At 43.4% G+C, this 72,089-nt stretch overlaps 1 pseudogene; it reads right to left on the reverse strand.

The window, feature by feature from the left end:
- Nucleotides 1-38,092: 38,092 nt before the first annotated feature.
- Nucleotides 38,093-53,230, reverse strand: LOC124712124 (annotated as a pseudogene).
- Nucleotides 53,231-72,089: the final 18,859 nt, after the last annotated feature.

The following is a 72,089-nucleotide window of genomic DNA, read 5'->3' on the forward strand; positions in this document are numbered from 1 at the left end:
CAATATGTAATTAAGTTTCAACTAACACGTAGTACGGTAGTGCCTGTAATGTCTTTCTGTACCAATAAATTGCCTTAAGGACACGACGCGGATGGCAGTTATTCACTCGAAAAGTACTACCCTTACAGACAGCGTATAACATTCCAGAAGGTTGCTGTAGATAACTATGAACGATCGAGCTAAAGGACAGTGTGAGTGCATTCCACCATTGTTCCCGAGGTACAATATTTAACTGCAAGTTGTTTACGTCCTTAGCGTAGCATCTCTCTGGTCTCGAAACGACTTCGTGGTCAGTCCTGACGCTGTGCACGCAACGTAGGGAGCCAGTTGAGATAATGGGAAGTGAAGCCGCCCCTGTGGTATGTCCGGAGATAAAAGGGAGAGCGACAACACGAGCGAGGCTTCCGCTGTATCGGAGGTATGCTAATGCGGCCAGAGCACTGGCTGACAGGGATAACCTCTCAGCTGCATTGTTTTGTTCCCAAGAGCTCAGTCCCGATAACTAACGACTTTCCCTTTCATGATGCTACACAAAGGCTGTCGCTCCAGGACTGAATGCAGAGGACACTGAATGACGCATTGGACGCCGAATACTCGTACATGCAATAGTTTGGTAGATCCAATAAAAAAAATCCAAAACTACATCTACGTCTACATACACACTCCACAAGCCACTGTTTGACATGGGTTGCCTTGTACCAGTACCAGTCACACCCTTTCTTGTCCCAACTCGTAAACGAAACGAGGGGAAATCGGTTGTCTAAATACCTCCATTCGAGCCCTGATTACTCTTCTCTTGTCTTTGCCGTCCTTGACGGTATGTACGTTGGTGGCAGTAGGATCCTGCTGCAGTCAGTCCCAAATGTCGGTTCACTAAAAATTTTGTCTTTCCCTCAAAGATTCTCACTTGAGTTCGCGGGGCCGGCCGCTGGGGCCGAAAGGTTTTAGGCGCTTCGGTCCGGAACGGCGTTGCTGCTACGGTCGCAGGTTCGAATCCTGCCTCAGGCATGGACGTGTGTGATGTCCTTAGGTTAGTTAGGTTTAAGTAGTTCTAAGTTCTAGGGGACTGATGACCTCAGATGTTAAGTACCATAGTGCTTAGAGCCATTTGAACCAAGTTCGCGGAGCATTTCCATAATAATCGCGAGCTGACCGAATCTACCGGTAACAAATCTAGCAGCCGGCCTCTAAATTGCTTCGATGTCTTCCTTGAATCCGACCTGATAAGGGTACCAAACAAGCAGTACTCAAGAATGGGTCGCAGAAATGTTTTGTACGCGATCTCCTTAGCAGATGAGACACACTTTCGTAAAATTCTCCCAATAAACCGAAGATGACCTTTCGCCTTCCCTACACTCGACCTTACATGCAAGTTCCATTTCATGTTGCTTATATATGTGTGTGTGTGTGACTTGTTTTATATACACATGTAAGCACTTAAATATAATAACGAAATTGTGCACATTTTCATAGCTATTGCAACCCATCAAGTTTTTTCTAAAATACACGAGAAAAACATAATTATTTGTGTATAAACATCTAATATAATAACTGAATTGTGCACATATCCATATTCTCTTGCAGCCCATTCATATCTTGTAAAATAAAAGAAACATACACTCCTGGAAATTGAAATAAGAACACCGTGAATTCATCGTCCCAGGAAGGGGAAACTTTATTGACACATTCCTGGGGTCAGATACATCACATGATCACACTGACAGAACCACAGGCACATAGACACAGGCAACAGAGCATGCACAATGTCGGCACTAGTACAGTGTATATCCACCTTTCGCAGCAATGCAGGCTGCTATTCTCCCATGGAGACGATCGTAGAGATGCTGGATGTAGTCCTGTGGAACGGCTTGCTATGCCATTTCCACCTGGCGCCTCAGTTGGACCAGCGTTCGTGCTGGACGTGCAGACCGCGTGAGACGACGCTTCATCCAGTCCCAAACATGCTCAATGGGGGACAGATCCGGAGATCTTGCTGGCCAGGGTAGTTGACTTACACCTTCTAGAGCACGTTGGGTGGCACGGGATACATGCGGACGTGCATTGTCCTGTTGGAACAGCAAGTTCCCTTGCCGGTCTAGGAATGGTAGAACGATGGGTTCGATGACGATTTGGATGTACCGTGCACTATTCAGTGTCCCCTCGACGATCACCAGTGGTGTATGGCCAGTGTAGGAGATCGCTCCCCACACCATGATGCCGGGTGTTGGCCCTGTGTGCCTCGGTCGTATGCAGTCCTGATTGTGGCGCTCACCTGCACGGCGCCAAACACGCATACGACCATCATTGGCACCAAGGCAGAAGCGACTCTCATCGCTGAAGACGACACGTCTCCATTCGTCCCTCCATTCACGCCTGTCGCGACACCACTGGAGGCGGGCTGCACGATGTTGGGGCGTGAGCGGAAGACGGCCTAACGGTGTGCGGGACCGTAGCCCAGCTTCATGGAGACGGTTGCGAATGGTCCTCGCCGATACCTCAGGAGCAACAGTGTCCCTAATTTGCTGGGAAGTGGCGGTGCGGTCCCCTACGGCACTGCGTAGGATCCTACGGTCTTGGCGTGCATCCGTGCGTCGCTGCGGTCCGGTCCCAGGTCGACGGGCACGTGCACCTTCCGCCGACCACTGGCGACAACATCGATGTACTGTGGAGACCTCACGCCCCACGTGTTGAGCAATTCGGCGGTACGTCCACCCGGCCTCCCGCATGCCCACTATACGCCCTCGCTCAAAGTCCGTCAACTGCACATACGGTTCACGTCCACGCTGTCGCGGCATGCTACCAGTGTTAAAGACTGCGATGGAGCTCCGTATGCCACGGCAAACTGGCTGACACTGACGGCGGCGGTGCACAAATGCTGAGCAGCTAGCGCCATTCGACGGCCAACACCGCGATTCCTGGTGTGTCCGCTGTGCCGTGCGTGTGATCATTGCTTGTACAGCCCTCTCGCAGTGTCCGGAGCAAGTGTGGTGGGTCTGACACACCGGTGTCAATGTGTTCTTTTTTCCATTTCCAGGAGTGTATTTATGTATTTATGTATATAACCATTTACTATAATAACTCAATTGAGATGTAAAGTAAGGAATAGCGAAGTTCAGCAATTTCATATTTCAGTTATCTTTGTACTAAATGTAAGCAAGAATATCTCTGATATGTATAACATCTTTGAAGTGACATTGTAAGCATAATGTACAGTGGGGAACACATGCAACAAGCAGCAGTATGCAGCCTTTTCTCGATTCTACTTCCCTTGTAAGTACACTTTACTCTCAGAAAGCCATCTTCTTTTGTGAACTTTAACAGTGCCTTTTCTAAAACACACAATTTTATCTCCAGCAAAAGACGCAACGTAACCCGCCTTGCACTTGGTCTGCTGCTGCGGAAAAGCGTCTTTGCCCTTCACTAACATCAGCTACGCAACTAAACAGTTCTCCACCTGAAGATCAGGTTGTGAACCATCGAACAGCGTAGTAGCAAAATAAATAAGTGACCGTCCAACAAACAGCGATAATTAATTCAAGTACCTAATATTTCCGTGATTTTATCAGTGATTATGTGGAAGTATTTACAACACATGACCTTCAACCTGACAGTGAATGGTGAATATTTATAACATTGCTCTACTAGTTTCTGGCTGGCGCCATGATTGGGTACATCCTGCAGTAGTAAAACACTTCCTGTGGGGGATTAATGTACAGACGATTACAATCTTTTTCTTCACAAGCTGTTAGTGTCGGCAGCAAATTATAAATTTTAAGTTCCCGATAATTTTTGTTCCAAACAGCATTATAAGGCTTACAGCTGTGCAGAAATAGTTATTTTATACAGGTTATTGGCGACTTACATTAGTATACTGCTGCCTATTAAAACTACACCATGAAGGCGACATTCAATAAATGTTGAATTAGCATAACGTGTACTACATGTTTGGATATCAAATTATCAGCGTTTCATTGCAATCACAGAAAACAGTTTGGATCAAGACTACAACATTCTGTACGTAAGAAAAAACATAGTAAAACAAAGAAATAAAGTAAAAAAATAAAATAAATGACACACCACGAAGGAACTATAGGAACGGGACGGAATTCGGTAGGTGTGATGTACATGTACAGAGAGACAAATTATTAAAGTTTCAGAAAAAAAATTTGATGATTTATTCAAGAGTAAGAGCTTCAAACTATGAGCAAGTCAATACCGCATTGGACCACCTCTGGCCCTTATGCAGGCAGTTAGTCGGGTTGATATTCATTAACAGAGTTTTGCATATCCTCCTGAGAGACATCGTGTCAAAATCTGTCCAACTGGGGAGCCACATCGTCAAACTCCGAAGATAGTTGGACGGTCCTACCCATAATCCGGCGACCTTTCTGGCCAAGCACGAAGACAGCAGAAGAACCCCCACCGTGTGCCGGCGGGCAATATCTTGATATGGTTGCCCGACGTGATCAGTCAGTGCAGCAAGCGTTCTATAATTTCGTAATAATGTCATCTTTTGAAGACCAATTTATTTTCCAAGATCGCTACTTAAACACAATTATTGGATTATTAGTTTCGGGAATACGTATTGCCAACCTCAGAGCCATAAAATCAGATTGTGATAGTTACATCATACAAAACTTACACTACTCTCTTACAAGAGGACTATGCAGTATACCTGAAATGACGCTGTAATGCCACAACTTCTTTGTGCATGTTGTGTAGTCCTCATTTGACAGAGTGGTGTAAGCACTGTGTGATGCACCTGCCACTACCTGGTTTTAGGGATATGAGGACGTTGTTGTTGTGGTCTTCAGTCCAGAGACTGGTTTGATGCAGCTCGCCATGCTACCCTGTCCTGTGCAAGCTCCCTCATCTCCCAGCACCTACTGCAACCTACATCCTTCTGAATCTGCTTAGTGTATTCATCTCTTGGTCTCCCTCTACGATTTTTACCCTCCACGCTGCCCTCCAATACTATATTGGTGATCCCTTGATGCCTCAGAACATGTCCTACCAACCAATCCCCTCTTCTAGTCAAGTTGTGCAACAAATTTCTCTTCTCTACAATTCTATTCATTACCTCCGCATTAGTTACGTGATCTACCCATCTAATCTTCAGCATTCTTCTGTAACATCACATTTCGAAAGCTTCTATTCTCTTCTTGTCTAAACTATATATCGTCCACGTTTCACTTCCATACATGGCTACACTCCATACAAATACTTTCAGAAACGACTTCCTGACACTTAAATCTATACTAGACGTTAACAAATTTCTATTCTTCAGAAACGCTTTCCTTGCCACTGACATTCTACATTTTATATCCTCTCTACTTCGACCATCATCAGTTATTTTGCTCCCCAAGCAGCAAAACTCATTTACTACTATAAGCGTCTCATTTCCTAATCTAATTCCCGCAGCATCACCCGATTCAATTCGACTAAATTCCAGTATCTCCGTTTTGCTTTTGTTGATATTCATCTTATATCCTCCTTTCAAGACACTGTCCATTCCGTTCAGCTGCTCTTCCAGGTCCTTTGCTGTCTCTGACAGAATTACAATATCATCGGCGAACCTCAAAGTTTCTGTTCCTTCTCCATGGATTTTAATACCTACGCCGAATTTTTCTTTTGTTTCCTTTACTGCTTGCTCAGTATACAGATTGAATAACATCGTGGATAGGCTACGACCACTGCTTCCCTTTCATGTCCCTCGACTCTTATAACTGCCATCTGCTTTCTGTACAAATTGTAAATAGCTTTTCACTCCCTGTATTTGACCACTGCCACCTTCAGAATTTGAAAGAGAGTAGTCCAGTCAACCTTGACAAAAGCTTTCTCTAAGTCTACAAATGCTAGAAACGTAGGTTTGTCTTTCCTTAATCTATTTTCTAAGATAAGTCGTAGGGTCAGTATTGCCTCACGTGTTCCAACATTTCTACGGAATCCAAACTGATCTTCCCCGAGGTCGGCTTCTACCAGTTTTTCCATTTGTCGGTAAAGAATCCGTGTTAGTACTTTGCAGCCGTGGCTTATTAAACTGATAGTTCGGTAATTTTCACTTCTGTCAACACCTGCTTCCTTTGGGATTGGAATTATTATATTCTTCTTGAAGTCTGAGTGTATTTCGCCTGTCGCATACATCTTGCTCGCTAGATGGTAGAGTTTTGGTTCAAATGGCTCTGAGCACTATGGGACTTAACTTCTGAGGTCATCAGTCCCCTAGAACTTAGAACTACTTAAACCTAACTAACCTAAGGACATCACACACATCCATGCCAGAGGTAGGATTCGATCTGCGACCGTAGTGGTCGCGCGGTTTCAGACTGTAGCACCTAGAACCACTCGGCGACCTCGGCCGGCGGTAGAGTTCTGTTAGGCCTGGCTCTCCCAAGGTATCATATCTCTTGCACTTCCTGTCGATCTCATTTTTGTAGTTCTAATGGAATGTTGTCTACTCCCGGGGCCTTGTTTCGACTTAGAGGTCTTTCAGTGTTCTGTCAAACTCTCCACGCAGTATCATATCTCTTATTTCATCTTCATATACATTCTCTTCCATTTCTATAATATCGTCCTCAAGAACATCGCCCTTGTATAGACCCTCTATATACTCCTTCCGCCTTTCTGCTTTCCCTTCTTTGCTTAGAACTGGGTTTCCATCTGAGCTCTTGATATTCATGCAAGTGGTTCTCTTTTCTCCAAAGGTCTCTTTAATTTTTCTGTAGGCAGTATCTATCATACCCCTAGTGATATGCGCCTCTACATCCTTACATCTGTCCTCTAGCCATCCCTCCTTAGCCATTTTGCACTTCCTGTCGATCTCATTTTTGAGATGTTTGTATTCCTTTTTGCCTACTTCATTTACTGCATTTTTGTATTTCTCCTTACATCAATTCAATTCAATATCTCTTCTGTTACCTAAAGATTTCTATTAGCCCTCGTCTTTTTATCTACTTGACCCTCTGCTGCTTTCACTATTCCATCTCTCAAAGCTACCCATTCTTCTTCTACTGTATTTCTTTCCCCCGTTCTTGCCAATCGTTCCCTAATGCTCTCTCTGAAACTCTCTACAACCTCTGGATCTTTCAGTTTATCCAGATCCCATCTCCTTAAATTCCCAACTTTTCGTAGTTTCTTCAGTTTCAAACTACAGTTCATAACCAACAGATTGTGGTCAGAGTCCACATCTGCCCCTGAAATGTCTTACAATTTAAAACCTGGTTTTAAATCTCTGTCTTACCATTATAAAATCTATCAGAAACCTCCCAGTACTTCCAGGCCTCTTCCACGAATAGAACCTTCTTTTATGATTTTTAAACCAAGTGTTAGCTATTATTAAGTTATGCTCTATGCAATATTCTACGCGGCGGCTTCCCCTTTCATTCCTTACCCCCATTCCATATTTACCTACAACTTTTCCTTTTCGTACTATCGAATTCCAGTCCCCCATAACTATTAAATTTTCGCCTCCCTTCACTATCTGAATAATTTCTGTCATCTCAACATAAATGTCTTCAATCTCTTCGTCGTCTGTGGAGCTAGTGGCATATAAACTTGTACTACTGTAGTAGGCGTGGGCTTCGTGTCTATCTTGGCTTCAATAATGCGTTCACTTTGCTTTTCGTAGTTTTTTTATTCATTACTAAACCTACCTCTGCATTACCCCTGTTTTTATTTTGTATTTATAACCTTGTACAGAGAGACATAGATTCCAAACGCTTGAGGTAGACGGCAATGAAACGTACAGAAACAAAGAAGCACTCGCTTCCTTGTTTTTTATTTGTTTTCCATTACTTTGTTATATTACCTCAGGAAACTATAAACTACGTTGCAGGTTTCAGGAATCTTTTTCGATAAAAACTGTGGAGATAGGACAACACTGAGTTTGATCCTCCAACTTCCTCCAGTGGCTGCAGATCTTAACATAGCTAACAGTCTCTCTACGCAACTTAACAGCCTGGCTCATGATTGTATTCCTTTTCGTTAAGAATTGTTGCATGATATTCAGCAGTTCTTAGATAATAGGACAATCATTGGCTCCATGCTCCTTAAGTATCAGAGCGTGGGTGAATATCTTCTTTTGCATAAGCCGCTTCTTTGTCCACGGCGTTCTCTCGACTTCTCTTGGACTTATTACCTCTAAAGCAGCCAAGGCACATCCGTATTTGTTCCTGTGTCAAAAAGTGCATCTCGTCGAAAATAACCTCAGTGAACGTACTACACACAATTCGCAGCGAGTGATAGGCATAGGGCGACGCTGTAGTCGCTGAGTGCAGTTGGGCGGGACGTGTGTAGGCTGCCACGAAATTGGTTGGTTGGTTGGTCGGACGATAAGTTGGTACGTGTGCACTGGCCCTTAATGTAGCATCGACGAAAGACAACAGTTTTATTACTTCACATATTTTGACGGTGCCTGTCTTGGCTACCAGTTGTTTTATGTTTAGTTTACTAGTTTAAAAAGCCACAGGCATTCGATGTTGATCCCATAGGTCGAAACGAAAAATTTTTCTATCAACTGTAGTTTTCAATTCCCTAAAAGTTTGTTGGGCAGCCACGTTCCGAGGTGTCTTTTGAGTTGGCTGGGTCACGAAGGCATTGTGTGGCCCACGCAGCTGGTTCTGGGAATCGGCGGTGCCTGTCGGACACGCCCTTCCCGCCGGCTGGCGTGTGTCGCCGACACGCGTGGGCAGGGGCCGCGCCGTGACTCGCCGCGAGGGCGACCGGTCCACCGCCCGCTGCAACAGCTGTCCGCCTCACCTCTAAAGGGCGCCCGTGCTGCCCATCCAGGGCTCACCGCGGTCGCTGTCACCATTATTCATCGACTGTAGTTCAGAGTCAGGCCACCGAAAGAACTTCCCTAATACACTACTGGCCATTAAAATTGCTACACCAAGAAGAAATGCAGATGGTAAACGGGAATTCATTGGACAAATATATTATACTAGTAGAACTGACATGTGATTACATTTTCACGCAATTTGGCTGCATAGATCATGAGAAATCAGTACCCAGAACAACCACCTCTGGCCGTAATATCGGCCTCATACGCCTGCGTATTGAGTCAAACAGAGCTTGGATGGCGTGTACAGGCACAGTTACCCATGCAGCTTCAACACGATACCACAGTTCATCAAGAGTAGTGACTGGCGTATTGTGACGAGCCAGTTGCTCGGCCACCATTGACCAGACGTTTTCAATTGGTGAGAGATCTGGAGAATGTGCTGGCCAGGGCAGCAGTCCAACATTTTCTGTATCCAGAAAGGCCCGTACAGGACCTGCAACATGCGGTCGTGCATTATCCTGCTGAAATGTAGGATTTCGCAGGGATCGAATGAAGGGTAGAGCCACGGGTCGTAACACATCTGAAATGTAACGTCCACTGCTCAAAGTGCCGTCAATGCGAACAAGAGGTGACCGAGACGTGTAACCAACGGCACCCCATACCATCACGCCGGGTGATACGCCAGTATGGCGATGACGAATACACGCTTCCAATGTCCGTTCACCGCAATGTCGCCCAACACTGATCGGGATATCACGATGCTGTAAACAGAACCTGGATTCATCCGAAAAAATTACGTTTTGCCATTCGTGCACCCAGGTTCGTCGTTGAGTACACCATCGCAGGCGCTCCTGTCTGTGATGCAGCGCCAAGGGTAACCGCAGCCACGGTCTCCGAACTGATAGTCTATCCTGCTGCAAACGTCGTCGAACTGTTCGTGCAGATGGTTGTTGTCTTGCAAAAGTCCCCATCTGTTGACTCAGGGATCGAGACGTGGCTGCACGATCCGTTACAGCCATGCGGATAAGATGCCTGTCATCTCGACTGCTAATGATACGAGGCCGTTGGGATCCAGCACGACGTTCCGTATTACCCTCCTGAACCCACCGATTCCATATTCTGCTAACAGTCATTGGATATCGACCAACGACAGCAGCAATGTCGCGATACGATAAACCGCAATCGAGATAGGCTACAATCCGACCTTTATCAACGTCGGAAACGTGATGGTACACATTTCTCCTCGTTATATGAGGCATCACAACAACGTTTTACCAGGTAACTCCGGTCAACTGCTGTTTGTGTATGAGAAATCGGTTGGAAACTTTCCTCGTGTCAGCACGTTGTAGGTGTCGCCACCGGCGCCAACCTTGTGTGATTGCTCTGGAAAGCTAATCATTTGCATATCACAGCACCTTCTTCCTGTCGGTTAAATTTCGCATCTGTAGCATGTCATCTTAGTGGTGTAGCAATTTTAATGGCCACTATTGTAGTTGAGGCACGTGGAGCGCATTGTATGGAGGGGAGACTCTAGGCCAGTCGGAGCTCCGGAATTCGTAAACGTTGCTATAGTGATGGTGCCCCGTTGCCATCAACAACAACTCGGAGCGCGCGCCGTGCTGCACTCACAAGGGAAAATTCCCATCGCACCCTTCGCCCTCAGATTTAGTGGTGAGAGGGCTCAGTGGATAGACCGTCATAACTGAACGCGTATCACGCATGAAAACAGGAAGAAGGTGTTCTGAACTACGAAGAAAAGCAAAATAGAAACAGTCAACTGTCCGAGGAGAAGTAGTGCAATATACGGCAGGTCGAGGAAGGATTGCCGCGCAGGATTAGCCGAGCGGTCTAGGCGCGGCAGTCGTGGACTGTGCGGCTGATCCCGGCGGAGGTTCGAGTCCTCCCTCGGGCATGGGTGTGTGTGTTTGTCCTTAGGATAATTTAGGTTAAGTAGTGTGTAAGCTTAGGGACTGATGACCTTAGCAGTTAAGTCCCATAAGATTTCACACACATTTGACCATTTTTTTTTCGAGGAAGGATTGGTGAGTAGTATAAATTTGAAAACTGTATGAATCAAGGTGGTGGTGGTGGGTAGTGTTTAACGTCTCGTCGACAACGAGGTCATTAGAGACGGAGCGCAAGCTCGGGTTAGGGAAGGATTGGGAAGGAAATCGGCCGTGCCATTTCAAAGGAACCATCCCGGCATTTGCCTGAAACGATTTAGGGAAATCACGGAAAATCTAAATCAGGATGGCCGGAGACGGGATTGAACCGTCGTCCTCCCGAATGCGAGTCCAGTGTGCTAACCACTGCGCCATCTCGCTCGGTATGAATCAAGGAATAATGTAGGTAGAGAGGTACAAATTGACACACATGCTTGGAATGACATGGGGTTTTATTAGAACCAAAAAAAAATACAAACGTTCAAAAAATGTCCGACAGACGGCGCTTCATCTGATCAGAATAGCAATAACTAGAGTAACAAAGTAAGACAAAGCAAAGGTGATGTTCTTTGCAGGAAATGCTCAATATGTCCACCATCATTCCTCAACAAGAGCTGTAGTCAAGGAATAATGTTGTGAACAGCACTGGAAAGCATGTCCGGAGTTATGGTGAGGCATTGGCGCCCGATGTTGTCTTTCAGCATCCCTAGAGATGTCGGTCGAACACGATACACTTGCGACTTAGGTAACCCCAAAGCCAATAATCGCACGGAATGAGGTCAGGGGACATGGGAGGCCAAGCATGACAGAAGTGGCGGCTGAGCACACGATCATCACCAAACGACGCACGCAAGAGATCTTTCACGCGTCCAGCAATATGGGGTGGAGCGCCATCCTGCATAAACGTACGTTCCAGCAGGTGTTTATCAGCCAGGCTGGGGATGATGCGATTCTGTAGTATATCGGCGTACGTCTCACCCGTCACGGTAGCAGTTTTGCTGTCCAGCGCCATCTGTAGGACATTTTGTGAACTTTGTTTTTTGTTTTGTTTTTTTTTGTTTTAATAAAACCCCATGTCATTTCAAGCATGTGTGTCAATTTTTACCTCTCTATCTCCATTATTCCGTGGTTTATTGAGTTTTCAAATTTATACTGACTTTTTGATCACCCTATATATATATATATATATATATATATATATATATATATATGGCTATTACAAATGATTGAAGCGATTTCATAAATTCACTGTAGCTCCATTCATTGACATATGGTCACGACACACTACAGATACGTAGAAAAACTCATAAAGTTTTGTTCGGCTGAAGCCGCACTTCAGGTTTCTGCCGCCAGAGCGCTCGAGAGCGCAGTGAGACAAAATGGCGACAGGAGCCGAGAAAGCGTATGTCGTGCTTGAAATGCACTCACATCAGTCAGTCATAACAGTGCAACGACACTTCAGGACGAAGTTCAACAAAGATCCACCAACTGCTAACTCCATTCGGCGATGGTATGCGCAGTTTAAAGCTTCTGGATGCCTCTGTAAGGGGAAATCAACGAGCCGGCCTGCAGTGAGCGAAGAAACGGTTGAACGCGTGCGGGCAAGTTTCACGCGTAGCCCGCGGATGTTGATGAATAAAGCAAGCAGGGAGCTAAACGTACCACAGCCGACGGTTTGGAAAATCTTATGGAAAAGGCTAAAGCAGAAGCCTTACCGTTTACAATTGCTACAATCCCTGACACCCGATGACAAAGTCAAACGCGTTGAATTTTCGGCGCGGTTGCAACATCTCATGGAAGAGGATGCGTTCAGTGCGTAACTTGTTTTCAGTGATGAAGCAACATTTTTTCTTAATGGTGAAGTGAACAGACACAATGTGCGAATCTGGGCGGTAGAGAATCCTCACGCATTCGTGCAGCAAATTCGCAATTCACCAAAAGTTAACGTGTTTTGTGCAATCTCACGGTTTAAAGTTTACAGCCCCTTTTTCTTCTGCGAAAAAAACGTTACAGGACACGTGTATCTGGACATGCAGGAAAATTGGCTCATGCCACAACTGGAGACCGACAGCGCCGACTTCATCTTTCAACAGGATGGTGCTCCACCGCACTTCCATCAGGATGTTCGGCATTTCTTAAACAGGAGATTGTAAAACTGATGGATCGGTCGTGGTGGAGATCATGATCAGCAATTCATGTCATGGCCTCCATGCTCTCCCGACTTAACCCCATGCGATTTCTTTCTGTGGGGTGATGTGAAAGATTCAGTGTTTAAACCTTCTCTACCAAGAAACGTGGCAGAACTGCGAGCTCGCATCAACGATACTTTCAAACTCATTGATTGGGACACGCTGCACCGAGTGTGGGAGGAACTTGATTATCGGCTTGATGTCTGCCAAATCACTAAACGGGCACATATCGAACATTTGTGAATGTCTAAAAAAACTTTTTGAGTTTTTGTATGTGTGTGCAAAGCATTGTGAAAATATCTCAAATAATAAAGTTATTGTAGGGCTGTGAAATCGCTTCAATCATTTGTAATAACCCTGTATATAGCGGAGATGCTGAGTCGCAGATAGGCGTGAGATGCGTTTGCGTGAGTGTGTATGTGCCTGTCTGTCGACTAATTTTGACGAAGGCGTTACTGGCCGAAAGCTATATTTGTGACAGTCTTTTTTTGTGCCTATCTGCCACTTAACATCTCCGCTATATGGTGAGCAGCAACTTTCCTTTTCACAATATTGAGAATAAAAATAAATAGGACGATAGAGTTTAATGTCATTTTGTTCGCTTTCGTTGGTTGCATCTGCTCGGTGTGGACGTCGTAAGACATCCGTTTAAGTTCATTGTTGTTCGATTAACTCAGTTTTTTTTTTTTTTTTATTACAGAGGGCAGCTAACCCTCGGGCCACGACGCCATGCGTACTCGGGTGTGCTCAATATTGGACTTCTTTGTTTGGACCGTTCATTGTTTCTATTTTGCTTTTTTCATAGTTCTTCCTGTTTTCATGCTTTATCTGTGTTCAGTTTTTGACGGTCTATGCACTGGGCCATCTTACCACTAAATCCGAGGGGATTGAGATGGGGAGTTTCCCTTGTCAGTGGCTGCAAAGCGTTTGTCGCAGATCGTGTTACCGATGCAGTTAGTGTTAATGGAGGTTAGTGTTAATGGAGGTTAGTGTTAATGGAGCAGTGTAAAGTGTCGTATTGTGAGTTTCAAACCTATGTGATACAGTCTACCTACGCGATGCGGTCTCTTCCTCAAGCTACACGAAAGCAGGCAGGGACACTACTTTAAAAAGCTAGTCTCGTGAGCCCGTATATACACCACTGGCCATTAAAATTGCTACACCATGAAGATGACGTGCTGCATAAGCGAAATTTAACCGACAGGAAGAAGATCCTGTGATATGCAAATGATTAGTTTTTCAGAGCATTCATACAAGGTTGGCGCCAGTGGCGACGCCTACAACGTGCTGACACGAGGAAAGTTTCCAAGCGATTTCTCAAACATAAACAGCAGTTGACTGGCGTTGCCTGGTGAAACATTGTTATGATGCCTCGGGTAAGGAGAAGAAATGTGTACCATCACGTTCCCACTTTAATATAGGTCGGATTGTAGCCTATCGCGATTGAGGTTCATCGTATCGCGAGATTGCTTCTCGCGTTGGTCGATATCCAATGACTGTTAGCAGAATATGGAATCGGTGGGTTCAGGAGGGTAATACGGAACGACGTGCTGGATCACAACGGCCTCGTATCACTAGCAGTCGAGATGACAGGCATCTTATCCGCATGACTGTCGTTACAGTCATCACGCAGCCACGTCTCGATCCCTGAGTCAACAGATGGGGACATTTGCAAGACAATAACCATTTGCACGAACAGTTCGACGACGTTTGCAGCAGCATGGACTATCAGCTCGGAGACCATGGCTGCAGTTACCCTTGACGCTGCATTACAGACAGGAACGCCTGCGATGGTGTACTCGACGACGAATCTGGGTGGACGATTGGCAAAACGTTATTTTTTCGGATGAATCCAGGTTCTGTTTACAGCATCATGATGGTCGCATCCTTGTTTGGCGACATCGCAGTGAACGCACATTGGAAGCATGTATTCGTCATCGCCATACTGCCGTATCACCCGGCGTGATGGTGTGGGTACCATTGGTTACACGTCACGCTCACCTTTTGTTCGCACTGACGGTACTTTGAACAGTGGACGTTACATTTCAGATGTGTTACGACCCGTGGCTCTACTCTTCATTCGTTCCCTGCGAAACCCTACATTTCAGCAGGATAACGCACGACCGCATGTTGCATGTCCTGTACGGGCCTTTCTGGATACAGAAAATGTTGGACTGCTGCCCTGGCCAGCACATTCTCCAGGTCTCTCACCAATTGAAAACGTCTGGTCAATGGTGGCCGAGCAACTGGCTCGTCACAGTACGCCAATCACAAGTCTTGATGAACTGTGGTATCGTGTTGATGCTGCATCGGCAGCTGTACCTGTACATGCCATACAAGCTCTGTTTGACTCAATGCCCAGGCGTATCAAGGCCGTTATTACGGCCAGAGGTGCTTGTTCTGGGTAATGATTTCTCATGATCTATGCACCCAAATTGCGTGAAAATGTAATCACATGTCAGTTCTAGTATAAGATATTTGCCCAATGAATACCCGTTTATCATCTGCATTCTTGGTGTAGCAATTTTAATGGCCAGTAGTGTAATTAAGATGATATTTTGAGGAAGAAAAGAATAACAGCAGCCATTTATATCTTGTCGAGAGTCGTCAAATGACTTGCTGCAGCTCTGAAAATAACGACCTCTGTGAAGAAATTGACGAGGGAGACGTGTTCTGGAGAGAAACATGAACCAGCAGCTGCTCTTTCGACTCCATGCAACACCAGAGTGCTTGCTGGTAAAATGGCGGAACTCGGCGACTTTCAAGAAGAGATGATCGGACGACATGCATTTGATAATTACGTGCAGGAAGAATATACCACCTGCAGCTTCTTTTATCGCTACGAGATACTGGGTTGTTTTTCAGAGGAAAGAACAGCCTTCGAGTGACGCTAAAGAAGACAGGGTTTCGATGGAAAATGTTATCTGGAAGGGGACGTTTCAGGGTGACCTAGAGGCAGCCTCCTGCACCTGTAACTTCGACGCTCCGTAGCGACGTTGGATGACGTTTCCGGACACGGTTTCCTAACGTCGATTTGTTGCTCCAAGACACCTTCTACCTCCACAAGTTTGTCGCAACATTTATGTGACACCCCATATAGACTGTTATTCAACTGCCTAGCGTCATTAAAATTTGGGATCACTTAACCAGAAACCACGCGGGCTAGCCGCGTGTCTAGGGGTGCCTTACGACGGTTCGCGCGGCTCCCCCCGTCGGAGGTTCGAGTCGTCCCTCGGGCATGCGGGTGTGTGTTGTCCTTGGGGTAAGTTAGTTTAAGGGGAGATTTATTATATTTTGGTTCAGAAAATCTATTGTTTAAATTGGATTTTTGGGTCCATAACAGTATTTAGAATCCACCCCTGAAACGGTTTTTCCGAATACAGATCGGAAATGTTTGTTATTCGCGGTTGAGCAAAAAAATGCACCTGCCTGAAATGGGCCTTTTTCACGCACCAATTTTTTCACTTCGCAGGACGAGTTCTTGCACCAGTACTTGGGAGGAAACACACAAAATTAAAATGAAAGTTTGAACGCGTCTGTTTGGAAGTTAGCCCCCAAGCATTTGCATTCTGGTGCGAAGACTATGGAGATTGCGACTTTCCTTCGGCTTCAACGAAGGGTATTCAGCAATTCTGAAGACCACGACAACGATGGAAGTCGCCCTGGGACTCCATTCGACGCAGTTCGCCAAGCATTCGGACGACCACCGGATTCAAGCGGCCGAAAACCGCTTGTCACCGGCCGTACGAGCGGCTCTGGAGCAGCGCAGGATGGCCCAGATCGAGCAGAACGCCCTCTATGAGGAAGAGGAAGGACTAGTTTATGAACCCGGAATAGCAGATTGAATGTACGTCGCATATTGTTGCAGTTATATGTAGTCAAAACTTCAAATGCGTTTTTCTTCAAATGACGTTTTTTTTATCGCGCAGTATGGTAACTTCAAACTTACCGAACCGATTGGCATGATTCTTTGTTTCCGACAAAGCTAACTAAATTGTCTAGGGGTTTTGCCACTTTTATTCCTATCCATCAATTATAAATATTTTTACTTGGCCGACGCAGTCGAAAAATCGATGAAAAAAAAACCATTTTTTCCAAATGGCTGCCATTTGTTTCCTATGGTCCAAATACCTTAAGCGAGGTACAACTCCTACAAAAAAAAATTATATACTTTGCTAACGTCAACTCAATTTTGATTTCAGACGAGCCAGCTCACCTGTGATATAGCGCGCGTGGAGGTCTACATCGAAATTTTGTTTCGTTCCGCCGGCCGCGGTGGTCTCGCGGTTCTAGGCGCGCAGTCCGAAACCGCGCCACTGCTACGGTCGCAGGTTCGAATCCTGCCTCGGGCATGGATGTGTGTGATGTCCTTAGGTTAGTTAGGTTTAAGTAGTTCTAAGCTCTAGGGGACTGATGACCACAGCTGTTAAGTCCCATAGTGCTCAGAGCCATTTGAACCATTTTGTTTCGTTCCGACGGCACTTTCGCCTTTGCTCTTCGACATTTCCGGTCGGGAAAATTCCGGTTTGTAGAGGAAATATCAATAAACATTTTTACCAAATTTGACATTGATATCTATAACACATCCCGAGAAAAAAATTCCCAAAGAACATGCTTTTTTCGGGGCGCAGATAGTAAATCTCCCCTTAACTTAAGTAATGTGTAAGTCTAGGGACTGTTGACCTCAGCAGTTTGGTACCACAGCAACTTCCCACCACCACATCCAGAACAGGATTTCAGGGGGTGTTACAAATGAGGATAACGTTTTCTGACACGGTATTTTGCGTACAACAGTGCCCACAAACTGTGATCAGAAGAGTTTCGAGACAGAAATCACACGTAACAGAGGAGTACCAAAACTGGACAATAACTTCGACAACGAACCAGCTAAAGACGGGTATCGGAACGTGTACCTGCCACTCTTGCTTGGCAGCAACGCCCCATGCTTGTTTGTGGTGACTGGAGAGTTATATTCAGCAAGATCTAGAGGAGGGTGTTTGATGCCAGCTGTCGCAATGCGGATCTTCTCTCCAACGCATCCCAAATAACCTGTAAATGCGCCATATCTATCTGGGCCAAGTTCTTTAGAAACCTGAGAGGGAGTTGTTAGGTATTGTGTTGATAGTTCGTTGGTTTTTTTCAGTATAACGCGTACCGTTGCTTAATTTCTAAAATTTTAGGTACCGGGAGGCACCTGCACTCACGCACACACACAAACACATACACACCGTATCTTGCCCCATGGTTCTGCCCAGCGCATCACGTTGGCCGGCCATCGCCACGTTCGCTGGTGCTGACACAGCGACAAATCATAGTTACGTTACAATTTAATAAGCGTGTGCTATTTAAAATCTCTGGTGCTGACTTCCAGTGAATTCAGAAAAGTCATTCCCTGGGAAGTGCTGCAATGCCTTTCCGCCGGAAATTAAATCCCGGCGCGCTTAAATTTTTAGAGTGAGTGAGTTTGGTGGAGTCATTCGAGTGTAAGTTGGTCTGAATTAAAGGAGTGGTATTACGTGGAAAAATAATGTAGTGGACGAGTAATATAGGAAAAAGTGGTGGGAAAAAAATATTAATTAGTAGTACAGGCGAAGATGAAAGGTCTCTGTTGGATTCCTTTCATGTTTGATTTCTTAAATGTGTTGTCATTTACGGCATAAATTCCTCTTCTAAATTTACTGTGGCGTTTCTGACTATCTGGGAGGAGACTGAGTAGTGGAACGTGTTACTTTTACACATAACCAAGAACGATCTGTCACACTACTACACTTTAAAACACAGTTTATATGTAATTCATGTCACACAGTCTCATACAGAACCTACATCCGCTTTCTTTTATATACTGTATGTGATAAGATACTGTCAACCCCCTTCCCTTCTGTGTGAGAGGATGAATGAGCAAATGTATTTCTAGTTGCATGCATGAGGGTAGTAGACAAGCCTGTCTGCTAGAGAACAGTAGGACCAACGTCGGAACAGGTAGCTACCCTTTCTAAAAGCAAAGAGGTTTCTATTCTTAGTATGGTCATGTCTGTCCCTTGTCATGTTGGTATAGGAAGCTGCCCCTCTGGCCACTTCCGTTTGTATTTGGGAGCCACCCTCAGGAAGGGACCAGGTCAGTCTGTCCGTGGCGAGCGTCTGAAGTGGTAAGATCTCCGGCTAAGCGCGTGTCTGCTAAGTCCGTAGGACAATGGACTTCTTAAGTTCAGCCTAACTGAAAATTTAATCACCTTTATTTCAGGTTTAGCTCTAAAATATCTAATGTTATCTTAAATTGCAGCGCAGTGTAATTCTCGTGTGAAGTTCAGAATATATTCCGGTAGTTGCTTTGTCACTACTTTGCGAGTAAAGTGGAACCACGTGTTGATCAATAACTCTAACTAAGTTCATCAATCTTAAATGCGAATGTGCGTGAGATTATAACGTCTCGTCTTGACAATAATTTTCAATATAGCAACTTTTCTTTATGTTCAACCCACGTGGGATGTACTTTGTGAGACCACTACCACGTGCTTATATAATTGTTTGACCCATCAGGTTAATAGTAAGACGTTAGTAACCAGTTCGAGGATTTTCTTTTGTAAATTGCTTTTCGATCTAATTTATTTTAATTATCAAAATTATTGTGGAGTTACACGCTTTGTGTAAACCAAGTTGACCACGTGAAGCATGTGGTGTACTCATCAAAGTAGCCCTGAGCCATTCTTTTTGGGAAGATTTCACAGAGAGTTAGTATGAATTTAGTATACCAGTGTGTGGTAATTACACGACGGACAGGATTGTGCTACGAATGTAACTTCCTTGGGTGAAAATTGAATCGGTTGGTTGTGGTTAATTTTCTCTTGCATATGTTTCAACGTTCTTCATGTGTTATTTTATGAATGCAGTGTTGTATGCAGTCTCCCAATCTTGGCTCCATATTTGATGTGTTCCGTAAGATTACAAACTCACATTTTCACGGTCCTAAATAAGGCACCAGCTTAGTTGTGACTCACGTTTAATATGCTGAAATTTCAATGATCAATGTTAAAATAAATTTCCAAATATAAACTGATTTATTTCTTTTTATTGAAATTCTCTTTTTTTATATATATATATCACCGGTTGTCGTATGACTATTAAAAGATTATAATTAATGTTAGTCTGGTTGGGAATTTGGTAAGCTAGACTGGATACCTGGTAAAACAGTTGCGCAGTAATGCAAGGTTAACTTCCCCAGACAGCTCACAGCTTTTAACCCGCTTTTATTGCCCATCACCACCGCTTTCATAGCAAATTAAAGTAACGACGTTACAAAGAAATTGCGAACAGAGAGTTATTAAAGAGGTAACGTTCTGATAAAAAATGGCTGAAGTTTCTAAAACCAATAATCACATGTGAGCCGGCCGCTGTGGCCGAGCGGTTCTAGGCGCTTCAGTCTGGAACCACCCGACCGCTACGGTCGCAAGTTCGAATCCTGCCTTGGACATAGATGTGTGTGATATCCTTAGTTTAGTTAGGTTTAAGTAGTTCTAAGTTCTAGGGGATGTTAAGTCCCATAGTGCCCAGAGCCATTTGAACCAATCACATGTGAATGATATGATAAGGCAGTTGTCACAACTGACGTTTGAAGCAAATTTCCGTGGTTTTCATGGGAAATAATCCAGAATGACACTAACCTTCAAAGTGACGGTGGTATTTTAGCACCAGGACTAGCGCGAATACGATGTTGAGCTGTTATGTTTGAATGCTTGGCAAGTAAACGATGACTTCTTTACGTATTTTGCTCGTTATGAATTTTACAAAATATACAATTCTCATACTGTTCGCTTTTTGAATTAAAAATGAAAGATGAGGAAACTGTATTTCAAAATTTATTCAAACTAAATAAATTCTGATTGCTTACTAATAATTGTCCTTGGAATATAGGTTGATAGTGGAGTATGAACTTAAACCCGCCATAGAGAATAGATCCGAAGACCTCGCTGTCCAATAATGTGGTGCCTGTCGTCACTTGGGAGAAGTTCGTCTAGCATAGCAAGTTCGACGTGAACGGGAATTAAAGTCCATGTAACGATCAACCGTACCCTTGCAAAGTCATGTACTTCGTTGCAGTGTCTCATATCTGTACTGTTGGACGTTAACTTTACTGTCCCACTACAGTGCTGAACTGTAATTCCACGTACTTGTGCAAGATGATGCCTCCCGTTCCCAGGACCCAATTACCGTTAGTTATTTTCCTCTGTGACAACTACCACATTCTCTCCAGATGAATGTGCGATTAGAGTCTTTCCACAAATTAAAGAGGATGTCATGTGTGGAGAAAAAAACATTCATTCATTCATTGCGAGCCGTAAGTGTATCAGTTGCACCATCACACACGTATTTGGAACAAGATGAGTTCAAAAAATCATCATCGGGATTTACGTTTTCGGAGTAGATAGCTTACGACCAGGTTCTCACTCAAATGAGGAAACATTAGCCAAAGTCTGGAAATTTCTTTTGAGGTTATGAAAAGACATACAAGGGATGTGCTTGATCATTGTGATTGATTATACTTTGAACTTTATTTTAGATTTTCAATTCAAAAGACAAAATGGCGCACATTATTATGGTTTGATCAAGGGCCTGCGAGTTTGAAGTACGCAGACTGCGTGGAGTGTAGCCTCTCAGAAGTTACCTGAAATAAAAAATGGATAATATCAATCGATATTAAATTAAATTTATGGGAGCTTATACCTAACCACAATGAAATACCCTTAAATTTGACGATTTGATACTAACTCCAACTTTGAGTTAGATTTTTTCACGTTTTATGGATTTGCAAAAAATACTTAATATCAACAAATTTCATATATTATTGGTATAAGATCCCAAGGAAAGTGTTTACTTTTCCGGAGTCAGAGATAGAAGTTAATAGGTTGGACCGTTTTTATTTTATGCTGCACGCAGTTTTGAAAAATCGTTTCTCGAGAAAAACCTTTTTAAAGGTAAGAGACGCAAACAATTATGGTTAAATCATGCATTATATACAAGTCGAGAAAGAAATGTGTTCCTCACAATATTTTTACTACTTTCTACTGGGTACTCTAAAGTAACTGAAGTATTACTAGTGTTTTTATCGGGTGTCGCGTCGCATCCTGAAATCGAACTGACTTTACAGTCCAGCGGTCCACATGCCTGACATCTTTAAATGACACGCTGTTGGTAAGTCTCCCTTTACTAATGTAATACCACAAAACACTGTTCACGCTTTTTTTCTTCATTTTCGTACCCACTCCTGATGGTAGAGAGCGGAGCGTGCCATTGAGAGCATCTATTACATTGGGCCAAAGTTAACTACATTGTACTGTTGTGAGACTATTTATTTGGTAGTTGGGAGAGTGTTTACTTTCATATTTCATAGTGCCGGCCGCTGTGGCCAAGCGGTTCTAAGCGCTTCAGTCCGGAACCGCGCTGGTTCTACGGTCGCAGATTGTAATCCTGCCTCGGGCATGGATATGTGTGATGTCCTTAGGTTAGTTAGGTTTAAGCAGTTCTAAGTCTAGGGGACTGATGACCTCAATGTGAAGTCCCATAGTGCTTAGAGCCATTTGAACCATATTTCATAGTCTGGAATTTATTTTGAGAAACTTCTACGCACAACTCTGGCGATCCCATTTTCTATGTTGGAGATAGAGCGTTTGCATAGTGCCAAAAAAACTCCTCCACTGTCAAAGGCCCTATGTGTCAATGTTGCATACAAATAGAACTAGCGTTGTCTAACGGCCACATCGTCTGTCTGTCGTCTATACATATACAGGGTGGTCAGAAAATGTCTGAAATGCTTTGCAGGGAAGGTTGTACTGAGACATAAATGTTAAGACAACGATGCATTCGGCCTTTTTCGAGTGATTTAGCTTTGAAGTTAGCCAATCAGGTCGTCGCGCACGCAAATTCAAGTTTCAGGTAACCAAACAAAACGCTCGTTGGGGTGCTCACCGCCCCTGGCAGGCCGCTTGCATGCGAGGCCGCGACGCCCCCCCCCCCCCCCCCCCCCCCGACTGGCTAATTTCATTGCTAAATTATGTGACCACCGCCTATGTTCTACATCAGTGCCCAATAAACAATCACAGGTGGCAGGTGGCGGCACTAGCAGTGGAGGGTATATAAAGCGTGTCCGGGGGGGGGGGGGGGGGGGGGGGGGGGGTGCGGAAAACAGTGCAGTTGTTGTCGTACTGCAGAAACGGAGCAGTTTACCTGACGTCCAAAAGGACATGATTATTGACAAAGGTTGGAAGTTTGTAAACAGTTCGCGTGCGGCCGTTATTGAAGTACGCCGTGTATAGCAAAATGGCGCTATCCAAAACCCGCATGAAGGCAGCTGTGGCGCACCATAGATGACATGGATGACCAACGACTCCGGTGATGTGTATGGGCGAACAGACATGCAACAGTTGAGCAGCTGACTGCCCAGACCAACCAAGGGGATATCAACAGTTTTCCCTCAAAGAACCTCCACAGCACGCACTTGGTTCATCCTCCATGCTGACTGCTGTTCATAGGCAACGAAAGCTGTAATCTGCACGCAAACACCGCCACTGGGCGTCCATTGACTGGCGACAGGTGGCCTTTGCAGGTGACAGATGAATGATGGCGTGTACGGCGTGAAATGTCTTAAAGCGAACATCCTGCGACAGTCGCTGGAAGAGATCACACCGTGGGAGGGAGTCTTACGATCTGGGGAATGTTCTCGTGGCATCCCCTGGTTGATCTCATCATTATGGAAGGCACAATCAATCAACACGAGTATGCATGTATCCTTGCAGACAATGTCCAACCCTAGAGGCAGTTTATCTTTCCTCGGCACGCTAGTATCTACCAGCAGGACAATGCAACGTCTCTCTGCACGTTCCCACCCGTAAGCGCGGCGAAATATGGTTATTCAGGCTTTTGACAGGTATATTGTGAAAAGTAATGGTGCTATAACGCTCTTTTGGGTTATCTCCGACGTAACTTCTACGTCTGATGATTTCTCTCCGTTAAGAATAACAGTTTGTTTTCTTTTTCCAGGAACTGCTCTGCAGTCCAATCACACAGATGTCTGATATCCCCTATGCGCATATCTTGTTAATTAGGAGGCACTGAAGAGGAACTGCTTCGAACGCCTTTTGGAATTCAACAGGGCGCCGGTTTCTATACCTCCAGAATCTACAAAGCGACTGAAACACCAAACACAGCTACACTTTCTTAAGGGGAGGTTTACTATCTTTGGCCCGAAAAAAGCACGTTCTTTGAGAATTTTTTTCTCGGGATGTGTTACAGATATCAATGTCAAATTTGGTCAAAATGTTTATTGATATTTCCTCTCCAAACTGGAATTTTTCCGATCGGAAATGTCGAAGAGCGAAGGTGGCAGTGCCGTCGGAACGAAACAAAATTTCGATGTAGACCTCCACGCGCGGTATGTCACAGGTCAGCCGGCTAGTCTGAAATCAAAACTGAGTTGACGTTAGCGAAGTATATAAGATTCTTTAGGAGTTGTACCGCGCTTTGGACCATAGCAAACAATATGGCGGCAATTTTAAAAATAGGAATTTTTTCATCGATTTTTCGACTTCGTCGGCCAAGTAAAAGTATTTATAGTTGATGGATAGGAATAAAAGTGGTACAACTCCTAGACAATTTAGTTAGCTTCGTCGGAAACAAAGAATCATGACAATCGGCTCAGTAGATTTGAAGTTACCATACTGCGCGATAAAAAAAAAAAAAGCCATTTCGAGAAAAACGCGTTAGAAGTTTTGACTACATATAAATGCAATATTATGCACCTTACGTTCAATCTGCTACTCCGGGTCCATAAACTAGTCCTTCCTCTTCCTCATAGAGGGCGTTCTGCTCGATCTGGACCATCCTGCGCTGCTCCAGAGCCGCTCGTACGGCCGGTGACAAGCGGTTTTCGGCCGCTTGAATCCGGTGGTCGTCCGAATGCTTGGCGAACTGCGTCGAATAGAGTCCCAGGGTGACGTCCATCGTTGTCATGGTCTTCAGAATTGCTGAATACCCTTCGTTGAAGCCGCTCACTGCCAGGAAAGTCGCAATCTCCACAGTCTTCGCACCGGAATGCAAATGCTTGGGGGGCAATTTCCAAAAACACGCGTTCAAACTTTCATTTTAATTTTGTGTGTTTCCTCCCAATCACCGGTACAATAACTCGTCCTTAGAAAGAAAAAACTGGTGCGTGAAAAAGGCCCATTTCAGGCAGGTGCATTTTTTTGCTCAACCGCGAATAACAAACATTTCCGTTAAGTATTCGGAAAAACCGTTTCGGGGGTGGATTCTAAACACTTTTATGGATCCAAAAATGCAATTTAAAAAAATCTATTTTTTGAACCAAAAGATAGTAAACCTCCCCTCAATCATGTGCGAGCACTTCTGCTAGACTTCTGCACGCTCTGGAATCAAACAGCGAGTCAAGATATTTTACTCTTTTTTTTAAAACGTACTACAAGATGAACTGGATTTACTGAGTGTTTGGCGAAATGTGGAACATATAGTGTTATTATAATCAAAACCGTTCTCAAACGTCGACATTCCACACCAACCGAACAATATGTTTTGCGGAGGGTGGTTCCCTAATGTTCAGATGATGAGTATGGTTGGCCCACAGCTTGATGACGGAAAACATTGTTGCTGTCGATACTGTTGCTTGCATCAGATAGTCTTACATAAAGTGTTGTCCGTCCCGGAGCCGTGTGATAGGGCTCAGCTGGCCACTCGTAGGCTTATCTATGCTTATCTCTCTGCAGCGGCTCATCATAACAAGTTGCCGTTTTCACCGTGACATAGCCATCTAGGAACTTGTACGCTTCGTACAGTGTTCCAACATTGCTACACCTAAGCCGGAGGGACGACGAGACTGCTAACACAGATCATACAGTGCAAATCTTTCACGTCTTGACATAAACTATCAACGTTGGCTGTATAATACGTCTTATTAAAAGTCACGACCGATTGCGCGCCACTAGAAGACGCTTCCTCAGGTGATGTGTACAAAAATAAGGAAAAAATTCTTTTACAAAGAATTCATAACAGTGGCGTCAAAAACCAAGGGATAATGGGAAGTAGTATTATAGAGCTAGGCTTGAAGACTACTCACAAACATTCTTCTCACTAGGCCATCGCCAAAAGGTAATTGACTAAGAGTCGCTCCCCATCATTCGCGTTGTGTTGAAAATAATCTTTGTGAGTACTCTTCAGGCACACCTCTATAATATTACTTTTCATTATCCCTTGGTTCCTTACACCATTGTTAGGGATTCTTTGTAGAAGAACTTTTCCCTTGTTATTTGTACAGATCACCTGAAGACGCATCTTCTAGTGGCTCGGAACCGGTCGTGACTTTTATTAAAAAGTATTCTACAGCCGATGCGGATTATTTCTTTCAGAATGTGGAAGTTTAGCTGCGGTTGCACGCAGTTTAAAACAACGAATCTTTCATGGCCGGTGCTTGCTTCCTTGTTGACGTCTGGCTTTTAGGGGCTAATTTCAGCTACGGTCGCAGGTTCGAATCCTGCCTCGGGCATGGATGTGTGTGATGTCCTTAGGTTAGTTAGGTTTAAGTAGTTCTAAGTTCTAGGGGACTGATGACCACAGATGTTAAGTCCCATAGTGCTCAGAGCCATTTGGCTAATTTCATGCTCACAGGCTTATGTTTAGTTTAACTTCTCGGTGAATGCTGCTCATTTATATTGTTACTTACATTCGGCGATGCTATTGCTAAAAAAAAATGCAAAGCTTACTAATAGAAAAAGTTTCAATAATCGAATTGTTCATTCGCATCCAATCAACGACCACCGTTCGTAGGGTTCCATGGCCCAGTCTATAAAAATGGTAACCTTGTAGGAGCGCTTTGTGGTCCGTCTGTGTCTCTTAAGAACCCTTTGACCTTTATCTCTGGAGTAATTTGACATATCAAGTTCAAATTTTTATCAAGTACTAAGATCGATGGTCTCTTAGCGGTGTAAATATTTTAAGCTTCTAGGTCAATTCAGTCGAAAGATACGACCATTTATGTCACATATTTTAATACTCGAAAATTCACTCATCAAAACCTATCGGGTGCTTCCCGTTGACCTAGAACCGTGAAATTCCGCAATAAGCAAGGTTTTATACCGTGCAAGTAAAGGAAAAAATCCGAAAGTTGTAACTTTTTATCCATCTGTTTGTTTGTCGGTCCGTTAGTTAAGACTGTTTTTCTCTGGAACAGTTTCGGGTATCAAGTTCAAATTTATGTCACATATCCCGTTGATATAGAATCATGAATTTCGCAAGATGCAAGGTTTCACAGCACAAGTAGAGGGAAAAATTCAAAACTGTTAATTTGTAATTATGTCACACGAATAATTTTTTTTTGTCATTTCTTGTTTGACTTCAAACTTGAAATTTAAACACTCTCAAAAGTCTTGGGAGCCCCTGGAGCCGACAACTCTCTAGAATCAATGTCGATAGCAGGCAAAAATCGTCGATCTCCTCCATTCCCAGAATGGACAAATTTTCTGTATTCGTAGTTAGGTTTGTACGGAATGCTGAGTGCGCGGCTCCTAATCGCACCTAGCCAGGTTTTTAAAATTGTTATAGGCGTTTGATAAACGTAGCGCGCATCTGAACCTTATTCAATATGTGGCATTTGTTGATAAAAAATGTGTAAGAACATACAGAGAATACACAAGATGATAATCCACCAACGTAATTGACAACAAATACAACTGAATCGATCTTTTTGAAAGGCACAGTATCCACACGGACTAGTTTCGAGAAAAAACATAAAATTTGTTTTAAACTCAAAGTACCTGGACCCCTATTTCTTTTACATCAGGAGTGAACATTACGGAATACGTACTACAAGACAATTTTTTTTTTTACATTCATCGGGAACAAATCTACAAGGATGCGAGATCTGTGAAATAAGTGCCTTTTAGCTACGAAATCTGGTTTTGTATGTACCGACTGTTTAATGGTTTATCTTCTTAAAAATAGACGGACATTTATCTATGTGTTTACTATGCAGTTGGTATACAACCAGCATGTACCGGGTGGTTATAATTAAACTTTCCCTATTTAACACTTTATAACACGGAAACTAATTACCGCACGAGAACCAAACTTGCCAGCATTAATGTCAAGGACATGGGGAAGTGAAATAATGCAGACTCAATTCAATTGAAACAATTTAATGTGGTGCTACGGTAAATCATACCATTACATACCGATACCATTACTGCTAAATTACGGCTCAAAATGGCGCCCATCAGTGTTCAGAAGAATCTGAAAGTGCAGGATTGCATTCTGCACAGCAGAACGAAACATATCCATTGGTATGTTGGCTACCTGTCTTGATATGCTGCTCTTCAGATCAGCACATGTGTGAATGTTCCCCTGGTAAGCCCTGTCCTTCAGGTAGCCACACAAACAGAAATCATAGGGAGTGAGATCAGGTGATCGTGATCGCCAAGCATTTGGAAACTTTCGGCTGATAATTCGATCGTTTCCAAAAGTGTTTCGGAGAAGCAGGTGAACTTCACGAGCGATGTGCGGTGGGGCCCCATCTCACATGAAAAAGCCGGCCGGAGTGGCCGTGCGGTTCTAGGCGCTTCAGTCTGGAACCGCGCGACCGCTACGGTGGCAGGTTCGAATCCTGCCTCGGGCATGGATGTGTGTGATGTCCTTAGGTTAGTTAGGTTTAAAGTAGTTCTAAGTTCTAGGGGACTGATGACCTCAGATGTTAAGTCCCAAAGTGCTCAGAGCCATTTCACATCAAAAATTTTGAGTTCAATGAATCTCTCCCGTAGGGCGGCTATGATAAGTTGGCGAAGCATATCGCAGTAATGCTGGCCAGTCACACTTCAACGTTTTTGGTCCTTGAGCGTCAACCTCTTCAAAAAAGAATGGGTCAATGATGAATGTAGCCGTGAAGTCATACGGTGACGCGTTCGACATAGAGAGGACCTTCTTGCGCAGTAACTGGAGTTGAAGATAACCACGCTCGGCAATTCTGTGAGCTCATTTCACCTATCAGAGAAAAATTAGCTTCGTCTATTCATAGGATGGTCCAGGGCCACCCCTCGCCAACATCAGTCAAATGGTTCAAATGGCTCTGACAAGGGAACATCCCCATCGCACCTCCCTCAGATTTAGTTATAAGTTGGCACAGTGGATAGGCCTTGAAACACTGAACACAGATCACTCGAGAAAACAGGAAGAAGTTGTATGGAACTATGAAAAAAGTAAGCAAAATATACAAACTGACTAGTTCATCCGTAAGATAGGCAACATCAAGAATCGTCGTGGTCCCTTGGTTAGCGTGGGCAGCTGCGGAACAAATGGTTTTTGGTTCAAGTCTTCCCTCGAGTGAAAATTTTACTTTCTTTATTTTCGCAAAGTTATGATCTGTCCGTTCGTTCATTGACTTCTCTGTTCACTATAATAAATGTAGTGTCTGTGTTTTGCGACCGCACCGCAAAACCGTGCGATCAGTAGACGAAAGGACGTGCCTCTCCAATGGGAACCGAAAACATTTGATCGCAAGGTCATAGGTCAACCGATTCCTCCACAGTAAAACACGTCTGATATATTCTATACGACACCGGTGACGGCATGTGCGTCACATGACAGGAATATGTTGTCGACCCACCTAACTTGTACACTTGGCGAATGGGTAAAAAGATTCTTCTACCTTGCCCGAATTAGGTTTTCTTGTGGATGTGATAATCACTCCCAAAAAAGTGACTAAAACATAAGAGTTTGTCACATAAACTGCAACAAATGAATGCAGTTTCACAGTCGCTCAGTTTTCCCTCTGGTCTGTCAAAACATATGTTTTTAACGTTTTCAAATTTTTCCGTGTGTAGACCGTCAAATCTTGCATATGTCTAAGCAAATCTGAACATGTCCTGGAATTTTGGAGAGCGAAGTTGATTTTGTGTGAGTGCCTGAACTTTGATAATTGTCTGAAAATAAAAAATTAAAATTTTCACTCTAGGGAAGACTTGAACCAAGGAAATCGCATTCCGCAGCTGCTCACGCTAACCATGAGACCACGGCGCTCCTGAGCTCACATTATCCTTGATGCTGCCTATCTTTTACATGGACTACTCAGTTTGTATATTATGCTTATTTTTTTCCCTAGTTCCACACAATTTCTTCCTGTTTTCTCCATTGATCTGTGTGCAGTTTTTCAAGGCCTATCCACTGTGCCAACTTATAACTAGATCTGAGGGGGGTGCGATGGGGAGGTTCCCTTGTGAGCACTATGCGACTTAACTTCTGAGGTCATCAGTCGCCTAGAACTTAGAACTACTCAGACCTAACTAACCTAAGGACATCACACACATCCATGCCCGAGGCAGGATTCGAACCTCCGACCGTAGCGGTCGCTCGGCTCCAGACTGCAGCGCCTAGAACCGCACGGCCACTCCGGCCGGCCAACATCAGTCCTCGCGAGAAAGAACAGACCAGGGGCGCCAGTTCGGATAACCACTATTCTCGGAGCTGTCCAGACTATGCGGATTCTGTCATCGTCACACAACTGCCTACCACCCCGACAGTGACCGAATGGTCGAGCGGTGGCACTAGACATTAAAGGCCGCATTTATGTTTCGTACAAACAGCTGGGCTTCAGCCTTGCCAGTGGTTCTACTGGCGAACTGCTTACGAACCTGAAAGCGTATACGGCAGACGGTCTACGGAGAGACTTTGTGACTACCAGTACAGTTCTATGCAGCACAAGGACAGTCGACGACCGTGGAAATGGTGGTAAGTTCCTATGGGACCAAACTGTTGAGGTCATCGGTCCCTAGGCTTACACACTACTTAACCTAACTTATGCTAAGGACAACACACACACATACACCCACGTCCGAGGGAGGACTCGGAACCTCCGACGGGAGGAGCCACATGAACTGTGGAAAGGCACCTCAGACTGCACGACTACCCTACACGGCAGACGGTGGACTTATCATGTCTGTTACAACAAGTAAAGGACCAGATATCTAAACTCTGGCCTTCACGAAGATCACGGCACAGAAACGGAAAAACGTTCTTGCACAATACTCTTCGCGCACGTTCGCATGTAATGCTGAGGACCATCACTGCACCCACCTTATTCAGGGCGATACAGGGTATGGGCGAGGGTTGAACATTTGTTGCAGATAGATGTAACTAGCAAGGCACAGAACGTCTCATTAGAAGGAGTGAAGTCCACCCATATACTGGCGACTGATGAAGAAATCATAGATAGAAAACAGGAAGAGACACTGTTGTCCCTACAAGGAGGGCAGGAACGCAGGCCAGGACATGGACATGCCACACCGCCTTCAAGAGGTCGGACACCCCCAGGAGAGAAGATGCGGGTGACACGGGTGCCAGAAGGGTGGTCCGAGAGGTTCAAAAGGCGCTGAGCACTATGGGACTTAACATCTGAGGTCATCAGTCCCCTAGAACTTAGAAGTGCTTAAAGCTAAGGACATCACACACATCCATGTCCGAGGCAGGACTCGAACCTGCGACCGTAGCGGTCACGCGTTTCCAGACTGAAGCGCCTAGAACCGCTCGGCCACACCGGCCGACAGGTCTCGAGAGGGTCGAAGGACCACTTAAGACGTCCATATGGCCCAGGAGCTCTGCTCTTCTGCAGGGTTGGGTGTATGGGAGTCGCCATAGTCAGAGAAAATAAATGCACAGTGAATCAGTAGTAGAGCAGGGTGAAGTTACTATTACTCTTTGCTTTTTTTATAACACTTCCATGATTATTAAGAATTTTTTATTCCCAATCTGATTCTGTTCTAGCAAAGTTGACTAAAGAGTTCCTCCATAGTTTTACACTGGTGCTTGCTATATGATTAGTATTTATAGCGAATATCACAAGTAGACCGTAAACCTTCCTTGGATCTAAGGAAAATTAATGAGCTTTTTATGGCACATGGCAATTTTCATTACTGTATGAGTGAAATACTTAAAATATTTCTCACTTTGTGGTAGGTAAATAGTAAAGAATGCACTGTTTATTGTATTGTCTGGTGTGTATGAACTCTAGTGTTCATAATAATTAGCGACATACTTAGAACCCGCACTTTTTCCGATTTTTAGTCTGATAGCCACCGTCGTAGTATTGTTGAACATAGAGATTTCCATGAATAATTACTGCCAACGCAAGATGAGATACGCTGAATAGTGCACTTATACGTTTCGTCGTGAAATAACCAGAGACTGACCTTTCTCGCTGCATATCTTAATCACAACTTTAGTTTACCACTCTTCTTTGTAAGATGACTTGTCAAAGCACGCTGAGACTGCATCCACGGCTGACCGACTGTAGCAGACTCTGAAGGACATCGCCATGCTGTACTGAAGGTGAGTTCGTCGTTACATTATCTATGGACCCAAATGTGTGAACTGAAAAGAAGAAACACCATTTTCTGCTCGAGAAGAGAGGAAAAAATGTGAAACTACAAGGGTTAAAAATTACATCTCTTGAAACAGAAACCTTCCCACATAGTATGGGGTGCAAAAAAGTGCAGCATGCAGTCGTACATACCTGGCACAAAATAACTCAATTGTTTACAGGGTTGCTATCATAGTAAAAGTCAATGAGATAATGCGTTCGGTCGCAACTCTGACCACAATCTGTTGGTTATGAACTGTAGGTTAAAACTGAAGAAACTGCTAAAAGGTGAGAAATTAAGGAGATGGGAGCTGGATAAACTGAAAGAACCAGAGTTTGTAAAGAGTTTCAGAGAGAGCATTAGGGAACGATTGACAAGAACGGGGCAAACAAATACAGTAGAAGGAGAATGGGTAGATTTGAGAGATGAAATAGTGAAGGCAGCAGAGGATCAAGTAGGTAAAAACACGAGGGCTAGTGGAAATCCTTGGGTAACAGAAGAAATATTGAATATTAGATGAAAGGAGAAAATATAAAAATGCAGTAAATGAAACAGGCAAAGAGGAATACAAACGTCTCAAAAATGAGATCGACAAGAAGTGCAAAATGGCTAAGCAGGGATGGCTAGAGGACAAATGTAAGGATATAGAGGCACGTATCAGTAGGGGTAAGATAGATACTGCCTACAGGAAAATTAAAGAGACCTTTGGAGAAAAGAGAACCACTTGTATGAATATCAAGAGCTCAGATGGAAACCCAGTTCTAAGCAAAGAAGGGAAAGCAGAAAGGTGGAAGGAATATGTACAGGGTCTATACAAGAGCGATGTACTTGAGGACAATATTATGGAAATGGAAGAGGACGTAGATGAAGATGAAATGGGAGATATGATACTGCATGAAGTGTTTGACAGAGCACTGAAAGACCTGAGTCAAAACAAGGCCCCGGGAGTAGACAACATTCCATTAGAACTACTGACGGCCTTGGGAGAGTCAGTGCTGACAAAACTCAACCATCTGGTGAGCAAGATGTATGAGACAGTCGAAATACCCTCAGACTTCAAGAAGAATATGATAATTCCAATCCTAAAGACAGCAGGTGTTGACAAATGTGAAAATTACCGAACTGGCAGTTTAATAAGTCACGGCTACAAAATACTAACACGAATTGTTTACAGATGAACGGAAAAACTGGTAGAAGCCGACCTCTGGGAAGCTCAGTTTGGATTCCGTAGAAATGTTGGAACACGTGAAGCAATATTGAGCCCACGACTTACCTTAGAAGATAGGTTAAGGAAAGGTAAACCTACGTTTCTAGCATTTGTAGACTTAGAGAAAGCATAGGATAATGTTGACTGGAATACTCTCTTTCAAATTCTGAAGGTGGCAGGGGTAAAACACAGGGAGGGAAAGGCTATTTACAATTTGTACAGAAACCAGATTGCAGTTATAAGAGTCGAGGGGTGTGAAAGGTAGACAGTGGTTGGGAAAGGTGTGAGACAGGGTTTTAGCCTCTCCCAGATGTTATTCAATCTATATATTGAGCAAGCAGTAAAGGAAACAAAAGAAAAATATCTAGTAGTAATTAAAATCCATGGAGCGGAAATAAAAACTTTGAGGTTTGCTGACGACATCGTAATTCTGTAACAGATAGCAAAGGACCTGGAAGAGCAGTTGAACGGAATGAACAGTGTCTTGAAAGGAGGATATAAGATGAACATCACCAAAAGCAAAACAAGTATAATGGAATGTAGTCGAATTAAATCAGGTGATGCTGAGGGAATTAGATTGGGAAGTGAGACACTTAAAGTAGTAGATGAGTTTTGCTATTTGGGGAACAAAATAACTGATGATGGTCGAAGTAGAGAGGATATAAAATGTAGACTGGCAATCGTAAGGAAAGCGTTTCTGAATAAGAGAAATTTGTTAACATCGAGTATAGATTTAAATATCAGGAAGTCGTTTCTGAAAGTACACTCCTGGAAATGGAAAAAAGAACACATTGACACCGGTGTGTCAGACCCACCATACTTGCTCCGGACACTGCGAGAGGGCTGTACAAGCAATGATCACACGCACGGCACAGCGGACACACCAGGAACCGCGGTGTTGGCCGTCGAATGGCGCTAGCTGCGCAGCATTTGTGCACCGCCGCCGTCAGTGTCAGCCAGTTTGCCGTGGCATACGGAGCTCCATCGCAGTCTTTAACACTGGTAGCATGCCGCGACAGCGTGGACGTGAACCGTATGTGCAGTTGACGGACTTTGAGCGAGGGCGTATAGTGGGCATGCGGGAGGCCGGGTGGACGTACCGCCGAATTGCTCAACACGTGGGGCGTGAGGTCTCCACAGTACATCGATGTTGTCGCCAGTGGTCGGCGGAAGGTGCACGTGCCCGTCGACCTGGGACCGGACCGCAGCGACGCACGGATGCACGCCAAGACCGTAGGATCCTACGCAGTGCCGTAGGGGACCGCACCGCCACTTCCCAGCAAATTAGGGACACTGTTGCTCCTGGGGTATCGGCGAGGACCATTCGCAACCGTCTCCATGAAGCTGGGCTACGGTCCCGCACACCGTTAGGCCGTCTTCCGCTCACGCCCCAACATCGTGCAGCCCGCCTCCAGTGGTGTCGCGACAGGCGTGAATGGAGGGACGAATGGAGACGTGTCGTCTTCAGCGATGAGAGTCGCTTCTGCCTTGGTGCCAATGATGGTCGTATGCGTGTTTGGCGCCGTGCAGGTGAGCGCCACAATCAGGACTGCATACGACCGAGGCACACAGGGCCAACACCCGGCATCATGGTGTGGGGAGCGATCTCCTACACTGGCCGTACACCACTGGTGATCGTCGAGGGGACACTGAATAGTGCACGGTACATCCAAACCGTCATCGAACCCATCGTTCTACCATTCCTAGACCGGCAAGGGAACTTGCTGTTCCAACAGGACAATGCACGTCCGCATGTATCCCGTGCCACCCAACGTGCTCTAGAAGGTGTAAGTCAACTACCCTGGCCAGCAAGATCTCCGGATCTGTTCCCCATTGAGCATGTTTGGGACTGGATGAAGCGTCGTCTCACGCGGTCTGCACGTCCAGCACGAACGCTGGTCCAACTGAGGCGCCAGGTGGAAATGGCATGGCAAGCCGTTCCATAGGACTACATCCAGCATCTCTACGATCGTCTCCATGGGAGAATAGCAGCCTGCATTGCTGCGAAAGGTGGATATACACTGTACTAGTGCCGACATTGTGCACGCTCTGTTGCCTGTGTCTATGTGCCTGTGGTTCTGTCAGTGTGATCATGTGATGTATCTGACCCCAGGAATGTGTCAATAAAGTTTCCCCTTCCTGGGACAATGAATTCACGGTGTTCTTATTTCAATTTCCAGGAGTGTATTTGTATGGAGTGTAACCATGTATGGAAGTGAAACATGGATGATAAGTAGTGTAGACAACAAGAGCTTTCGAAATGTGGTGTTACAGAAGAATGCTGAAGATTAGATGGGTAGATCACATAACTAATGAGGAGGTACTGAATAGAATTGGGGAGAAGAGAAATTTGTGGCACAACTTGACTAGGAGAAGGGATCGGTTGGTAGGACATGTTCTGAGGCATCAAGGGTTCAGCAATTTAGTATTGGTGGGCAGTGTGGAGGGTAAAAAGTTTTCAAATGTCTCTTTAACGAAGTGGCTTAAAAATCGACAACGCTACGCAACGGTGTCACTCACCTCTCTCTATTATTATCTTGCGTTCATCCATTTTTTTTTTACCAAAAACCAATGGCCTTGTCATCTATTAACAAAGAAGTTTTGCAGCCACTGAATAACTCTGCCTCGCAAAGAGTAACAATTTATTGTTAGCTGTGTTCTTTCATACTATTCATACAAGTGGCGAATCTTGTTGAAATGAGTTTGTTACTCGTTCTGTCCTCTTTTTACCAGTGTAGAGGAACCTTTCCTTCCTGTTCTGCACAGTACTTTTTCCTTACAAACTGTGACAACAGTGTTCCTATGTGTCTTCAAAGCGTCTGCAATTCTTTTGACTACCTTTGTTAGAGGTCGCACCATTACCATATCTGTCGTGTCCGACCACGCAAAACATGAGCAGATCGCTGACCACTGCGTTTAGTAATCACACATTTCGGCACACGTGAACTGCAAGCGTGACATTCTAGCAGCTGTATCAGTTTTGACGATGGTAAACGTAACATAGATGGCGCAGCCAAGTTCTGATTGGCTGTTGCTGTGGCAGAAGCCTTGTAACCAGCTAGACGCCAATCACGTTGTTGTTCTGATCCATGTATAGTACGACGCATCTATCCCTGGAGAACCACAACCCACAACTGAACCATTTTCCCACAAATGTGAGAAAGGGCCTTTTAGAAATGACTGATTCAATTATTCTGCATTATTGAGGTAAACAAAATGAAGAATAGTACAAATACAGTAATTTCCTCTAAAGCAATATTGAGATATATTGTATTTATAAGCTGCCTTCCATTCGATAAAGATTGAAACGTGTTATAGCTCTATCACCTAATAATCCATTAGATCGTACAGGAACTCGCTCTGGGAATGCAGTGTTTTCCACGTGCAGTTTACAATCTCCCTAAAGGTGGATGATAGGTCTGTGAGTGTTCGTGTTTCGTAAGTCGACGATAGTGGTGATAAGTGACTTGCTTATCGTGATACTATTCATGTAAAAACGGAAGATCTGCAGTCGCCTTCTGATGTTAACTCCACAGACTAATTAGGCAATCTCTAACACTTAGCCTCTGGAGGTGACTAATAAAGTCTCGTAGATGGAAGCACGGTCTTACTTCCTTACAATGGACGTTGTTATACCTATCGCCTATTGTCAGTGCGTAAACCGCAATCTTCCGAGAGAAACGGGTTGCAGATTAGCTTGCGCCTGCGCGATTGTATTTCTTCCCGCCTTTTCAGGGATGTGGTCGGACGCACTGAGCAGGGTGTACCGAGGGAGCGGCGAGATAGGCTCTTTTCACACTATATGGTTTTGACCGTACGGCAAAAAGGCGGACGATGGAAATCCGAATGGGCAACAAGTTCATGCTGTACAGTTTATGCGTGACATTTTTCCGTCTGTTCGTCTTTAAATCCAGTTTATGGCGTGTGCTGTTATGGTTATTGTGGTATTGATAGCAACGCATAGTTTCAAAGGTTGGCACTACCACGAGACACAGACGACAGCGCCCTCTAGCCGGTGCTGTTGAAGACTACGAGCTCCGCGACTGCTTCGGCTCATTTGATCAGGTGCAGCCAACTAGGATACTTCGCTTCACCTTCGCACCTCATTCCAAGTTGTATATTCTTATTGCTTGAGTAAAGGAGATTTAAATTCATACAGCAGTACAGACGTGTTTTATCTTTTCCCGATCCAACCCACGCGCCGCCTTCCAGGCGGGATACAAAAGTTATAACGAATCGTAAACAAATTATTGCATTATGGTTATGCAAAACGCTAGGACGACCACTTCCCGGTGCATCTGTCACTGAACCCGTACTTCGAAAGTTGTTAATCAAATCTCGCACAGTATCGCGATGTGGGATTGTTGTCTCCGGGAAGACTGAATTAAATGTTTGACGAACTGAAACTGTGTTGAAAGAACAACGCAAACGTCGTGTTTGGGTGGAAAAAGGAAGTGGGCTTTTTTTATACCTTATTTGAGGATCTACAGAAAGATGGAAATCCATTATTTTTGAATATCCATCGCCTCATTTGATGAATTACATGAAACACTCGAAAATGCCCTTCAGTGTCAAAATACACAATTTAGGACTAGTATACAACCAGTTAGTGAGTTACTTGTAACAAAATCAATACTGTCTCCGATTGAGGATGCCACCGAAGTTACATAAAGGCTATTCCCCTTTCTTACTGGGGAGGTGAAGTCCCCGAAATAACGTAATACTGGATACGGTTGGTCTTGGTTATTTCCAGCTGTAGGTGGCTGTTTTTGGTTAGGTATAGGCATTTCTTGAAGTCGGGGGGCTCGGTTACGACCAACTGTAGACTGCTGAGACTGGGGACGTATAGGTAGTCGGGCGTAAGTTAGAGGAATTTGGCCGTGCATGTTTCATTGTTTGCGGTAGAAAGGAGGTTGATTGGAAGTGTTGTGAAAGTGTTAGGACTGAAACTGAGTTGTGGTTGGAGGTTGCAGAAAATTCAGTTGAGGATGACCGGTGTATTGGTGATTAGGAAAGCGAGGTAGATGAAGGTCCACTGCTTTCTTTTTTTCTTTGATGTTTCCTGTTACATTCAAAACTTCCATTTGAAATTGTATGAACTTCTCATTATCAAAGTTTTGCAGATGAGGCATGAGACTTTGTAAGGAAGCCGTTTTAGTGGAAGGTTTTTCTGCTTCTATTGCTTTTAAAATTCTCAGTTCAACCTCGTCAGATTTCTTATGTTTGTTCACTGGTGATATACTTGTCGGTTTTTTAATCACTGGAGAAGAAACACCCAAAATACTAGCGGAAGCTTGCAGTTACAGCTTCAGACCTCCTACCCCTTCATTTTGTTGTTCCTGGCTCTGCTTCATACTATCAACAGTCTCTCGTTCGTCATAGAGTTTAGTTAAGAACTGCAGTTGGTCAAAATACACTTATTTCTTAGACTTCAACGCTTTCGAGCCACTTGTCTTGTTAACATCGATCTTCTTCTTGTAGTTGGAAACCGAATCTCGAAGATCAGTCCATCTCCTTTTTACTTCTTTACCTGAAAAGAAAACAATAATTGTTATCTGTAACTGTAGGTAAAGTTTTGGAGTTTTGTATACAATTTTTCTTTTCTAGATATCTTGCAGGTAGTTGTAATTTTACTGAACTACACTACAATTAGGCAATCGGAGTTTCTATGGCATGTAAAATAGTACAAGATGTATGTAGAGCAAACTTGTCCGTAATTAGAGAGAACTGCATTCTTGTGCCAGCGTTAGAGATGTGGAATTCGACAGCTTTTGGATTTGAAACTACAGCTAACTTCCCACACTGCATAGCAGTAGTTGATGCGAAACTTACCCGTCTTACCTCCCCGTTTAACGTAGGGTCAAAGTATTTTAACTGTACAGAACATTATTCTTTAGTTCTAATAGCAGTAGCAGATTTCAAAGATATATTTGTATATTATGATGTAGGAAGTTACGGTAAGGACTGCGACTCATCAATTTTGAAGCGACCCAGTTTGTGTTAGCCAACAGAAGAAACAGAGCAAGAATTACCGAAACCAAAACGTCTGCCAGGAACGGAGAGTCCAAATATGACTTACTTCTTCCTCGGAGATGAAGCTCCTGGATTACACAAGCATTTCCCGAAACCCTTTAAAGGAATAAATTTGACAGTGGAGATAAAAATACAGGGCGTTTCAAAAAGAAAGAGCAGATTTCAAACATTTATTTCTCAAAAACTACAAATGATAGAAACACAATTCAAACGTTTCTTGTCAGAGAAAGGTTCAAAGTTTTTCAATGGTCCGCGCAGAAGTTCCATGCAAATCCGCAGTGGCGCTGGCGTTTGTTTGTAGGAAAATGGCGACGACACCACAGGAACGATCATTTTGTGTGCTGCAATTTGCAAAGTTAGAGTCCATTGTTGGTGTGCAACGTGCATTCCGCCGTCAATTCAACAAACAGCCGCCTCGTCATAAGCAAATTTATGAGTGGCATCACAGATTCGTAGAAGATGGTTGCATCTGCAAGCGAAAAAGCACGGGTCGTCCACGCACATCGGATGAAAATGTCGAGCGTGTCCGTGCAGCTTACGAAAGGAGCCCTAGAAAATCCACGACACGGGCAAGTCACGAACTAAACATGTCTAAAACAACGGTATGGCGCGTTCTGAGTAACCGTCTGCACATGAAGCCGTACAAACTGCAGTTATTGCAAGCATTGCGTCCTGACGACCACAACAAAAGGTTCGAATTTTCAACTGCAATTCTACAGGACATGGAAGAGGACAATTTTGCCGAACGATTAATTTTTTCAGATGAATCAACGTTTCACATTTCTGGTAAAGTTAATCGGCATAACGTACGAATTTGGGCGAGTGAAACTCCGAGGGACGTTATTCAACATGAAAGAGACTCACCAAAGGTTAACGTCTTTTGTGCAATTTCGGTAAACAAAGTTTATGGACCTTTCTTTTTCATGGAGAAAACTATCACAGGAACCATTTACCTGGACATGTTAGAAAACTGTCTATTTCCTCAACTTCAGGAAGATTCAAATCACTTCATCTTCATGCAAGATGGCGCCCCACCACACTTCTCTGAACCTGTACGACGGTACCTAAATAACACCATTCCAGGACGGTGGATTGGAAGAGCAGGAGCACAAGATCAATGTCATCGTCTGTGGCCTCCCAGGTCACCAGACCTTACTCCCTGCGATTTTTATTTGTGGGGGTACATAAAGGACTGTGTTTATGTCCCACCTATGCCCGCTACTCTTCAAGAGGTACGACATCGAATTGTTGCGGCCGTGAATTCGGTAACTAAAGACCAGTTGCGTCGTGTGTGGCAAGAAATGAGATACCGGTTTGATATTTGTCGTGTAACAAATGGTGCTCATATTGAGGTACAGTTTTGATATTTGTTGTGTAACATTTGGTACTCATATTGAGTGAAGGACCGTTGGAATTGTGTTTCTATCATTTGTAGTTTTTGAGAAATAAATGTTTGAAATCTGCTCTTTCTTTTTGAAACACCCTGTATTTAATTATTGGCTGCACAGAGCAAGAAGACATGTAGAGTGCGCCTTTGGTATCCTAACTAATAAGTTGCGCATACTTCACCGGTCCACTAATGTACAACCAGACTAAGCTGTCATTATTGTAAATGCTTGCATTGGATTGCATAATTTTGTTCTTGAAAGAGACAGATGTAGCGATGTAGATACAATATGTCTATCACAGGCCATAAGTCCGAACCATAAGAGGTGGACCGACTGTAAACAATCTGAGAAATGTCTACGAAAATTTGTCGTCGGAAGTGTTTCATGGCAAATGACAAAAGTATAAACTTAAATTAATAAATTTTAGCTAAACTAAAGTAAGCATTAAAACGGTTTTTGTATAGTAATTCATTCTTTCAAGAATTTGTTAGTCAAAATTTACTTACCAAATGCATTTTTGTTCTTGGCATCAAGAGTATCACATTCTGAGAGTAAGTATCAAGAAATTAGTTCCACAGCACAGCTCTGTCTTCCACAAGGGTAATCAAAACTTATGCATCAATATATTCTATTATTTTAAGAGCTACAATAGGTAATAGACAACTAAAATGCAACTACACACTCTTGATGACAACTGACTGTTGACCGTACGATTTAAAACCGTGAAGCGTGAAAGTGTATACGAGGGTTGGAACTTAAATAGTGGCAACTACTTATTCACAACCGATAGAAAAGAGTTACATGTATGCACCTGTTACTGTCCTTCAAAGTAGTCACCAGCGTTGTGTAGAACCCCTTGCCAGCGATGTGGAAGGCGTAGTATACCGTTAGCAGAGCCTGTTCTGTTGATGGTGCGAATGGAGCCGTCTACTACCTATCGAATCTCTGGAACAATTCTGCAGCAAATGCCACGAAGTGGTTCCTTCATCTTTGGAATCAAATCAAAGTCACAAGGACTTAAGTCCGGGGAGTATGGTGGTTGGTACAGTACTTCCCAGTCCCATCGACCGCACAGAGAGCCACAGCTTGCGTTGTATGCGCCCGCGCATTGTCGTGCAAAATGATGGGTGCGTTGCGCAGAAAGTGTTGCCGCTTCTTTCGCAAAGTTGGTCGCAGGTGATGCTCCAAAAACGAACAGTAATACTATGCATTGACGGTCTGCCGTGGAGGAACGTAATGCGCTAGGATAACACCATCACAGTCGTACATGAGAATCATCATAACTTTCACCTTACAGGGAGGGGCTCTGACGTACTTTCGACTTTCGCGGCGACCCATAATGACGCCATTCGTTGGATTGGCGTTTCAGTTTTGACTCGTACGATATGGCCCATGTCTCATCCAGTGTTACGATACGGCGTAAGAAAGCCTCTCCTTCGCGCTCATAGCGCTCCAAGTGCGTCTGAGCAGCGTCGGAACACATCCATTTCTGCATTTCCGACAATTCATGCGGAACCCATCGTGATGCAATTTTTCGCATGCCCAGGCGTTCCTTCAGGATGTGAAGCACAGTCGTATGCGCTAATGCCGGTTTCGTGGGCGAGCTCACGAATCGTAGGGCGTCGATCACTGCTGTACGACCTCTGGCACATTGAATCTTGATCCAACTCCGTTGTTCCTGTTTCGAAAACATAGTGACACCGTTACGTTAGACCGTTTGCTCACAAGTGACTGAAAAAGAAAAGGTTCAAATGGCTCTGAGCGCGATGGGACTCAACTGCTGAGGTCATAAGTCCCCTAGAACTTAGAACTACTTAAACCTAACTAACCTAAGGACATCACTCACATCCATGCCCGAGGCAGGATTCGAACCTGCGACCGTAGCGGTCGCGCGGTTCCAGACTGCAGCGCCTAGAACCGTTCGGCCACTCTAGCCGGCACAAGTGACTGCGTTTCCCTCGATTGTGCGCACGCCGGTGACATGGGACGGGCGAGTCCATTTGCTCGGAGGTAAGGTAGGTATGTCAACAACGTGTGCTATCAGCGACAATAGTGGAATCCACTGCATAGTGTCTCCACAGCAAAGTTGCCACCATTTAAGTTCCAACCTACCTATTTGGTCACGTACACCAGTACGTTATCGGTCGCCGTCCGGCAGTGGCAGTGCTCCTACACGGCGCCGCTACGGCATTTTGCCGTCACCGTGTGACGTGAAAGGGGGTATGCTCATCTTCACTCCACTCCACTAAGAGACCGTCGCCGTTCGAACTGTTTACAATACGAAAAAAAATGTAGGAAAGGAAGATGATTTAAGAATTACCCAGGAGGGGTGCGTGATTATCCTTCTCCTCGGACTGAGCGAGGCGGCGCGGTGGTTAGCACACTGGACCCGGATTCGGAAGAACGACGGTTCAAATCTCTACCCGGCCATCCGGATTTAGGTTTCCCGTGGTTTCCCTAAATCGCTCCAGGCAAATGCCGCAATGGTTCCTTTGAAAGGCCACGGCCGATTTCTTTCCCCATCCTTGAAACACTGCGACTGTATGTTCTGTCGACGGGTCGTTACGCTCAAATCTTCCTCCCTTCCTCTTTTGCCTGGAAGAAGAAGCCTTTCCCTCGGCCCATGACTGCAAACGCACGCTGTTGTGGCAGCGATATTTCGGCCAAGCAGCGTCATAAAGGAACAACTTTGAGTGAACGGATGCCCGTTGCTAACATGGTTTATGTGGCGACAAGTTCACTCAGTTGCCACCTACACAGCTCGCTTATCTTCAACGATGGAGCTCTCGATAATGTAGAATCTCGGAGGTCGGGAAATGGGTGCTGAAGCAAATAATTTTATTTGAAAGAAGGCTTCCAATTTCTTCCAGCTGTGGACGAGCGAGATACGATTGTGTCTGAAGCAAGTAAAGAGGTAGAGGCGATATGTAATTTACTTCCCTCCCAATCTAATACTATAGCTGTTTCAAAGTTTCGATTGGTCCTATCTGCCGTATAAATACAAAATAATCCAAGGATAAGCATCGTGGCACTGATTAATAATATCACGGGAGTTGTTAGGGATGACTATACTCTGTTCATCTAAAGTTGAACCCTCGTGTGAACAAACGTATGCTCTCCTACACGTCATCGGCTTCATTGCTGAAGAGAGACTGCGTCGTAAGACACTGGAAGCAGGTCTTATTGATATATTAGGTGTTTTGTTGTCACACTAGCGTGAACAACTGTGATAAACGTTGAGAATCGAAGGTCTTAAGTATCTCGGACCATCATTGTGATACATTTAACCCATACAGTTTTTGTATGAAAATCACCCGACACTATGTTAAAAAAATGTTACAACTGAAATATATTTTGCAGAAACTCGCTCAGTAAAGTTATTCTTACAAGCGGAATAAGTATCAGGGAATTCGAAAATGATAACCTGTGGCTAGGAGTGGTATGGTACTTCAACTTCCTTCGATATTAAATTTTACTATAGTGACGTATACAGTAAAATAATGACATTAAGGTCAATATCTGGCAAGATTTGAAACACAAAAAACGCAAATAAAAGCCGTCGTAAAATTAATAGCAGTTGCAGTTCAGATCGTGATATAGGTGGGTGAAAAGTTGGTTCTGGAAAAGAAAATCTTCTAAAATTATGCTTATGAAAACAATTTGTGGACGTGGAAAACTTGGTCACAGTAAGCAGAATTCTAAAAACTTTAGAGATACCGATCAGCACCGAGATAGAATATAGATATAAATCAAAGAGCCAAGGTAACAACGTGGATGACAGAAAAATCCGAACGTCAGTCATAAAGCACCAGTCCAGGAGCAGAACATATACATCACAAATAAAATAGCGATAGACGAAATACGTTACCAATCCTTGCGATGGCACATAGTGGTGGCAAAGATACTGTACGTAAGGTAACTCGTGAAGCCTGAGGATAAAGATCGTGGGTGGTGAAAGTATACGAACTCCAGCAGAAGTTGACTACCACATCTCAGCGATACAACAAGACATTATGCAAAACTCTATTCTGGATGGCTGAAATGATTTCGAAACGGAATTCAGATCGATTGCATCACAACAACGCAACGCATCTTTATTTATCAAGTTTACTGTTCAGTAAACACTTCGCCGCGCGGGATTAGCCAAGCGGTCTGAGGCGCTGCAGTCATGGGTTGTGCGGCTGATCCCGACGGAGATTCGAGTCCTTCCTCGGGCATGGGTGTGTGTGTTTGTCCTTAGGATAATTTAGGTTAAGTAATGTGTAAGCTTAGGGACTGATGACCTTAGCAGTTAAGTCCCATAAGATTTCACACACATTAAATACTTCGGAAACATTTTTATAAAGACGTGACTTCAATAGATCCTTGTTGTTTTACTGGTAATATGCGCCCCGATCAGCCCCGTAGAAAGCCATAGCAAATGGACAACTGGACTGGAGTTGCATAAAACTGCGTTCAGTGTCAATAGCGCCTTCGTAACAAATTGCGCAGAATAAACCGAGCTTACACAAGTTTGCAGCAGGCTACAGTTCGCACCTACACGAATTCTTCGTGGTATATGGTCTTTCTTCAGCCCACTAACTAACACGTATGCATGTTTTCATGGTGACAACGCAGTTTTACGAAGCTTAATTTGCTACATCTCGTCATTTACAATCGCATTACAAACATGTGCGTACTTTGAGCTGACAGAGACCGCAAATGGAGGCGTCTGCTTGTCAGGCGAGACACTGCTTCTGTGTTAACCAGAACGATATACGGCTAACAGCGAATCCAGGATCGTAGCTACGGGGGTTCAACTCATATTAGTTCCGTGGAAGGAGTAGGATGGAGAGGAGAAAATAAAACACAGTGTCTACAAAATAAGACTTAAAACTATTAAAAACTGCGTTCATCAATCACGAAACACACTAATGCTTTAGTGTGTACCACATAAAACCGGTACGCCTCACGTCCAAGATTCAAGTAACAATGAACTAACCAAAAAAAAAACAGATAATAGTAACGTTAAAAAACATGAGGTTATCTGTTTATAAGAGATGCTGGAAGTGGCGGCCGTGGGCTTCCATCGCTGACTTCGTGTGATGACCTTATCAGTAACGGGCTGTAATTCTGCAGTCCTGATGATGCTAATGTCTCTAGTAATGCTCCGTCTATTGTGCGAGGATTGTCATCATACACTTTGCCTTTTAGAGTGTCCCATAAATAAAAATCACACAGTGTTATGTCCGTGGATCTTGGCGACCAGAGGCTTCTACTGACAAGGAAACACATTTGTGATGTGGGCCCTACTTTGCTTGGATGTGTGAGCAGTTGCTCCATCTTGTTGGAATATTGCATACAGCTTCTCTGCATCTGTCTAGATGTCTGACACTGTTTAAGGTATAATTCAAAAATACGGGGTCAATAATGTGCATGCTGGACTATACACACCAAACACCTATCTTCTCTGAGTGGAGAGGTTCTTCGTACAGAATATGTGGATTGACCTGCGACCAGTAATTGCAGTTCTGGGAGTTTACAGAACCTGACAAATGAAACGAGGCCTCGTCTGACATGAAGTAAAGCAAGGGGTCCAAAAACCGTTAGCATTTCAAGTTAACAGCCAGTTACAATAATGAACGCCTTTTTCCTGATCATCAAATTTCAACTCTTGTACCACACTCACTCGACAGGCTTTCAAGTTCACATCTTTTAGTACACGGTGGCATGATGTACGAGATACACCAACCTGCTGCGATAACCTCCTTAGCGATTTGTGCTGACTATTGGTAATGTCCATGCGAATTCTGTCTATAGTTTCACGGGTACTCACTGTCGGTCGGCTATTCCTCTGCATACTCTGAACAGATCCTACAGCCCTCTATTTCTTGTACAGGTCTTGAATAGTGCTGGTCATGGGGAGTTTCCTACCAGTATACTTGACTTGAATCATTTCTTTACACTCCGTGATGGTGCGTATCTTCGTGTATCATTCCACCACAGCTTGCTGTTATAATGCAAACTGCCCCATTTGTGTAACAATTCAACAAGAGGAGCTTCTCACAACAACTGACACATGGAGATACAGCTGCATTCAACTTTCCGATAAAACGCAGTGTAGCCAACTTTTTAGACAGTGTTGCCACTTCACAAGCAATTCGACTAGAGATGATTAATCGGTATGTGAGGCGCAGCGGTTTTGTGTGGGACACCCTGTACCGCTTTATAATTAGCAACTACTTTTTATTGTTATTCAAGGTTAATTAATACAAAGATTAATTAGTAGCAACATTTTGCTGTGTTCTTGTCTTCCTCTGCCAAGCCTCTTTGTTCAGGGCATCATCCTTGCGCATGCTATGATGCTCTGTTTACACGGGTGGGACACCAGCGGCCCGCCTGCCGGATCCGGTGTAACGTGTCTTTCGTTTCTGGTGTATAAAAATAAGAGAAATATTTCATTCTTCCTTAAATTATGTAATGCATAAATAAAGGTTTGCCGCAGAAAGGACACGCCACAAATGCGATGGCACGAAGTAGCTACTAATATGACACACGTCAAGGTACAACATTTTTTATTGTACTGAATTACTGTCATTAAATAACTATACCATCACGCATAATGATGTTTTGTGTATAAGGCCCTGGTAGTTATTGAACATCATTATTGTTTGACGGCTCGTTGGTCATGAAAACATTATGTAGACTTCCACGTAGGAAATGTTAACGAATATTAATTCGGACTTCGTAAAAATAAACAAGTAGGTTCGACTTTTTGAGATTACAGCGCTTAAAGGACGCGGTGAGACAAGCAATCGCCCGTTCAGCCTTCCAACAATATGTTCATTGTTTCCCGATACATCTCCTGGAGCACATTAAATCATCAGAATAAAATCAAATGAATACAGACTCCAGCAATTGTGGATGAAACGATTATTATTCAATAAATCACATATTAACACAGATGGCAACACGTTCATCCTACTACCTCAGAGTCAGAAACGAGAGTAAGTAACCATAAGAGGAAGTTTTACAATACAAACAATGAATGTAATACAGAGATTGCTAATTATGCCTTATGCACACTGTCTGTAAGTTCTAATTGACAACGGTTACTCAACCTTTAGTTTTTTGGTAAAAATAAAATAAAATAATACATCTTTTATAACATGCGTTTCTACGTCCCACTATTGGCTTCAGTCTTGCCGTGAAGAAATTTATGGGAGAAAGAAAGCGATGCACTGCGGAATTTTGCAACGGAGATTTTCAAGGCAGCTATTACACTGAAGAGTCAAAGAAACTGGTCACATGTCTAATATCGTGTAGGGCCCCCGCAAGCACGTACAAGTGCTGCAGCACGACGTGGCATGGACTCGACTAGTGTCTGAAGCAGTGCTGGAGGGAAAAGACACAATGAGTCCTGCAGGACTGTCCATAAATCCGTAAGAGTGCGAGGAGGTGGAGATCTCCTCTGAACAGCACGTTCTCAAGGCATCCCAGATATGCTCAATAATGTTCGTGTCTGGGGGGTTTGGTGCCCAGCGAAGGGTTTAAACTCAGAAGAGTGTTGCTTGATCCACTTTGTTGCAATTCTGGACGTGTTGGGTATTGCATTGTCCTGCTGGAATTTTCCAAGTCCGACGGAATGCACAATGGGCATGAATGGATGCAGGTGATCAGAGAGGATGCTTATGTACGTGTCAACTGTGAGAGTCGTATCTAGACGTATCAAGGGTCCCGTATCACTCCAGCTGCACATGCCCCACACCACTACAGAGCCTCCACCATCTTGAACAGTCTCCTGCTGACATGCAGGGTCCATGGATTCATGAGGTTGTCTCCATATCCGTATGCGACTATCCGCTTGATACAATTTGAAACGAGAGTCGTCCGAACGGGCGACATGTTTCCAGTCATCAACAGTCCTCTGTCGGTTCAAAATGGTTCAAATGGCTCTGAGCACTATGGGACTCAACTGCTAAGGTCATTAGTCCCCTAGAACTTAGAACTAGTTAAACCTAACTAACCTAAGGACATCACACACATCCATGCCCGAGGCAGGATTCGAACCTGCGACCGTAGCGGTCTCGCGGTTCCAGACTGCAGCGCCAGAACCGCGCGGCCACTTCGGCCGGCCCTCTGTCGGTGTTGATGGGCCCAGGGGAGGAATAAAGCCTTATGTCTTGCAGTCATCATGGGTACACGAGTGGGCCCTCGGCTTCGAAAGCCCATATCGATGATGTTTCGTTGAATGGTTCACACGCTGACACTTGTTGATGGCCCAGCATTGACATCTGCAGCAATTTGCGGAAGGGTTGCACTTCCGTCACGTTGGCGGTTCTCTTCAGTCGTCGTTGGTTCTGCTCTTGCAGGATCTTTTTCCGGCCGCAGCGGTGTCGGAGATCTGATGTTTTACGGTATTCCTGGTATTCACGGTACATTCGTGAAATGGTCATACGGAAAAATCCCCACTTCATCCCTGCCTTGGAGATGCTGTGTCCCATCGCTCGTGCGTCGACTACACCACGTTCAAACTCACTTAAATCATGATAACTTGCCATTGTAGCTGTAGTGAGTGATATAACAACAGCGCCAGACACTTGTCTTCTATAGGCGTTCTCGAGTGCTGCGCCGTATTCTGCATGTTTACGTATCTCTGTTTTTGAATACGCATTCCTATACCAGTTTTTTTTTTTTTTTATTCTCTCGTCCGCAGCTCGTGGTCGTGCGGTAGCGTTCTCGCTTCCCACGCCCGGGTTTCCGGGTTCGATTCCCGGCGGGGTGTTGTGTGCTGTCCTTAGGTTAGTCAGGTTTAAGTAGTTCTAAGTTCTAGGGGACTGATGACCATAGATGTTAAGTCCCATAGTGCTCAGAGCCATTTGAATTTGAACCAGTTTTTTTGGCGCTTCAGTATATAAAACGTCACTAAGGAAACAATGTTCATGACCCATAAATAAACGTAAGTATCTGTAGATAGGGTGAACATAAAAGACATTTACTCTCAAAAACACGCGTTTTGACACATAATGTTGTGGCGTGGCGTGTCCACAGAGCGTAGAAGTAAATTCTATGAGGTGTGTGAGAAAAGTAATGAGACTGGCAACACTGCGAGCGGTGTCTCAGCGCTGTGTTGTTCTACTTGTGTAGGCCGATGTGTTCATCCCTTCCAGATGCTCAGTCCGAGTTTCAGCTCTATACAGCCATCATGTGATTTTTGAGACCGCCATCAGTGAAGTTGTGGTTTTGTTGTATGTTACGAAAATGGAACAGCGGAATTTAGAGCAACGCTATGCTATCAAATTTTGTGTTAAACTTGGGGAACCCGCGAGTGTGACCTTTCATAAAGTTGAAACAGTCCTATGAGGACCATTCCTTATCAAGCGCCAATTTCTTCGCTACATCATATCTGGAAGGCCGAGAATACGCCGAAGACGAACCTCTCTTAGGAAGACTTCAAAAACCGACGGAAACTTCGAACACGTGCGTGCTCTTGTGAGATTAGCCCGCCGTTTAACAATAAGAATGATGGATGACGTATTAAACTTGAACATCACATTTTGACCGATCTTTTTACAGTCAAAAGGTTTGTGTAAAAGCGGTGCCGAAAGCCCTTACAACTGAGCAAAAGGACAATCGAAGAAACGTGTGTGTTTATATTCTTGACAGGATTACCAAAGACCACGAATGATTCAGTCGTGCGATCGTATGTGATGAATCCTGGATTTTTGAGTGCAATCCTGAGGCAAAGCGGCAAAGTGAGGAGTGGCACGCTTAGACACATCCTTGACCGAAAAATACGCGAATGAGCAAATCAAACATGAAAACAATGCTGATTTGCTTTTCAGACAGTAGGTGTAACGTGCATAAAGAATTTGTTCCTCCAGGAAAGACTATCAACCAAGTGTTTTACAAAGATGTCCTTGGCAGGCTCAGGAAAAGAGTGCATCGAGTAGACCGGACATTGCAGACAAGTGCATGCTGCATCATGGCAACGCCCCATTTCATAAAGCGACTTTTATCACGGAATTTTTGAGCTCAAAAGGCATTTCTGTTGTTCCACAGCCCTCCTATGCACCTGACCTGAGTTCTTGTGACATTTTTTCTTTTCCCGAAATTGCAAAAGCTCTTAAGGGGGCCTCGACGTGAAAATGACTGAAAAATCGAAAAAAAAATTGCCGCCCTCTCAAAGACAAACTTCTCCCGTTTCCAAAAATGTATGGTTTATTAACTTTTAAATTGTTATTATAGACTTAAACGCTCGTTGAACACATGTCTGCACACTGCCTTCAGGCAAGGAATATCACCATAAACATTCCATGCCTGCCACAGTCATGGAACAATAAAGCCAATAACAGTTACCTATCAGATAAAAAATTGCTTAGCAAATGTCTACATGACCGTACACAAAACCCTAATGAGCGTTTCAACAGTTGCGTATGGCAACGAGTACCAAAAACAGTGTTTGTTGGATGGTCAGTACTCAAAATGCGTGTGATGGATGCTGTCATCTGTTTCAATGTTGGTGTAATCAGCAGGACAAAAGTAATGGAGAAATTAGGCATCCAGACAGGAAATAATATGACAGCTGCTCTGCCTGCCATAGATCGTCAGCGACTAGTTGAAGCTGAAAGGGCTGTGGAAGCCACCACTAAGGAGTCCAGAGTAAGGAAAAGGCTTCTGAAGAAGTCTACAGAGGATAAAGAAGCAGCTGGCCAGCAAGATTATGCCGCTGGAATGTTCTGAAAGAGGTATACGGTGAGTCAAAAACACTGTGAACATTCTTTTCTCATTTTCTCGAAACTACATTTTCAGAACATTAGGTACATATAACTTCACAATTGTTTTACCCATCTACACCAAAGTTCTCTTAAGTGAAGAACGGGATAGCGTCTTTGTATTATCTCTAATACATCGCAGAAATGATCTGTGTTTTCATTCTGTATATAATTTTAGCGGTATTTTTTAGACAAAATAGTAATGTGATATAATAAGGGTTTTTCTATTTCTTCAGATATACTCCAAACTACAAAACGAGAGCCATAATGTGTTCCTATGAATGTCGACAACAGCCTGCCACAGTTTGAATGCTGTTAGACTGATGATGGACCAGAAAATGGTACCAGAATGGGTACGTGTATTACAAAAACATCTATTAGGCAAAATACTGTAACTCTTAAACTATAATAGATATTTCAATAAATTTACTTTTACAGCTTGAGTTAATGTCATACATTGTTGATAAAAAAACCACAACTTCCTCCGCATAGTAGACCAAGAGTAATGTGCAATGAGAGCGAGGTATAAAAATGCAGCCCGTTCACGCCCAGGTCCCCTTACAAGGATGTCATTTTGGGGCCTCTGGAGAACATTCATAACAATGTGACCGACATAAGGCTCTACCAGTTGAAGCTTTTCAGCGCTGCTACCACGACTGAGAACAACGATTTCGCCGGTGTACAGCTGCCTAACGGAACTGCTTTGAAAGGGACGATATTGTAGTCTGAAACAAAAGTAAAAAAATTGGTAGATGAGGAATCAGTCTCATCACTTTTATCACATACCTCATATGCTCTGTGAGTGTGCCGGGAAAGGACTGCCATTCATATTGGTTTATTACCTCGTAAACATTAACCTCACGTACGCTATAGATCTGAATTATGAGCTGAGAATTGGCTGGCGAACGTAACTAACAATGTGAATCAGGCCCACGGAAAAACAAACGTTGTCAGTGCCTGCTCTATTTCTTCGTTGAAACGATATTTCCAAAAAATAAATAAAGAAATAAAATAAAATAAAAAAACGCCGTGGTTAGCCCTATATCCGTCTGCCACGTGGTTAGGAGGGCTTCAGTGGGGATGCAAATCGACCCCTGTGGGTTTCCCTCAGTGATCTTTTTAGTCACCTTGTAACTCGCTTCTCGGTCACTCTATTTCAGTAGGGATATCAATAAAACAATTACGGTATGCGTTACCCAAATATACAAGGTCAAGGTGGGTACGGCAACTTCTCGGATACCGTGTGGAAGAGAGCGTTCAGTTAAGAGCCGGCGTGGTCATATTTGAATAAGCGGTGGACAGCCCTGAAAGACCACACCCGAGCCGTGCGTCCAGCCAAGATCAAGGACGACCTGTCACCAAGCCAGCAACCTGCGCGCCGCCTTTGTTCCCTTTGCTCCGGCATATTTACCGCGCCGTCTCTGTGTCAACGTGTGCCGTGGTCCGCGCCGTACCTTCCTTTTTTTATACGCATAATAGACTAGGGCGTGGCCGACTCCTCACCTGTTGCAGCCCAGGGCGGCGTGCAAACCATTTGTCAGCCTCTCGTACGTGAATCATCGAATCTGCAAACGGATCTGAACGGTACTCTAGACGGAGAACTTCTGTTGCATCTCCATCTACACCAGTACTCTGTCAATTGCATGGCCGGGTACCACGTTATTTGAACTTCTTCCAGTTGCAATCACGTACAGGCGCGTACACAGTACACCACCGAGCGAGGTGGCGCAGTGGTTAGACACTGGACTCGCATTCTGAAGGACGACGGTTCAATCCCGCGTCCGGTCATCCTGATTTTGGTTTTCCGTGATTTCCCTAAATCACTCCAGGTAAATGCCGGGATGGTTCCTCTGAAAGGGCACAGCCGACTTCCTTCCCCATCCTTCCCTAATCCGATGAGACCGATGACCACGCTGTCTGGTCTCCTACCCCAAACCAACCAACCAACCAACAGTACACCAACGAAGGCCAACGAACAACAGCCAACGACTTCGTTGGCCACGATGTGGTTAGTGTGTACGGGCGGCAAATCGGAGCCAGCGAAGCGGTTGGCCTTCTGTGCGGTTCGGTGTACTGGCAGTAACATCAAAGCGTTGGCGAGGGTTGGCCTGTTGGACCCTCTCCTAGTGCGGACGTCGTGTCGAATATTCGCTGGTTCAGTATCGGTTTGTTCTGTCTCTAGAACGGGTGTTTATTTAACTTTTTCAGAACAGCCAAAGCGCACTTAGTTTTTTTTATATTGGTATGTTTAATTTACAATTTAAAGTCCAGTAGTTGGTTGTTAAATTGGAGAGCAAAACTAGTCAACAAAACGTACTGAGTGCGACTGCGGCTGTGCTGAAACATTAATTTTAACAGTCACTGTTTCTCATGCAAGCAATGCCAGCTCTCGCTAAAGGTGTATATTTATTGTATTTAAATATAACAGAATATAGATTGGAATATGGAGAGAGCATTAAAGCTAACAGAGTATTGTCGTGTGCGTGGATGTTCACGGAAATGCGGCTATAAAAAGAAATTGTAAAGACTAGACGGTTGGAAGGAAGTAACTCAGCTATTAGAAAGGGATATGCACGATGTAAAAGGGAAACTGCATCTTTATTGACACATTTTCGCTGTGGACGACAAAGAGAAATAAACAAAACTGGGAGTGACAATTAGTTTTCTGCTACAGATACAGCTCTCCTAAAAGAGGTGGTACCTTTGGTAATTTTGGGGCCTGCACAGTTCAATAACAATTTGAAATCTGTTGTTTTCATTAGGACAAAAATTATGAAATACCCTTCCAAATCAGATTTAAGGTAGACATAAATTTTGTCTCACCAAACTGCTCTCTACTTTTTAAAAGAGAGCTCCACCAGAGTCATTTCTCCTTCTTCGTTTTTTGATGAGGAGCTGGCTACAGTAAAGTAAATGCTGCGCATGCGACGACTACTAAATCCCCTTCTTCCCTCATAATATTGGCCGGTGAAATCGTAATTAAAACTCTATTTTATAAGAACAACAAAACGAGAGCAAGGTCGCAAGTTGTCAAGAGTCCACTGCGATTCCACATGGCCGAAAACCTTGGCCCCAAGCTCTTCGTTTGGTGCGGATAAGCACCTGAACGCGAATGCATTGGCGGCGAACGTTCGACCGAATCCAGTCCCTATCATTCGTTGGCCTTCGTTGGCGTAGCATGTGCACACATTGTGGAAAGCTGGAAGAGTGTTTCAACATATCTGCGAACGCTGTAAGTAGACTAGTCTTAGTGAACCCCACGGGAGCGGTATGTAGCGTTGTAGTACATACTAGTAACTGAAACATCTTTTTCCTTGAAGAAACACCATTACCTAGAAAAACACTAAGCTTGTCAGATTTGACGTGAATGTACAATGGTCATTGGTAAACTCCCTCAGGAGGACGCACTTTCTATTGTGTATCATGCGTGAGGTAAACGCAAAGGCCCCAGCTCTGTGACATTTATTTCCACCTTTCGTGTTTCTGATGTCACATTTCCTCATACTGAGCTTTGTGTCTGTTTTATGCAACTCCTACTGACAACCAATTTATATCTGTGTTTCCAGAATGAGATTTTCACTCTGCAGCGGAGTGTGCGCTGATATGAAACTTTCTGACAGATTAAAACTGGGTGCCGGACCGAGACTCGAACTCGGGAGCTCGAGTGAAATTCTCATTCTGGAAACATCCCCCAGGCTGTGGCTAAGCCATGTCTCCGCTATATCCTTTCTTTCAGGAGTGCTAGTTCTGCAAGGTTTGCAGGAGAGCTTCTGTAAAGTTTGGAAGGTAGGAGACGAGGTACTGGCAGAAGTAAAGCTCTGAGGACGGGCCGTGACTCGTGCTTGGGTGGCTCAGCTGGTAGAGCACTTGACCGCGAAAGGCAAAGGTCTCGAGTTCGGGTCTCGGTCCGGCACACAGTTTTAATCTACCAGGAAGTTTTATATCTGTGTTATTTTTTTGCATTGTCCATGGTGGGGGTTATGCGATCTATTGATTTAAAACTTGTGTGGATAAAAATCTTACTTCAAGACTGAAAATTTTCTGTACTAATTACTGGTTTCGGCTCATTGCCGAGTCAACTTCAGACCTAAAAAATACAGAAAATTGCGTATAAAAAGTGAAAAATGAAAAATTCATTCAATACTTTAATTTCCATTATGCAGTACATACCAGTCTAGTATGCTATTCAGTGTGTAACACTCATTACACATCGTCGTAATTTTTAGAGCTAGGTCGCCCTAGATAAATAAAAAATCCTATGGGCATAACGGAAAGACGTTAAAATGTGACACTATAAAATACAAAAATATATGGTGAGCAAATTGAAGTACGTATAAACTACTAAGAGAACAAAATGGCACAAAGCAGTACCAGAATAGGTTTGAGGAAGATGGGAAAAAATATTTAATTAGACCATAATGTTACACAGAGAAATTATACATATGAAAGTTTGTATCATTTGATGTTAGTTGTTATAGTTATGAAACACATAATTACTTCGAATATCAGTAAACTTTGATACGTGTGTTGCCTGTAAGTATAGATAACAGCAGTTTTTACTAATGTATTCTCTCCAATCTAAATTATCTTTACTACAGTAAGTTCTACACAGCCAACAGGGAATAAACTGTAGTTAGCACATTCATTCATTCATTCATTCATTTCATTGTTGCCCTTATGGACAGTGTTTGAACTCGAAAATCACATGATGACACAATTTTCACTTCTTTCCTTTCTTCCTCTTCTCTTCCCAAAATCTCTTCATCCTTTGGCTGTGCTCCTGTTTCCTTTGCTCTGTCCATAATGTTCCTTTCTTCTTTCTCTCCTTTACAATAAATTTTGCACTCCTAACTTTGTTTCTGAAGTATTTCCTGTCTCCTATCATTTGCCTGTTGATCCCTATCTGCCTTAAGTCTTCGTCTATTTCATGATACCAATTTGTTTTCTTGCTTGAGCTGTTTACTACATCAAAAATTTTCTTTGTAAGTCGGTTGTTGTCCATTCTCTGTATGTGCCCATAGAAAGTTAATCTGCGTTTTCTGATCGCGTCTGTTAGTCTGTCAGTGTGCTGGTACAGCTCTTTGGTAGGTCGCTTCATCCATACGTCATCTCTGTGAATTGGTCCAAATATTTTTCTGAGAATTTTGCGTTCTATTTTTTCTGTGTCTATGATGCCTGATGCTCCAATTGTGGTTGTTTCTGACGCGTACAATGCTTCTGGTAATACAACTGTTTTGTAGTGCCTAAGTTTGGACTGCCTCGATATGCTTTTCTTATTATAATGTGACCATGTGAGTTTGTATGCCTTCTGGAGTTTCTTCGTTCGTTCCATGTTAGCCGCCTTGTTTGATCCTCCCATTTGTATGTACTCCCCTAAATACTTAAATTTTTCGACTCTTTCTACGGATCCATATACCGTATGCATGGTGTGTACATTGTTGGTCTGTCGTTCCATATATTGTGTCTTCTCGTAAGATACCTGCAGACCTGTTTTGGCAGCTATTTCATGCAAGCATTCCAGTGCTTCCTTTGCCTCCTGTGTATTATTGCTGAGTATGGCTCTATCATCTGCAAATGCCAGACATTTTATGATTGTTTTGGTTTCACGTGTTCTTCCCAGCTGTATTCCTTTAACTTGTTCCTCCCACTGCTTGATAATTTTGTCTAACACCATGTTGAACAGGATTGGTGAGAGCCCGTCTCCTTGTCGGACACCTGTGTGTATGTGGAAGGGTTCCGAAATTTCTCCCATGAACTTAATCTTGGAGGTAGTGTCTGTAAGCGTCTGTTGTATAAGTGCCCTGGTTTTTCTGTCGATACCATATTCTTCCAGCACGTCAAAGAGTGTCTGTCTGTCTATGGAATCATATGCTTTTTTAAAGTCCACAAAGGTAACTACAGTGTTTCTTGCCTGTCTGACTTTCAAAAGTGTTCTCAAGTTCCAGATCTGTTCGATGCATGATCTCCCTTTTCTGAAGCCTGCCTGGTATTCCCCAATTTGCAGATCTGCTTGTGGTTCTAGTCTGTTTAATAGCACCTTAGAGAAAATTTTGTATGTAACTGGTACTAGCGAAATGCCTCTGTAATTGTTTGGATCTGACTTATCACCCTTTTTATGTAACGGATGGATCAATGCACATTTCCATTCCTCTGGCACTTTCTCTGTGATCCAAATTTCGGAGATAATCTTATGGATTTTTTTGGTGATGTTTTCATCTTGGAGTTTCCAGATCTCGGCGATAATACCATCTTCTCCGGCAGCTCTGTTATTTTTCATTTGTTTTATGATTTCCTCTATCTCTTCTATTGTGGGTGGATCATAATCGGCATTAGATGTGGTCTTTTGGAATGTTAATTTTCCTGTAGGTTTTTTGCAATTAAGAAGTTTATCAAAGTAATGTTTGAGAATTTTACAGTTTTCTTTTGTGTTTGTTTCCAGGGATCCATCTGTTCTTCGGAAGCAGAGGCTAGGGGGTTGATAGCCCTTAATATTTTCTTTGAAAGTTCTGTAAAAATTTCTTGTGTTATTTCTTTTGAAATCTTCCTCAATTTCTTTTAGTCTGTTATTGTCATATGCTCGTTTTTCCCTTCTGATTTCCTTCGATGCTAGTTTCTGAACTTCGTGAAATTCTTTCCATGTTTCTGAATTTCTGTAGCTACTGAACTTGTCCCATGCTTGCTTTCTTCTCTCAATGGCTTCATCACACTTTGCGTTCCACCACCTATGTTTGCGTTTTCTAGGTGGTTGTCCCCAGCACATAGTCTTCTGAACTGCCTTCGCCAGATCTGTCCATGTGTCTATTGAGTGCCTATTAATTTCTTCAACGATTTTATCCCTGTTTATCTTCAAGTATTCCGGATCAGGTTTGACTATTTTGTTTTGCGCTGTCTGTTTCAGTCTTGGGATTGGCCTAATCTTAACTTGTAGCAAATAATGATCAGACTCGAAGACTCCTTTACGTGTTCTGACATTTAGAATTTCCCGCGAATTTTTCTTGGATATGGCCACATGATCAATCTGAAATTCTCCCCACACTGTGTTGGGTGCTTTCCATGTTGTAAGTTTTCGTCTTGGTTTTTGAAATTGTGTTGACATGATTTTGAGGTTAAAGTTTTGACAATATTTTATGAGGTGTTCCCCATTTCTGTTCGTGCGAATATGTGCTGAGTATGGGTCTGTTATGTCTCTGAATTTTCTCTCCTTACCAAGCTGCGCATTGAAATCACCCATTACAATTTTCACATGTCTTTCTGGTACGTTGTTAGTTACTTCCTCCATGTCTTCCCAGAAGTCTTCAATTTCTTGTGGCTTATGTTTTTCTCATTAGCACATATTTTATGTTTTTCTCATTAACAAAATTTGTTAGTGTTTTTAAAGTGAACTGACTCCATGATCAGAAAGAATTGTCTCAGGTGTACCCACAGTTTGAAAGTAGTCTTGAACGATCTTTAATCCGATTTTCTTACTTGCTAGTTTCTTCAAAGGATATTATTTTATAGACTTAGAGAGTAAATCCACAATAACAAATATATAACTGTACCCACCGCCCTCCGCTACCCCCTACCCCCATTTGCTTGTGTTAGTTCCTTGAATAGGTCAGTTCCTACTAGAGCCACCTGGTTTTTGAAGTAACACTATATGTATTCTTTACACGTTTGATTACTGACGTTTACACATCGGCATGTATCGCAGGTAGCTCTCCTAGCAATGTTGTAGAAATATACATTTTCTTGGATCTTTTAAATACATTTTAATGAACCACAATATTTTTATAAGGGTATGAACATGCTGCTCTGGCCAACAAACTTTCCAGCTATCACTATCTGGACCAACTCTTCAAAACAAAATTCCCTGAAATACCTGGTAAAACTGTTGTATTTTTTCATGCCCCTTCCTTCCTAAGTGGTTTTTAACTAGTTCTCAGTTTTCATCGGGATTCTGATTCCCCCTAAATTGGTTACGAATCCTAATCTTTTTTTCGTGTTTCACTCCTTTCATATATATACACACAGATAACCTAGATAAAGCTTCTGCAATTACATTTCCTTTCCATTTTATATATTTTGCTGTATACTCGAACTGTTGCAGATAGACGACCCAGCTTGCACTTCTATTGTGATATAACTTAACACTCCTGGATATAACATAGAGCTTTGTGATTAGAATAAACTACGATTTTTGTCCTAGTAAATAATTCCTGAATCTTCTAAACCTCCATACGGTTGGGATATACTCCTAGATTCCTAACTTAAAGCTCGTGCATGAAACTTAAAAGAACACTGCATGGGATGGTTTACGTCTACTTTCAAGCATCTGGCGGTTCAGTATTATTCAGCATCTCCATCCACTGAGTCACACGAAATTATTATTACTATAGCATCTCCTGATGCTCTCCCAAACCTGTGATCACTCGTATTGCTCTTCTTTGCACACATCAATACCTGATGTTGGTCAGTGGCAAAGGTCCCGCACACTACAACAAGATTCTAGGATGGGTCGTACGAATATTTTGCGATCCATTTCTTTTGTTGACTGATTACATATCCCTAATATCCTACCAACGAACAGAAGTCTACTATCTGCTGTAGTATCACTCAGCCTACGTAACAGTTCCATTCCACATCCCTAAAAATTATTACGCCTAGGTATTAGCACGAGCTGACTGATTATAATTATGTCTCACTGCTGTTGTACTCACAGCCTACTAAGTTCCTTTGTTTCGTGACGTTCACAGTTTTACATTTCTGGACATTTAACAGAATCACCAATCTTTGCAGAATTTTGACATCTTATCAAGATCTGACTGAATATTGGGCAGTTTTTTCAGGGAGTACCGGTACTTCATTATACTCGTAGATAACTGTATCAACTGCGAAAAGGTCTCTCCCAGGTCATTAATATGTAACACGAACAGCGTAGGTCCCAACGCACTTCCTTGAAGCACGTCTAAAGTTACGTCTACATTCTGTCGATGAATCTCTATTCAAGATATCATGCTGCATCCTCTCAACCAACAAATTCTCCACAAATTTCGCTTGATACACCACACGACCGTATTTTCGATAATAAGTTTTGGTGTGGCACTGACTAATGATTTTCGGAAGATGCGTCATTTGATGCTTTACTCTTCTCCATAACGGACAAAAAGTGTATTTCTGGCACATTCGTAGAATTTCGAGGCCTCCGAAGGAGAAGGTCGCTTATTAGATAACCTATAAACACCAAATTCTCTAAAAATCGAGCTCCTACGTATGAAAATGCTTCAGACGTCTGATTACTTTACAGATGGGTTAATGTATTAAATATTTAACTCTTTTTAAAATGAATTAATGGTTTTTGTGCATCACTCATACAGCCATCCTCACATCATAAAAAAAATTATCTCTGGCATCCATTTAAACTGAACTTTGGTAAACGATCTAAGATATTAACATATTTAATATAATGTAAGAAATTCTCTCTTTCTAAAGTCTTCTTTCCCTCTCTGTTATAAAATCGTATAGGGGCTTACATACTTTTGTATCTTCTATTTCAAAAAGGGTTTTAACATTTGTACGGAAGGCATTTCCTGAGGTCATCAGATGCTGCAATAATTTCGTGCTTTCTTGACACTGTCTGTGGCAGCCGAAGAAAATGTGATTAACATCTTCATCATGGTCACATACACATGAAGAAGATGGGACCATGTTGAGGCAGTAGAGATGTTGCCAGTGCAGCGACCGTCTCCAGCAGGAAGCTAGTATCATCTGAGACAACTTCAATACTTCGTAGCTGATCGTTCAAATAGACTCACGCTCTCGATAACGAACGGCGAAATTACGGACTTTACGACAGTGGTTCCCAGCCTGAGGTAATCGGCCCCTGAGTGATGAAATGAAATTTTCTGAGCGGTAGAAACTAAACGATTCGATTCTGCTTCAGTCACGAAACTAAATTATTTTCTAAAGATCATTATTATTATAATAATTTTGTAAAACTCTAATACTGATTATATAAGTTATCGATAATTACTCTACATCTACATGGATACTCTGCAAATCGCATTCAAGTGCCTGGTAGAGGGTTCATCGAACCACCTTCACGTTTCTCTATTATTCCAATCTCGGATAACGCGCAGAAAGAATGAACACCTATATCTTTCCGTATGAGCTCTGATCTCCCTTATTTTATCGTGCTGATCGTTCCTCCCTATGTAGGTCGGTGTCAACAAAGTATTTTCGCATTCGGAGGAGAAAGTTGGTGAGTGGAATTTCGTGAGGAGATTTCGTCGTAACGGAAAACGCCTTTCTTTTAATGATGTCCAGCCCAAATACTGTATCATTTCTGTGACTCTCTCTCCCATATTTCGCGATAATACAAAACGAGCTGCCTTTCTTTGAATTTTTTCGATGTACCCGTCAGTCCTATCTGGCAAGGATCCCACACCGCGCAGCAGTATTCGAAAAGAGGACGGACAAGCGTAGTGTAGGGAGTCACATTTTCTAAGTGTCCTGCCAATAAAACGCAGTCTTTGGTTAGCCTTCCCCACAACGTTTTCTGTGTGTTCCTTCCAATTTAAGTTGTTCGTAACTGAAATACCTAGGTAGTTGAATTTACGGCTTTTAGATTAGGCTGACTTATCGTGTAACCGAAGTTTAACGAGTTCCTTTTAGCATTCATGTGGATGACCTCAAACTTTTCGTTATTTAGGGTCAACTGCCACTTTTCGCAGCATTCAGATACCTTTTCTAAATCGTTTTGCAGTTTGTTTTGATCTTCTGATGACTTTATTAGTCGATGAACGACAGCGTTATCTGCAAACAACCGAAGACGGCTGCTCAGATTGTACCCAAATCGTTTATATAGATAAGGAACAGCAAAGAAACGCCAGAAATCACTTCTGTTTTACTCGATGACTTTCCGTCAATTACTACGAACTGTGACCTCTCTGACAGGAAATCACAAATCCAGTCACATAACTGAGACGATATTCCATAAGCACGCAATTTCACTACGAGCCGCTTGTGTGCTACAGTGTCAAAAGCCTTCCGGAAATCCAGAAATACGGAATCGATCTGAAATCCCTTGTCTATAGCACACTTTTTCTCAATTAGTAGCATTAATGCGGAGGGGATTACAGATTCCTCACGCAGTCCACCTGCTACACACGTATGTTGTGTTTTGTACTGAACACCGCCAATGATAAAAGTGAGACACACACGTAACAAATGCTAATTATCTCAAGAAAATTTCTTCTCCAAGTTGTAGATAGTACCTGCAGTAGTCCAGAAATTGCTTCATTACTCGCTTCCAAACAGATAAATGAATTAACTGACAGCGCGACAGAGCAGTAATTACAAAATGGTTACTATGGTGCTGTACACAGTTTTATTGTTACTATTACTGTTACTATTTGAATGGTTAGACACACAGCATTAACAGCGTGAAGTCGCCCAATTACTGCCAGTTTAGGAAGTAAAAAGTGCAGCACTGAAGTGATTTATGAAGAGTGAGTATAGTGCACACATCTGAGTTTGTTTGATTTGCAATGGGGTTGCAATATGCAGGTCAAGCAAGTGCCACAGTGGAGAGGAGTGTGCAGGGCAAGTGTGTTTTGTAACAAGTGTGTCCCGTCTCTGTGTATAGCTTGCTTTCTTTTCTGAGGAAGAGTTGTGGGTAGCACATGCGATGCACCACGAATTCCTTCGTCATGCATTCTAAAACACACACACACACACACACACACACACACACACACACACACACACAGAGAGAGAGAGAGAGAGAGAGAGAGAGAGAGAGAGAGAGAGAGAGACAGACACTAAATATCATTCGTCTTTCATCATTTTAAAACTAAAAGTCTTCCAAGAAAAGTATTTCATTCTAAATTTTGGTGATAATGTGTGGGAGCGAGGGATGCAATAGATGGCAGGGTGGGAGAGGGTGGTGGAGAGCAAGAGTACTGGCTAATGTCTGTTTGCACTGATGGGTAATGATCTAAGAAAGGCTGGGAAACACTACTTTATGGGGTACGTTTCCACTGACATGCTGATTTCCAGCCTGGCTCCGGACGAAGCTGAGCGTTCACAAGGTATGACGGGCAAGGCGATTAGCGTAACATCACAAGATAATTGTTGAGGGAAGGGGGGGGGGGGGAAGGGAGGGAGGTCCCCTATTTCTCGCAGGCCTCGCCTTGAGTCAGGAAAGGGCTTGGAGCAACACAAGTATCCACGTGGACAGTACGACGACACGGAACCAGCACGGTCATCATTGTTGTGGATTCCTTTGGCACAGTAGCAAAGAGACGCGTACCGACAGTACAGAACATTTGCAGTATGATTACGATTTCATCATTTTCAGCGTTAATGTCCTGCACGTATTTTGTCTAAACACGATGGCGATCTGACAATCACGACATGTTACTCCGATTGACACTTCAGCGGATTACCGAATTTTCTCGTTGGGGGGTGGGGGGGGGGGGGTCACACCCAACCTAAATAGTACGGAAACTGCAGGTGAATGTATGATCGCTGTAATCTAACGTGTGTATTAGTGTTCTAATGCATATGTGATTGTGTGTATAAGTCCTGTTTGTGTAAAGCGTACCTAAAAGGGGACCACGCCGCAACCGGATTTTTGTAATTCTTTTAAAAGTTCCTAGCAGATTAAAACTATGTACCGTACCGAGACTCGAACTCGAGACCTTTGCCATTGGGGGTGCAAGTACTCTACCGACTGAGCTACTCAAGCACGACTCAGGAGCCGTCGTCACAGCTTCAGTTCTATCAGTACTTCGACTTCTACCTTTCAAACATCACAGAAGCTCTTTTGCAAACGTTGCAGAACTAGCACTCCTGGATGAAAGGATACTGTGCAGACATGGCTTAGCCACAGCCTGGGTGATGTTTCCAGAATGAGATTTCACTCTGCAGCGGAGTGTGCCAATTTTTTGTTTATGGCACGTGAAGTTTGAATTCAAAAAACCTTTCCCAAATAAGTTCGATACAACTCTTAAAAAAACTCTAAAAATCGATTTTGAGGTTTTTCACCATTTTAATATGCTATGCTTGTTTTCGAAAAGAAATGTGACTATGTGGTAGAGTGTTCGTCAGATTCGTGAGGCACGGCGTTCTAACCCTGACGGGATCAAATTATTAAACAATGATGCCTGTTCTTATGAGTATTTACGAGAGACGTAATACATAAAAGCTAGAAAATTTTAATTTGTATTTTTTAACTATACAATCTTGATCAACAATCTTTTATAAGAGGTCGGTAATCAGGAATTTTTGTTTGCAATGAAAACTGGATTTTTGTGTGCACTGTGTGATTAGAAATAAGTAAACGTGAATTTTTCATAAAAAAAAAGGCGAGTAGCTGTTTAAATTAGCATATATCTGGCGAATTTTACATTTAAATCACTTAGGTATTCCAATTGAACGAAAAAAACTAAAAACGTAATGACCGAAACGAAACTCGATCTAGCGACTGCCAGTCTCATGCATTTTGTGTACTCCCCGCTTCATGGAAATGCTCGCAGAACATGCACCTTCGTTTAAAATTTTGGTTCCAGCTGGAATCAAACCCAGACCCCACACACTGATCGAGCAGTCTACCACAGAGCCACACCGCTCGTCGAAAATAAGTGTACCTTATTTAACATATTACATATGGTTGGAAAACTTCAAAGTCGATTTTTTTCCTAGAATTTTTGACAGTTACAGCTAACTGCTTTGGAGACTGGTGTGTTTGAGTTTTGAGCTTCACGTCCCATAAATATAAAAAATCCGATTATCCTGTGGTCCCCTTGTGAGACTGACACACTTATTCAGACGATCAGTTCCAAAATGACTGTAGCCTACCAGCAGAAAAACCAGGTGGAGGCTGGCCAGTAGAATCGATTCAGAATGATGTCGGGTAGAAGAGAGGTAGTACTCGCTTTCTTGGTCTCGTGGTTATTATACGTGGCGAGTTAGGAAATTTTCTTATTGGAACGAGCGGAGAGCATGGAACACACACAGCTACACTACTAGCCATTAAAATTGCTACACCAAGAAGAAATGCAGATGATAAACGGGTATTCATTGGACAAATATATTATACTAGAACTGACATGTGATTACATTTTCATGCAATTTGGGTGCATAGATCCTGAGAAATCGGTACCCAGAACAACCACCTCTGGCCGTAATAACGGCCATGATACGCCTGGGCATTGAGTCTAACAGAGCTTGGATGGTGTGTACAGGTACAGCTGCCCATGCAGCTTCAACACAATTGCAGGCAATGTGACGCAGTAGTTCCATCCAGTGTGTTCATCATGAGGTCTGGAGTCCAACTGACCTAGTACACAGTACGGCTACCAGAGGTTGCTGTCGTCCCTTCCGTGACGTAATCCAATATGGCAGTCTGTGGGGAAAATGGCGGGAAAAGGGCCCAGCCTGTTCTGTGCTGCTGGATAGGAAGGAGTGTACTTTATTTATTTTGGAACAATTTATTTAGGAATGAATTTCATGTAGTTTATTTATTACACTGATACAAAAAACTCGCTCTGGCGTGTTTTTGGGGTCATGCTACATAGTCTACAGACCTGCAGACTACTCGTAAATTATCGAAATAATGCAGTACACTTATGTACAGACACGCAAACAACTCGTAAATTGTCAAAAAATAATGTATGGAAAAGCCTCTGCAAACACACTCACAATGCTTAACAGGTGAAAATAATGCAGTGCACGAACACTCATTGTGCGTAAAAAACGCTTTCATACTATTGTCAACTGCAATGTATCAGAAGCTCCAACGCACACACGCGCCGCCGCCACTGCGAGCCACCGCCTGACAGACGAATGCAGGGGGGCGAGCTATTACTCTCAGGCCGATACCGCATACAGCCAGTATGTTTTATGTGAGTCGAATGCAGGCTGTGTCACTCGACTGATGCATCCTGACAGAACAGTGGAAGAAGTGGTCATATACTTACTTTCCGTGTCCGGAACTAGACTTCACACTTCCAAAAATCAGCAGCCAATATGGCCTTGTCATTTGCCTCCCATAAGTCATTCATTGCGCAGGGCTGGTCTAAATATGGACAGATGAGCAGGTGTTGAGGATCCTGGACAGAACCACACAGACAGAGAGTGTTCTCATTCTCTTTTAGGAAACCCCATTGCTGCAGGTTTGTCTTGCACTTTGGCACTTCTACCCTCAAACGGTGTATGGTAGGTCTCCACCAGGCGCCAGTTCTTCTTTTACATCTTTATGGGGATTTCTCAGGTCGATTTCCCACCTTTTCAAACGATTCTCTGCAGCCGACCCTTCCAGGGCTCGGGTACGTGACAGGAAACTCTTCCTCGAACAAAGCTGTCGGTCAGCAGGCTGGTGTCCATATAAAGGATGACGCATGTCCTTTTCTTGCTTGGTTTTTTCAGCTTCGGTAGCGATGTCACGTCGTATGTTGGGCGGTGCGATCCCCATGATTACGTACATCTTGTGCACTGGGGTTGGCCTCAAGCATCCGGTAATAATCCGTGCCATTTCATTCACCGCGACATCAACTTTTCTCGCGTGTGTTGATGCAGACCATACTGGAGCGGCGTATTCCGCGGCTGACACACTGAGCGCAAGGGCTGAAGTTCTCAGGACTTTTGGGTTTGCACCCCAGGATCCGCTGGTTAGTTTCCTGATGATGTTGTTTCTAGTTGAGACTTTTTCCCTTGTGGCATTACAATGATGTTTATAGGTCAGTGTGCAATCCAACGTGACACCAAGATATTTGGGCATTTTACAATGCTCGAGACATTCAACTCTCCATATTACATTTAATTCACGATTTGCCTCCCTGTTCTTTAAATGGAATGCACAGACCTGCGTCTTGGAAGGGTTCGGCCTTAGGTGGTTTGCCTCATAATACTGGGAGAGAGCTTCCAAGGTACTGGTTAATTTCTTCTCTACATCCATAAAATTGTTACCTTGGGCTGCAACTGCAGTGTCATCGGCATACATAAATTGGCGCGTGATGTTTGGCACTGGTTGGTCATTTGTATATATATTATACAGTGCTGGGGCGAGGACGCTTCCCTGAGGTAGGCCATTCCTCTGATTTCTCCACCTGCTCTTCTTGCCCTGGAGACAGACGAAAAATTCCTATTATGCAGGAAAGTACCTATCAGTGACGTTAAATGGTAATCTCTTGCCACATTATATACTTTCCTAAGGAGCCTCCGATGGTTTACAGTATCATATGCAGCTGAAAGGTCTATGAATGCCACTCCTGTGATCTCTTTCCTCTCGAACCCATCCTCGATATGTTGGGTCAGGTTCAGGACTTGACCGCAGCACGATTTGCCTGGTCGGAAAGCTGCCTGCTGTGGGATGATCTGTTGTTCCAGGACGCTTTCTATGCGAATTAGCGTCAGGCGTTCCAAGATCTTAAAACAGTGACATAGAAGAAGTGGTCATATGACTTGCAGCAACAAATCCCTCTCTAGCATGCATCATCAGTCTGCCATTAAATTGTACCTCGTTACAATTCCATCTCAGTCGATCACCCTGTCCACTCTCTGTTATCCTTTTATGCAGATGCATGTAAGTTTAGAGGCATATGGTTCTCTGTTTTTCGGAAAAGTGTCAAATACGGTAGTCAACCCGCGTGTATCACTGTTACCTCCATAGACACATAGTAGAATGCTGCCTCAACAGAAAAAAGAGTGACTGTTTCCCTGGTCCCTTCGCTTCCATGTCGACAGATTCCTCTTGCTGCTGCATGCTTGTTCCCATGTACAAGAATAGTTCTGCGCCAACCAGAAGACACATAAGTACATCCTCAATTTTACTTTCCCTCAATTTAAACATATTTTCCGTCATTTTTTACAGTTCTATCGATTTTTGTATGCAACTTCTACCCATGCAATCCTGACATAACCTCTTGTTCTGTGTTCTAAAATTGCTTATAAATGTAGTATAGCTGACAACACCTAGCGCAAATGCACTATTTTCTGATCGGGAGGCATAGTTTAACACTGTACTCGATTGCATCCAGCCACCTCCACCCACATATTCCACATTTGCCGTGAATTTGCTCTGTTTTCTGTGTGTCTGTGTACACGAATGTGTCACAAATGGCTCCCAGGACCGCAGTAACCCCAAGTTAGCGTTCCAGTGTGGATACATCACATGTTATATCTGGAGTAATATTGGGATGCGGATCCACAAGATGCCACGTCCGGGATAGGGTTTTAAGGTGGATCCGCCGCACACTATATATCCAGACTGATGTTCAGAGGCAGGTCCACCACTCATCGCATCAGGGATAGGGCTCACAGGTGGACCAACCAAGCGCTACGTGCGAAGCCACGCTCTGCGTTCGGAGTTGGGTTCATCAGCGGGAGGGTCAGGTCATGGGTACCATTCGCGACACAAGCTCATACACAGACATACAGAAAACACAGCAGACGCTCTGCAAATGTGGACTATGTGGGTGGAGGAGACTAGATGCATCTGAGTACAGTGCTATACTACGCCTCCCAATCAGAAAATCAGTGCATTTGCGCTAGGTGTTGGCAGCTGTACTACATTTACAAGAAATTTTAGACCACGGAACGAGAGGTTATTTCATGATCACATGAGTAAAAGTGACATAAAAAATCGATAGAATTGCGAAAAATGACAGGAAAATACGTATAAATTAAGGTAATCTACACCGAAATGCGAGGAAATCGAGGAAGTACTTGCGTGTCTTCTGGTTGGCGCAAAACAACTTCTACTTGGTAACAAGTATGTGACAGCAAGAGGAATCCGAGAAAACATTGACATGGAAGCGAAGGGAACAAGGGAAACAGTCACTTTTTTCCATCGAGGCAGCATTCTACTATATGTCTATTGAGGTAACAGTGATACACACGAGTTGACTACTATATTCGAAGCTTTTCAGGAAGACTGAGAACCACCTGCCTCTAAACTTACATGCATCTGCGTTAAAAGGATAACAGAGAGTGGACGGGCTGATAGATTGAGATTGAGCTGTAACAAGGTACGATTTAATGGCGGACTGATGATGCATTCTAGAGAGGGAGATGTTGGTGCAGGTCATTCGACCATTTTTTCCGCTGTTCTGTCAGGATGCATCAGTCGCGTGACAAAGCCTGCATTCGACTCGTATACAAGCATGTGTTCTGTATGTTACAGCACTGTCTTCTTGTGCTTTTTAACAGCAAACCTCTAGGTCGTCAGAGAACTTCCATCTCATGTGTGATGAAACGTGGTCACCCTGTTTTGACATATTCCTCTAAATGAACGAAGATTTATGCGATGTTCTCCTTCCCCCTGTCGCATCTTAAGTGAAAAATCGAGACTTCATTTTCATAATTACGATGATTCTAAGATAGCGATAGGTGTTTGTGAGATGAGCAATTCCCGTGTGTAAATTTGGTTGACAAATGTGCTGTTTACAGAGTTAGTGGTGGCGTGACTTGTAATTCACATGTCGGTTGCTGCTGCTATGCGTTTATGTTTCCTGGTAAGAGGTATTCTCCATTATTCATGATCACTTTTGTATAGGACTGATGTGGCATAGTATAATTTCTGAACCGTGATCGGATGTGAACAGTGGATGCTATACATCTCTGGAAAGCTATATTGAGCATGTATCACACAGAGCCAATGTTTTAAGGAAATAGTTTTTTCGTTTTACAGTTTGTTACCATAGTTTATCTTAGAGAAATCTGCAAGAAGGATATATCTCATGCGCTGGAAATATATTTCTTGCATTGGAATACTAACGGCGCTGCATTCCACATGACTGATAGGTTGGAAACTCAAGCGATCTAACATTATAGCCTGTTTTAAGTGCAGAAACGTGTAGCATTAGGAGTGCATGTGTTTATATTCTGTCGTACCAATATCCTCCTGGTACTGATCCCAGACACTAGAACAATACTATAAAATTGATAGCGCAGTTGATTTACGTAAAATGCTTCTAACTCCATCGGTCTGGAGCTCCATCATTCATAAAAACTACCCATTTCTTATTCTTCTTAACTGTCTACTATTACGACACTTTCAAATTTGTTACCATGCACCGATGAGGTCTTCTAGTCTCCTCGACATGTGCACATCTGGAGAAATCTCGTACACTTGGATGGGCAAGGACTCAGCAAGCGCCATTCATTCACGAGACGCAGAATGTAGCAGCCTACTTCTGGTCAGCTGCACATTAAATTGGTGCTGGTGCTGCAGGGTGGGTTGGTAAAAGGCACTGCGATGGAGTGTTTCAGTCTGTAATTTCATCCTAAGACTGCGAGAATGCTCTGTGACTCCCATCCGCATAGAGATAGATCGTAAATTAAGCACTATGCTTGAGGTGCTAGAAATATATCGAGGACTGTCTGGTATACTTTGATGATGTATACATTCGAGAATTAACCATGAATGCACACCTATCTACATTCGCAATTATACTCGCAAAGGGGAGAATTGGCAGTTTAGCGATGATAGTGAAATTTGGAAACATGCTGTCACATCATTGGTTAGTGTTGAAAGTGTTGAAATTGCTGTAAAATTGCTAAAATTGTTCGCACTATCAACTGTGATGCTTATTATTACAGCACAGCGACAGTGTCTTTTCCATCTCTTCTGTCCACATAATGATTGACTGACATCCCTTGATTGACATGGAGAAAGAGTTTTCGTGGAGGGGCAACACCTTCTGAGGATGGCTAGCACCGAAACAGTGATAGCGTACATAAATGCGATAAAAGAAACCAGTCGAAATGGAACACAGAGCCATCAGCTATTCCATCATTGTAATAGATGAGTTTAAATCTAGAGGTTGTCAATCATCTTTGGACAGCAGTTTGGAAACGCTCCACAACGCTGCCAAACTTTTCCGGTTTCCTTATGTTGTAACTGTCTTTCTTGACACAGACCTGAAAGTTGTGGCAGAAAAAACAAAATGTATGCCAGTGTACAAAGCATGTTACAGCAGAAAAAACAATGTTTGAAACCACGACACACGGTCACAGGGAGAATCTCTTGCGACTTTTTGTGTATAGTTTGTGGGATATGGTCATCCTCCTACAGTACAGGCAGCACAACTTTACACTGGTCTGTGCAATGGATATTTGTATATTTAATAGGATCGTCACATGCGCTCGATGTTAGCATGCAGACGTATTTGTTTTCGATATATGCAGTAAAAATCTTATCGAGTTCGCTATCAGATGAAGTTAGTGGAGCTTATGTAGTTAATAATTTTTCACTGTTGGATGGTACAGAATAATAATGATAACATGTTGGGGTGATAGACGTGAATGGGCCCTGAGTGATCTGGATCTGCTTCAGACAGCAGTACCTGTATGTAGTTTGAGGACCCACCACAAAGCTGTAGCAAAATCCTCGTCCCTCTTCCAGTTCC

The sequence above is a fragment of the Schistocerca piceifrons genome, chromosome 8 (assembly GCF_021461385.2).
Source record: "Schistocerca piceifrons isolate TAMUIC-IGC-003096 chromosome 8, iqSchPice1.1, whole genome shotgun sequence".
Taxonomy (NCBI): domain Eukaryota; kingdom Metazoa; phylum Arthropoda; class Insecta; order Orthoptera; family Acrididae; genus Schistocerca; species Schistocerca piceifrons.